Source organism: Rosa chinensis, chromosome 1 (genome assembly GCF_002994745.2).
Source record: "Rosa chinensis cultivar Old Blush chromosome 1, RchiOBHm-V2, whole genome shotgun sequence".
NCBI classification, from domain to species: domain Eukaryota; kingdom Viridiplantae; phylum Streptophyta; class Magnoliopsida; order Rosales; family Rosaceae; genus Rosa; species Rosa chinensis.
The window spans coordinates 6,532,374-6,603,259 of record NC_037088.1 but is presented as its reverse complement, the minus strand read 5'-3'; the positions used below and the strand labels follow the sequence as shown (position 1 = coordinate 6,603,259).

Here is a 70,886-nt window from a genome sequence, read left to right as displayed (position 1 = left end):
TTGGCCTTTTGTTACATTGAGCCTCTTTCTCCTCCCCCCTCCCCGCATCATGAAGATTTATATATATAAATTATGGCAAAATTGAAAGTGAATCAGTGGTGATAGATGTTCATGTCTTATATACACGGTGTTAAGTTTCATGCATTGGTTTGTACGTAAGAATTATTTGTAGTCAGGACATGTAAGGTTTTCACGATATTTATAAAACCTGATTGTTGTAATTTTGAAAGTGGATCGGTGGTGATACGTGCCCTTGCCTATTATTATACTATATATTAAAGGAGGGTGCGGGATTTACTGTTCATCATAGGCTTAGTAACAGTACCGGCTCGAGCCGAGCCGATGATTGAAATTACAATTTTGTCCTTTTTTTGGTAATTTACGGCCTTGCCATCTGCCCTAAATATAAAAATTCTTCTCCAGTTTGCGCACAATTTTTTTCTTTCCTTTTCTCTCGCTCAGTTGCTCTGCTGACTCTCCTCGCTCTGAACTGTACGGAGCTTTCAAATTTCAATTGGTTTGGGAGAAAGCTCAGAAGCTACAAGCTGCAACTTGAAGGCACCAATTAAACAACATAGTTTGCAATTCAGCGATTACATTTCAATTGATGGGAAGTTGTAAACCTAATCGAGAAGAGAAGGAAGAAGATGTATATGGGTAATTGGGTATTGTGGTTTAATTTGCAATGCTTTTTCACGTCTTCAGATATCCTAGAATGGTGCTCTAATTGATTTCCCAGGTTTCAAACTCTGTGCATGTATAAGTTTTTGTGCGGTTTTGGGTTTTTTTTTTTTTTCCTTTCTTTTTTCCAAATCTCGGTTGCTTCTAATAGCTTCTGTGCTTCGCGGTCTTGGTTATTAATGATTTTGATTTGTTCGTTTTAGGTATTTTAGTCGCCTGCTTAAAGCTTTGAAATTAGGTTCCAGAGCCTTTGGGTCCGATAGAGGAATTTGAGTTGCAATCTTCTTCAGGTTAGACCTTTTTTTATTTCCAAGAAAATAAGTTTTTTGAAATTGTTAGCTAGTTTTGAAATTGGCATTCAAAAATTTATGTTCTTAAATTGTTCTTTTGTTGCTGATATTGCTTGCTTCTATGTTTTGGGGTTTACTCTTGAGTTTGTGAAGGGTAAAGATTGATTCTTTTCTCATGTAAATTGAGGGGACTGATGGGAATTTAAAGAAATGGGGTTTATGTTGTTAGTTAAAACGGGATGTGTGTCCCGCTAAACAAAGTTTGGGTCTTTTCTCATGTAAATTGAGAGGGTTGAAGGGAATTTGAAGAGATAGAACAGGTATACGTTCTATTCTGATTTCTGAATTTGGTTTGATTTCTGTTGTGATGTTCTTTTAAATGATTATCTCTAAAAATTAACTGTTCTCATCTCATACAGTAGATGACAGAGCTTCAAACTCTTATTTGGTTGGAGGGCAATATCGACAGAAAGAGTCCTCTGAAAATTTCAACTACTCCACAAGATTATGGTATGAATCTTCTAATATTGACATTGATAATTGTGAGAGATGTGTGGGTTCCTTACTAGAGGAATGTTATGAACTTAGTGCGTTGCCATTTTTTTTCCTTTTCTACAGAAAAATCCTTAATGAACAAAATCAGAAGTACATTATCTGCATATACATGATTACTTATGTCCTATGCTAACATACAATGTTTCTTCAACTAACAGGGCACTAATTATGGTGATCATGATTTGACTGTGTGTGTAAAAACTCAAGAGGAAGTTGATGAAGACAGGATCAGTAAAATGCCAGATGATGTTCTCTGCTTTCAGGTCAAGATAGGTTGCTATTCTGTACATATACTTAAAACACCTTTGTGGAAGGAGACCTCACGTATTCCAAATGATGAAGAACCCAGTTGTGATGGCGTAAGTAGACTTGCAAACCATACATTCAGCCATATGGTGAGAAATGGATTAGAATCTAAACTCTGAAACTTATTTTTGACATACTCAGAAGGAGAGGTTTGGTTTTGAAGTTCATTGAGCTTTTTTGTTGTATAGTATTAAAAAAAAAAAAAAAAACTTTTTCCTCCGAGTTTGATGAGTTTTTTTTCTTTGCTTCTTATTACTTGCTTACTCTGCTTGGCACTAGCTGATCGTTCATGTATATGGGGCTTATTAGTTCTTAACTCAACATGTCTTATTAAGTTTTAAGGGACAATCTGTTTTCTCAAATTAGCATGACAGATTAAAAAGTAAAATCTACATCCTAAATTTGAAACTTCTGACTATCAATAGCTACATCTTCTTCCTTCAGTTGACACCTATAGTTATTTGATCTATAACTTCTTATGTCGTACTGAGATTTGGTATATCAGTGAGAGATTCTATCTTTGTGAAGGACAATGTTATTGACCTACATGTAGTTATTATTTTACAGTAATAAGCAGTTACATAAACTTTTTTTTTTTTATATAGAAATCAGTGTGTTAAATTCTTCCCTTCTGTGTTGGTATGGAGTATAAGTTTGCTCTTGCTCCTATATGTTTCTGTCTGGAGAAATGTTTTTGAATTGATTCGAGGTATAGAAATGATGGGATAACTCATGAAAGCTGTTTATGATTCCAAAGCAACTTTCAACTGTATAAAAATCTCAAGTTGTTTTAAATTTGGGAAAACTACAAACTTCCTTCTGCCATGAAATTATAGTAGAGATCGAAAGTTATTGTGAAATGGTTTTTTATTTTTTCGCTGTGTTTACTTTGCACCTGAAGGGATTCGCTGCCATTTTATATTTTGCAGGGCAAGCATTACCCCTGGAGCTGTATTGATCGTTATGGCTCGAAGATTCAAGGGCAATAGGGTTGTCTTTTTGAAGCATCATTCTTCTTGCTTGCTTTTGGTCACTGTTAAGTTATTGTTTTTCTTCACTATGTGAGAAATTCTTTTTACTTTTGGTTACCAAGTAGTGCCTTTTGATGAATGTTACATGTAGTTTGCTATGTTTGAGTGTCATTGTGGATGTATAATGTATGTAATGTTTGCAAATGTAGTATTATTGCTGACCACCCGCAGCATCGCGCGGGCTGCAATACCTAGTTAGATACTAGTGTCAAGTTTCATGCATTGTTGCCTCAGAATCTGGCTCCCCTACAGTCAGATAATGTACAGTTTTTATAAACTCTGTTTCTCCGTATACAGGACAAAGATGGATCCCTCTCACTCCCTCCCTCCCGGCATATCATGAAGATTTATATAGATTTTGGCAATTTGAATTTTGAAACTGGATCAGCAGTGATATATGTTCAGTTGTTCACGTCTTATATACAAATGTATTCAGTTGTTCATCCATTGTTTTGTAAGTGTTGGAATTTAGTTAGAATATTTCAAAATACCTGTTATATTTGAAATCTCCATTGGACCTTTAATTGCAGATGACAATAGTCATTAACTCTCTTTGATTGTAGTTGACACAGATTTCATCAGTTTCCTCATATATCATTCATTTGTTCAAAGTCTGCAATTATGGTGGTTCTTTATTTGCTTTCTTCCGTTTTGGTTTACTCATCAATGTTAAGATATATATTGCTTTTCTGTTACATAAGTTACAGAGTTTAAATGTCATTCCTATTTTGACGTTTTGATTCTTCCTAATCAATGTCATAATATTCCTTTCGGTTACATAAGTTACATAGCTTAATTGCTATTGTTAAATTGTCATCGCATTGATCATTCCTGCCATATATATAATCCCTAGCTTTCCAGATAAAAAATAAGACAACAAGAAATTCAATCTCTTTTGTTTCCTTTCTGAGCTCAAAGTATTCATGTATTTCCTTTAATTTATCTATTCCACTAAAAGAAGTTTCAAGCTATTCGATACGATCTGAGTATTATAAGTGTACACCTACAAGGATCGAGGTTGTTGTACCCTAGAGGGTAGGGCGCCACAAACCTGCTACATCGAGACATTGTCTCCAAGGGGCTAAATCTACTCTTAAGGGCAGTGTTTACACGCCTCAACCTTAAACTCTTTTAGAGTAATGTGTCTTTCGGAAGCCTATAAATCCAATAGATAAGTTCTATAATCCTTGTTATTTAATCTAGTATGACAATATTATTATTATTATTATTATTATTATTATTTATTATTAATATATGTTGTATTCGTGTGATTTTGTAGGAGAATCAAAATATGGTGACTCAAGTAGCATCCATCAACCAAATTTTCCAATAATAAGAATAAGAATTATCTGTAGTAAGGACATATATGGTTTTGATGATGTTCATAAACCTGATTCTTGTAAATTTAAAAGTGGATTGGTGGTGAAACATGTCCTTGCCTTGTATATAAATATCAAGTTTCATGCATTGTTGTGCGAGAATTTAGATCCTCTACAGTCAGAACGTGTATAGTTTTCATAAACTTTATAATCTGTGTTTCTTTGAATTTAAAATCCATCGACTATAATACATGTCCACGCCTTATATATACAAGTACCTGAGTTTCCTGCAATGTTGCGCAAAATCATCTACGGCTTCCATATATGAGTGTCTTTGTTGCAAGCAAAGTCGGTGGTACTGTTTGAGCCCAAGAGTATTTTTGGCAAGATCCCTTAGGGGATTAAGCATAGCAGGCCGATACATGCGGCCCAAAAAATAAGCCTACTTGGATTTGGGTTACAACTTCACCAATTCCAAGATCCATAAGGAAAACGAGCCCTTATCGGAATCAAGTAGTGGAGATTGAATAGGAAACTTCAATCAATAATCCTTCTATGGCAAGGAACAGTCGAAACCCTATAGTATAAGTATCAAGTTTCAAGGACAAAAAAGACACAACTCTTCAATCAATTAATCGCACAGATTATCAAAGCCTTTCAGGAGAAAACCTACCTGCAACCTAGTTGCAAACCAGTGAAGCAAGGGTAACGCCCTCGCAACCCAGTGAAGCTAAAGTCACGCTTTAGCAAACCCTGTGCTTTCTCCCAACTTCCAAGTGATTGCTCTACTTAGTCTACAACACTAAGTATCGATTCGGTGAACGCAAGAGATCACAACCAAAACCCTTATTCGTAGGGCAAAAAGTCCTTTTCCGAAAGGCATAGAAAAGAACATTGTGACGAAGTTGGTGCTCTCCTCGTCCACATCGTTTGATCAAGAGGTCAGGTCAAGGGACACCACGACGACTGCACCCCACGGTGTTGGCACGCTCGCGCACTCAAAAGAGACAGTTTGCAACCAGACTGGTTTTGGAGCCAAACATTTTGGCACGCCCAGTGGGACACTCATAGCGTTTCTTCGTGATTGCAACTATTGGGAAGTCAGGCGCAAACCCTTACCAAAAGGTTTACGTTAACTGCCCAAACCACCAGACCTCCAGTTACAGGCCGCACTCTCGTGCAGACTGTCGTGGTCTTTCTGAAGAACATGTGATTCAAAAGTTCTCACTTAACCCACAATCATCCAACATGTCAACTAAGCAGGGAACAAATCAGCCGCCCGCTACTGAGGGCGAGAGTTCGGCTACCATCTCGACGAGCAAAGTAGTCAATGCTCATGCGACTACTGTGGCCGCCGCGGCCAGCCAGATAACTAAAGCTAGCGAGTTCGAAGCCCTCGTCATCCCAGAGGATGCTAGCATTGATGTGCGACTCCGCATCCTTACGGTCAACAATGACAATTATTAGAGACAGTTAGCTGCTTCGATCGAGAGGACGGAACAACGTCTGCATGATTTTGATCAGCGAATGAAGCAGAATGCCCAAGAGGCCAAAGAGTAGGCACGACACCTTGCTGATGAGGCCAAAGTGCATGCTGATAAGATTGCTGACAACAACCTTGCACAATATCAGGAACTTCTGAATGCTGTTAACACTGTTAACACCCAAAACAAGGATACTGCGGCCGACATCGCGGCCATGCGCAAAGATGGTTCCAACCTTGCGACCCAGGTCGCCATGCAGAGAGCTGAGTTAAACCAGGCTAAAGAAGTGCTGAATAAGGCTTTAGGAGATCCTAATGCCATTCTTGGATCGCTTGGTCAACCCTCAGGCGCTGGTAAATACATACCACCTTATGCTCGCGAGAAGGCTAACAGCAACGCCCCTACACCATCTTCAACCGCTGCCGCTTCGTCAACCAAAAACAAGGATAAAGCTATAGTAATTGGAGGCAAAGAGAAGTCTACACCTTTGGCAGTGCAGAAGAGTAAGACTCTGAAAATCGGTGAGGTTACTCCTGCTGATCTTGTTATGTTTACTCAATACGACAGTGACTGGACGGAAAATGTGTACGAAGAACTCCCAGGAAATTACTACGACATTGATCAGACAGGCAATCCAATCAAGATAACAGCTCTGGTAAAGGATATCACCATGCCAGCAGTGACTCTTCCGCAACCCACTATCCCACGGACTATCCGTCTAGAGGAAAGAACGGCGACGGCTAGCCTAGCTATACCCCTGCAAACTGCTTGCCAGACTGTGATGATACCTCCTCCTCCTGGCCCAGAGTATGTTAGACGTGAAGAGGTTGAGGAGATGATTAGGTTGGCGAACCTTAGGGCCCACCTTGATGGGGTTTATGAGGGGCTTTTCCCACCGCATATAATGCTTGCGCCCTTTCCCAGAGGCTACAAAAATATCATATTTTCTACTTTTTTCAGGAGAGGATACTGAGAATGCGGCGACTGATCTGGCCGGGTTTAGGGTGCAATGCGGCCAATATCAGAATGATGACATATTTAAGTGCAGGATTTTTGGCACCTCTATTTCTGGAGCTGCTTTCAGATGGTTTTATAAACTCTAACCAAGATCAGTAGCAGATTGGCCTGCAATGGAAAAGCTCTTCCAAGAAACTTTCGGGGCTATTGAAACTGAGGTTGACTTGGCTTCTCTCACTCAGATGGCCCAACAGCCCACCGAATCTGCTGTTGCTTATCTTCAACGCTTTCAGATTCAGAAAGCCAAGCTGAGTATGGTATTACCTGAGAAAGAGCTGATCAAGTTGGCAATCAAAGGCTTGGAGCCCCTCCAACGAAAGAAGCAACATGGTAGCATGATCCAATCAATGGGAGAGCTCATGACGGAGGTGGGAAGTTTTGAGCATCTCCTCAGAGAAACCGACGCTAGAAAGAATGCATTTAAGGGTACCTACGTGCCTAGAAAACATCATACAGTGGCGACCCTGAGTTATCAGTTGGCCACATATGATCCTTATTATCAAGGTGAAGAAGTTTTCCAGGTTGAAGATGATGAAGAGGAGAATGATGTCTCCGCATTTGAGTTGACAGGAAGGAAGAACTCAGCCCTCAAGCAGTTGAAAATATCCAAGGAGCCTGTCAAGCTCAAACCTGTAGCCTTCACCAAACCTGAGTTCGCAACATACACATATGATGCCAATAAGGCACATGAGATTTTAGATGAGATGATATCCACGAAGATGGTGAAGATAGATTTTGGACCATTCCCTCGACCAGATCAGCTTAAAGGAAAAAAGTACTGCAAATTCCACAACCTATGGAATCATAACACAGCTGACTGTGTGAAGTTGAAGGATCAGATTCAGGTATGGCTCAATGATGGTAGTTTGCAGGTGGAAGCTCCAGCGACCGTAGCAGTGCTAGTAGACCAAAACCCTTTTCCTGACACCGGGGTCAAAATGGTCAATGTGAATTGGATAAAAAAGAACCAGAGGAAACCAACACTGGACTTGACTACGAAGGGTCTAGAAGAAGATAAGGATAAGGTCCCAGCAAGGAAGAAGGCCAGACCTGTCAGCGAGGCTTCGCCAGTGGTCTTATGTTCGCGATGCAAGGAGGAATGTGGCATCCAAGTCTCCCATGAAGAGGTCGAACAGACATTTCGTTTTGGATCTTTCCCGCCAATCAAGTGGGCTTCGCCATCGCGACATTATCAACCCTCTAGTCCTAGAACAAGGGACAAGACGGAGTCACCACCATCCCCAAAGGATTCCAACTTGTTCAAGAAATTGAAGGCGGCCGCAGCCAAACAGAGCCAAGAAGGAAAGGTTAGGGACAAACACAAAGACATCCTGACCAAGCCCTATGATTACACACATTTATATACGAGTAATTATATCTAAAACACTATAATTAAGCTAATCATCCAGTCAATTATTATGTAATTAATCCATTTATTGTTTAGGAAATTAGCGGAGTTGCGGAAATGAGATAAGAAAGCGCGAAATTGGCGCAAATTAGAATATTTCGACGAAAGGACCAAATAGTAGAGCATCGGTCAAGCACTAATCAGCATGGTCAAGAAATGCGGAAGTAAATTGGGGAAAAGAAATAAATTGAAGAAAATGAACCTTTATTAACCATTAGTCTTAATTAACCAATAAATTGGTTAAGGCCAATCATGTGCTGCATGCTTTGCTTAATTAAATGGGCTTAAAAATTCTTTTAGGCTTCAGTATGTGTTGCATGTGATGGCATGGTGGTTTAATTATGATGGCTTCCAGCTCCTTTCATTTCCAAATATGCATAGCAGCAACTGTGGGGGACACGTGCCCATTTCTTGGAGGAGCTCCAATCTCTTGACCTCATCCTAGCCTTTCTTTTTCTCATGAAGATATCCAGCCACCCATTCCTTGATGACATATATAAACCACTGCCACCAGTTTCACTAGAGAGGAGAGAGCTACAGCAGCCGCACAGATAGATTCCACCAGATCCATTTTTCATTTTCTCTCTTCCTTCTTCTCTACAGCCGAAACACTCCACTCCATTTCCATCTTCTCTCCCTTCCCAATTTATCATCCTCTACCATTTTTCTCAAGGAATTTTACTACCCACACAATCAATTGCTCATCAACACAAAGAGATTTTATTTTTGGTAAAGAGTAGGGGCTTAATATCAAGTTAGGTTTATGTTTACCTATAGCAAATTGTGAGCCTAGCTTGTGTTCCTCTCTCCTCTATCATTTTTATTAATTTCTTATGTATTTGATGATGTATTTGCTAATGGGTTGTGAGTAGTTTAATTTTGGGAGTTAGGGTTGTGAAGCCCTAACTCATCTTATGTAAATATTGATGCTTTAAATGGAATAAATGCAATTTCCATTGTGTATGCTTTAAATCAGAATTTATTGGTCCTTAGAAGCATGTTTCTAGGCTTTGTCATCATTTGAAATTATGTTGTGGGCAATTGTGATAAATAGATTGATAAATTGACAACTTATTAATCTTGTGGCATCTAGGATTTAAGTGTGGTAACCATTAGCTAGCTTAATTGTAGCTAAGCTTGCTTGGGTCTCTATTATCTTGCTCTATAGGCCTCTAATTTTGGATATTGCGGCCTTAACCGGCGTAATGCCCAAATTAGAGAGTTGATTGTTGCCTTAACCGGCATAGTCAAAACATCGAAAGGATAATTGGTTTAGTAGCCTTAACTGGTACTAGATACAGGACTCAACACATATAGGAAATGCATGCATTTGTGAAATTGGTATCGATATTTGCAAGATAGTTAGTGTGAATCACCCGACACTCCCATGTTCCCATTAATTTGAAATCCAAATTTAATTTCTTGCTTGATAATTAGTTGTTTGCTTTTATTTTAGTTTGCATTTAATTTAATTAATTCCCAATTTAAAACTCCCAAACAAAATTCTACCTTCCATTGTGCATAACTCATTTGGGCTACAAGTTAGTGGCTTTGATTAGGCTTAGTGTGAGCTAAGCCGAGCATTATCGAGGCTTGGTGCCTTGTGAATATTATTTTACTTTATTTTATTTTTATTTTTCATTGTATGTTTTTAAGTTACTCTACCGCCAATTACCTCGGTTAGGTCTAACGCCTAATCCCTGAGGTAAGATAATCAAGGTTCAAATACTTCCCTTACTTGACAACGATTCATACACTTGCGAGAGTTTATGATTAAATTCTGCCTTCTTCAACCTCTTCCATCAAGGAAGGCAAGTGGTACACTAGGTAGAAGGGGAAGGCAGTAGAGATCAGCCCTTCCAAAAAGAGGAAGATGCAGCGCAGGTTTGGAGAGGCCAAGTGAACACTAGAGGCTCTGGATCAGGGACTGATCAAGCCTTCGCAACTGGTCAAATCCCCAGAACGATATCAGAGGGACATGGAGGCACTAGTGGCTAAGCCTTTGGTGGCTCCCCGCAGCTTTCAGAAGCAAGTAACTTCAGAGCCAGGGGCTTCTAGGCCCAGTGTTTTCTGCAGGATCACTAAAGAAAGAATACCACCACCAGCTAGGAAGGAAAGCTCACCCACTAGGCGACCACCTATCAGGCGCAGGTTGTTTCGCAAGGAACCTGAGACCAAATCCTCAGCCTTTGAGAGACTGGGGGGGCAAAGACAAGCCTTCAGATAGCTTGCAATGGAAACCTAAGAAAGTTCAAAGCCTAGTGGTCGCGCCCTCTAAGCAGGTCCCAGAAGATAAACCAGAGTCGGACCCACCAAGACAAGGCGCTGCGATAACAAAACACGGGCAAGAATAAGAGCCGCCCCTCGTGGACGAATCGTTGGTAGCTCTAGTTGCTAGGCAGTTCAATACTGACATATCAGTCGATGAACCCAAGCTTAACCTTGAAGACGACTTGGATGACATAGGAGTGGTTGACACCTCCTGCAACATGGTTTATGTACTCCTCACGAGATATGCTTTATCAGTCGCCGCGCAAGAGTGTACAGAAACTGAGAAAGGGAATGATCACCTTTTGTAGATTACCTCAGCGGCAACAACACCTGTAGGAGAGGCCGTCGTCCTTGAAACTGAAGAGGCCAGCAGCAAAGAGTTCTTCATGAGCTTTGCAAGACCAACACCCGCTATGGTTTAGCACATGCGGCCTTTGTATATCACGGCGGAAATTGGCGGCACCAAGGTTAGCAAGATAATGGTCGATACCGGAGCTACAGTTAATGTCATTACTACAAAACCAAGAAGCTGCTTGGAATCAAGAAAGAGAAAATCCAGTCTACGTCCCTCACGCTTAAGAATTTCGCAGGGATTGTAATGAAGACATTGGGCCTACTGTTCCTACGTATTAGAGTCGGCCCTGCAGAGAGGGTTTATGCTTTCTTTGTGACGGACTGCTACGCAGCCTATAGAGCCATTCTAGGACGAGACTGGATTCACTGGAGCTATTGTGTTCCGTCTACTCTCCACCAAGAATTGATTATGTGGAACAGGGTTACTGACAAGGCTGAGGTGATCAAGGCTGATCCTCGTCCATTCCCTATTTTCGCGAATTATGTAGATGTCAGGTACTATTTGGAGTCAATCATTCCATTACAGGTCAGTGGCATTGACAATAAAGGCCGCCCAACAGGGGTGACTGCCTCGAAATTGGCACAGTGAGGGCTCACGCTCACAAAGGAGGACCTCGGAAGGCCCGGCCACGCTGTGCCCAATACCTTCAGTAATTAATGGATTACGACCTTCTAGAGGAAGGGATAAAAGCCTTACATTCTTTGTACGAAAGGTTATCCTCGTACTTAGTGGAAAAAGAGGCCTATAATTGAGTTGCGACCTTAGAGATGGTTAATGAAGAGTTCATTTACCAAGAAGAGGAAGAAGAAAAGATTCGGCTTGCTCTAGCAGCTTTAGGCGATACACCTCTAAAGGTCAGGGAACCTACTGAAAATGTCAATCTAGGAACAACTGACGAGCCTATGGAAGTGGCTATCAGCACTCACTTAGAGTCTGATGAGAAACAGAGGCTCATCGAATTATTGCTAGAATACAAGGATTGCTTCGCGGAAAGATACGAAGATATGCCAGGCTAATCACCAGACTCGGTATGCCATCAGCTGCCAACCCTCTTCGACAAGAGGCCTATGAAGCAAGAGCCGCGAAGAATAAACTCTGAGACCCAAGTTCTGGTCAAAGAGGAAGTTGAAAAAATGCACAAGTCAGGCATTATTAGGGTGGCCAAGTACAATCAGTGGCTGTCCAATATAGTGCCTGTTCGCAAAAAGAATGGCAAGATGAGGGTTTGCGTGGATTATAGAGACCTTAATATGGTTACGCCCAAAGACGTCTACCCCATGCCAGTGGCGAATATGTTGGTGGACGCAGAAGTAAGACACGAGTTGTTGTCCTTCATTGACGGAATTGCAGGGTACCACCAGATTCCGGTTGCAGAGGAGGACAGACACAAGACCGCATTCCGTTTCCCGGGATTCACGGGCATTTTTGAATATGTGGTCATGCCTTTTGGACTGAAGAACGCTGGGGCCACATATCAGAGGGCCATGAACCTGATCTTCCATGACATACTGGGGAAGATCTTAGAGGTCTACATTGATGACGTGGTCGTGAAATCTAGGAAGCGAGGGGATCATATCACAGATCTCAGAAAGGTCTTCAAGCGCATGCGGCTACACAAGCTCAAGATGAACCCCGCTAAGTGCGTCTTTGGGGTTCAGGTAGGCAATTTCCTGGGATTTATTGTCCATCAAAGTGGCATCGAGGTCCCTGAGGATAAGGCAAACACAGTTATCAACGCATCTCCCCCGCGAACTAAGAAAGATTTGCAGCGACTATTGGTTGCAGGGACAAAATGAGTTTGTGTGGGAACCTAAACATCAAGAGGCTTTCGACGCAATCAAGGCTCATCTGGCGAGCCTGCTAGTGCTCGTTCCTCCCAGAGCTGGATTTCTATTAAAGTTCTATATTTCAGCAGCTGAGGCTTCCATTGGCAGCCTACTCGCTCAAGACAATGAAGAGGGCGTAGAGCATGCCATTTTTTACCTCAGTAGGACACTCACAGATTGCAAAACAAGGTACACTCCAATGGAAAAGCTGTGTCCTACATTATACTTCTTAGCGTGCAAGTTGTGGCATTACATGTTATCCTTTACTACTTGCAGTATTGCTCAAACCGATCTAGTCAAGTATATGCTATTGCGCCCTATTCTTAGAGGTCGTATTGGCAAGTGGGTACTTGCCTTGTCAGAATTTCCACTGCAATACGTTTCCCAAAAGGTAGTAAAAGGGCAGGCCATTGCAGATTTTCTGGCACACCACCCTATGCTGGACGTCCCCCCGGTGAGAGATTTAGAGGTCGCCACTGAAACTTTAGATTGCCTAGACTTGGCGTGCTTACCGGAGTATGCCTCGCTATATCAAGCCACTGTCTCGCTACAACCCTGGGTACTATATTTCGATGGTTCGTGCACGGATACGCTAGCAGGGGCAGGGGTTGTTCTGGAAAACCCAGCTGGCGATCATTTTTCATACTCTTTCCAGTTGAAGTTCTGGTGTACTAATAACCAGGTAGAATATGAGGCCCTCATCATTGGCCTAGAAGTGTTACTGGAGCTAGGTGTCAGAGACATCCAAGTATGCGGTGACTCTTTGCTTGTAATTAATCAGTTTCATGAGAAGTTCAGGAGCGTCAGTTACTTGCTCGCCCCATATATGAAATGTGCTCTGGCGCTTTTGGTCCAATTTGATGACGTGGACTTAGAACATATTCCTCGCGAGTGCAACTTTACTGCCAATGAACTAGCTTAGCTGGCTACAGGCATTACCTTGAAATATGGGGTTCGCGAGCAAATTCTCAAGGTTGAGCGACGCACGCTGCCTTCCTGGCTTGCGCGACCTGACCCATCTGATGACGCAACGGTGGCTGTCTTAGATCCTATTGACGTGGATTGGCGTATACCTTTGATTGCTTACATCAAGCAGCCAGATCCCACTGTAGACAGGAAGATCTGTTTTCTTGCACTAAATTACTTCCTCCAAGGTGACGAACTGCGACGACGTGGTGAGGACGGTATAGACTTCCGATGTGTGTATGGCCACGAAGCAAAGCGATTAATGCGAGAGGCACATGCCGGCGTGTGTGGTGCCCATCAAGCGGGTCCAAAGATGCGTTGGCTAATCCAAAGGCATGGGTATTTTTGGCCTAGTATTTTGAAGGACTGTATCGCATTCTTGAAAGGATGCCAAAATTGCCAGGCACATGGACCAGTCCAGCACGTTCCTAATATCCCCATGCAGCGTATTATTAAACCTTGTCCTGCGCGTGGCTGGGCGTTGGACTTGATTGGAATGATTCATCCTCATTCTTCTCTCCAGCACAAGTTCATCATCGTAGCTACTGACTTCTTCACGAAGTGGGTAGAGGCTGAACCTTTGAAGAAGGCCTCCGACGCCACCATTCGCCAGTTTATCTTTCACAATATTGTTTGCAGGTTTGGCATCCCTGAGGTGTTGGTGTTCGACAGGGGGGCAACCTTCATGGGAGGTACCGTAGAGAAGCTCATCGATGAATTGGGCATCCAATTTATCCATAGCACACCATATTACTCTCAATTCAACGGTCAAACGGAGGCCAGTAACAAGATTATCATCACCTTATTGAAGAAGATGCTTGTCGCGAACCCTTGCCAGTGGCACGAAGCACTGTATGAGACACTACAGGCCTATCGCACTTCCAAGCGGAACCCTACTGCCACCATGCCCTATGCTTTAATGTTTGGTCATGACGCAGTTCTACCATTGGAGCTCAATGTTCAGTCCTTCCGCGTGTAGGATCAACATCATTTGATCGGTGAGGACTATGTCCAAGCTATGTGGCAGGAGCATGAGGATCTTAGCGATAAGCGCTTAGAGGCTTTGGATTGCTTAGTGATGGAAAAGCAACGCATTGTTCGTGCCTATGATAAGCGAACCTGAGGCCGCAGTTACAAAGAAGGTGAGTTGGTTTGGAAGAAGGTATTGCCGTTTTGTGAAAAGTTGACCGGCCGCGACAGATGGACTCCTCGCTGGGAAGGACATTTTGTGATTCACCGAATTCTCATTCGCGGAGCCTTTCACCTTAAGGACTTGGACAGCAAACTCCATCGCAACCTAATCAATGACAGGTTCTTGAAAAAATATTATCCAAGTGTCTGAGAATTTGAAGATCCCCCAGATCCACCTGTTCCTGTGACAGGGGGGCAAACATAGTCTTACTTTGTTCGCGTCCTCCCCTACACTTAGGCCTCTTCAGTGACCCCATTTTCTTGTATTCGCTTCACCTAGTAAGACTAGGGGGCAACAGTCTATGCTTTCAGGCCTTGTATTCGCGGCCTTGTTTTCTCCCTCTGATTTAATTTTTCCTTAATTTTTTCAACAATTTTGCATTTAAATTTGAGAGATTTATTTGAGAAATTTTGCAATTCTTTTGACAATAAGTGTTAAGAGTTTGAGCACGTTTAACATGGCCTATACCAGAGGCCTTACTATATTATAAAAAGTAGCGAAAGAAATAAGCTTGTGTTCATAAAGTGGCTTTGCGGCCAAAAGCAATACAAGTACATCCGCGAAGGTCACATTTGCAAGATGACAAAGCCAAAAGTGGCTGAAACATTAGACTTCAGATCTCCTAAGAGTTTCTAGAGGGGCAGCGAGATGGTCACTCTTCCTCTTGCTCTCTTCACCCTCCTCAGATCTGAGCTGCAGCTGCTATCATTTGTACTGCAAGGATAGGGAAGGAAATAATCCATCGCAACCCTTCCAGGCGGTTATCCTCTGGGATGAAGGTGGTCATCATGAGGAGAGCGCAGCCCAGTTGCCTAAACTCCCTCAGGGGAAAAGTAGAAGCCTGTTCGTTAAACCCCTGAGGTAGGGCACCGAAGAAGAGCGTTCGGCCTTGAGTGTCCTCCCACCCTTCTTCAGTTTTCTCCGCGCAAGGGAACTTAAGGAGAAGGACTCCCCAGAATGTGGTACCCCGCATACAAAATACTAGGCCTAATGCTAAGAGGCCTAAAGACCTCGGCCTGCATAAGTTAGGAGGAGGAAATGTTCATCTAAGCGAAAGCTGGCGTCAGCAGCTTCTCGTTCTGCCTGATGAACCGCTTTACGAGCTTGGGCTAAGGTTTGGGATAGCGTTTCAGAAGCGGCCAGGGGTTGCTCTAATTGGGCCGTCGCGTGGGCCAGTTTGGCCCTCAGAATTGTCAGCTGGGCTTGGAGATCCTGAATCTGGGACTGAATGTGTCTTTCCGCTATCTCTATGTCTCTCACCTGAGAGGCCAAGTCACCAAGAAATTGGCAGCGAGTTTCCAGTTGGTGGGTAAGGGCTTGATAGTCTGGACATGGCGGACCCGTGCAGACATGGTAGTTTTCTTGTTGAGTCGTCCGGGGAGTTTCTCCAACAGCTTGTCTATGTCGCAGAACTGGGCCTCAGTAATGGCGTGCTCGCGAAAGAGAACTCGAAGATATTCCAAAGCTCTCTCATGCGCGCCAGGTGTCAGTATGTCAGGACCCAGGAGGCGACGAAGACCTTCTCTAGCATCATCCACAACCCCAGGTGGAGTCACTTCAAGTACGCGGGCTAACCATTCTAATCTGGACGGTGCAGCTTATTGAGGAACAGGGGCCTCAAGAGGATCTGCGACATGGACTGCCTCCGGCTCAGGTTCCGAGTTCATCTCTTCCCCTGCTTCAAGTACTTGGGGGGCATGGGGGCCATGAGGGGCAAGTTCCTAATCAACCACATTTTCATCACCTGGCTCAGAGGGGTTCTCGACAGCTATCTCCTCAGCAGCGATGACTGCTCCCTCATTGTGAGTGACATTTTGACTCTGAAAAGAGGTGTTAGAATGTAGAGGAGGATTAAGGTGGGAAGTAGGAGGAGAAAGATCGCTATAGGGACATGTACCTCTTCCGCGGGAAGCTCGCAGCTAGTCGTTGTGGCTACTAGTTCTTGGGCAGCCTCAACAGTATCGGTAGCCGAACCAGGTGCTACTTGTTCCAAGACAGGATTTGCAACTGGCTGCTCGCAAGGTGTGTCTAGCGATGGCATTCTTTCCTCAGCCTCAGGTGAGCTATCATCTAAAATCTCCACTGGCACCAGGGCCAACTGCTGGTCACTCGCGGCATTGGCAGGAGGTGAAGAGTTAGTTGAATCAGGCGGTACTTGGGCTTGCGAAGAGGCTTCTCCTCCAGCAGCAGCAGATGATCCTTCCCCAACTTGCCTTGAGGACCTGTGATGAACCTGCAAGTGAGGAGCGTTATAATTTCAGGCATAATGGTAAAATGAAAGGTTTCGATGCTCGCTATGAGTATGTATTACCAGACGATCAGAGAGTGGTTCGTCTTCTTCCTACGGATCAGTCCGGGGGTCAACGCGACTGCGTTTTCGAGCCAAAGCAACAACAGTTTGGTAAGAGAAGGAGTCAATTTAGACTTCGAAAGAAAATGTCGAGGCATCAAGTTCTAAGAGGGGCTCCTTACCGTTTGCGGATCCTCATCATTCGAGGAATCTTCGGCTTCAGGCTTTGCAGCTATTGCTTTTTGCTTCCCGGCCTGACCGGTGGCCGGAGTGGCATCTACTGCTTGACTGCCGGAAGGTGGTATATTTATCTGCTGCAATAAAATTTGAGTTAGGGGAATACGAGAGTGAAATAGAGGAGAAAAAAGAAGAGTATTCTAAAGTAATTACCTCTTGAGTAGGTTTGCGAATCACGATTCCAGCCTGGACAGGACGTGGGGCTAGCGCGGGTAGCGAAGCGAGCTCGGATAGCGGAGATCGTGATTGTTCCTCAGGGAGGTGAGCGAGCAATTCAGTGTCAGCGTCATAGGGGTACCTCAAATCCTAAAAGATGGTCGCAAAAAGCTCGTCATCCCTTTGCCTCCAGCAATTAACAGAGACTTCTGACCACCATTGCTCATATTCCTCAGCGGTCTTATCGACGAGGTCGAGTTAATTGGCCCAATCAGGAAGGTCAACCAGCGCGAGCATGCTTTGGGCTGGCGGAGGCCCGATTGAGGGTCCAATTCTGCGCTAGGAAGTGTTGTACTTCCAAGCATCATAGAAGGGGAATGGTACTAACTGGATCAGACCAAGCTGGCGAGCGAAGTGGTTGGGGGCATAAAGCTGGTAACTGAGCTCTTCACTGGTGAGCCTGATATCTGAGCAGGATATCGCGCAGCGAAAAGCCAAGCGCACGCGATTGCTGTAGTTAGGGTCCCCGGGAAGGAACCCATGTTCAAGCAGAGGTGGAAATCTTCTGCTAAGCACCAAGTCGCAGTAGGGCATTTCGTGCAGAAGGTACAGATATGAGAAACACTCGGAATAGGTTGGGGATGTGTACCTTGCCTCGCAATTGAGCCATTGACAAAGAAGCTCATTAGCCGGTGGAAGCGGTGGGATATCGTCCAAGCGGAACTGCGGGAAATAGGTTTGAATCCAAAAATCAAGGATCCAAAAAGGGCCAAAAATGCCAGTCTCGAAAGGGTGCATAGTGGGCTGGTATAGGGTACAGTAAAGAGCGCCTAGCACTGGTTGTCCAAGCCCTACGCTGCGGCCGTTGTAAAGGGCCGTTGCCAGGGAAGTCCAAGGACCAGTAGGCTTGTTGGCGAAGGTACAGAAGATGAACTTGCAAAGCCAATACTCTAGAAAAGCAATTCCGCCAGTCGCGTTGTGTTCTTTGCGATAATGGGTCAACCACCGTGGATAGGAGTCGTTATAGGAGGCGCGGCCGGTTTGAGCCATTGTTGAAGTAAAGGTGATGGAATCAAATTGACCATGCACGTAGGGCTCGCCATCAATGGGCAATCTAGTAATAGTAAGAATATCTAGCAATGTGATACTCATTTGGCCGAAACGAAAGTTAAAGGTATTGGTGGCAGTGTTCCAGAAACAAAGAAAGGCTGCCAGTGGTGAACGATTGCCAGCGTGCGGAAGGCGAAAACATAAATCAATAGTGTGGGCAATACCTGCCACGTCCAACAAGCTCGCGATTCCACGAAAGCTTCGCGGCGCTAATAGTGGAGGGCCAGTGCCCTATTTTGGCTCTGTGTAGATGTGTGCCCCAGCTACTGAAATCTCCCGGGGTGCTTTGGAGGACCGGAATGGGTCTACGGATGGGTAGGCTGTAGAGGGCGAGAGAGTCGTCCGGAATGGAATCTCGAGGCACCGGCCCAAGTCTGGCATGGTGGTTTGGAAGTCTGAGAAGCAAAGGTCTCTGAACATTGGTGTAGATGAAACAGCGGGCACCGATGTTGGTTCCCCAAGTATGGGCGGCCTTCTCGTTGAGTTCTTCCTCCTGATCGATGATCATCTTCTTTGGGGGAGCCATTTCTGGGTTTTCTGTGGGGAAGACGGATGGAACAAGAGGGTTTCTGGGTTTAAGGGACTGAAGATTTCTTATGTGATAGGTCTGAAGTGACTGCGGGTTTAAATAAGAGATTTTGTGAGGGAAACGATGCGACGAAAAGACGTTTTACAAGCGAATGGACGCAACCTTCATTAATGGTCTCGTTTTGATCATAAGGTGTGTTGTTTAAGTCCTCTTCAATCAGTTACATGTTCGCGGGCCTGATTTCTGGGCCTGGGGGGCAATGTTTAAACCCAAGAGTATTTTTGGCAAGATCCCTTCGGGGATTAAGCATAACCGGCCGATACCTGCGGTCCAAAAAATAAGCCTACTTGGATTTGGGTTACAGCTTCACCCATTCAGAGATCCATAAGGAAAACTAGCCCATATTGGAATCAAGTAGTGGAGATTGAATAGGAAACTTCAATCAATAATCCTTCTATGGCAAGGAACAGTCGAAACCCTAGAGTATAAGTATTAGGTTTCAAGGACGAAAAAGACACAACTCTTCAATCAATTAATCGCACAGATTATTAAAGCCTCTCCGGAGCAAACCTACCTGCAACCTAGTTGCAAACAAGAGAAGCAAGGGTAACGCCCTCACAACCCAGCGAAGCTAAATTCACGCTTTAGCAAACCCTGTGCTTTCTCCCAACTTCCCAGTGATTGCTCTGCTTAGTCTACAACACTAAGTATCGATTCGGTGAACGCAAGAGATCACAACCAAAACCCTTATCCGTAAGACAAAAAGTCTTTTTCCGAAAGGCATAGAAAAGAACCTTGTGACGAGGTTGGTGCTTTCCTCGTCCACATCATTTGATCAAGAAGTCAGGTCAAGGGACACCCCGACGACTGCACCTTACGGTGCTGGCACGCTCGCGCACTCAAAAGAGATAGTTTGCAACCAGATTGGTTTTGGAGCCAAACAGGTACGTGCCCATATGTTCCTACTCGGCGCACCTTGTCCTTATGTATGTAGACAGAACTGTATATTGTTGCCAATTTGTGAATTCAATTGCAAAAGAAAACGTACGTCACTAAGAGAGGCAAAACCTCTCTCTCTCTCTCTCTCTCTCATGATGTAGGACGAGATTTTAACCAATTTCAACAAAAAATCTCGAAAAGAAAGAAGCGTCTTCACATTAAGAAGAATAATTTGAATATTGAAAATTGGTATTCAAATAGGTTTCTTAATGATGGAATTAATCATAAATTGCTATTTTGGATATATCGGGATTCTCGAGCAATATCTTGATTGGGATTTCAAGCGTAATATTCTTTTGTATCTAGGATTTTATTTTTGATTTTTATTTAATCATGTTTAATTAAGTTTCCTAGTTTTAGCCTACAATAAATTGTTCTTTATGTTTTCTAGTTGTATTAGGTTTATGCTATGTGCCCTATATAAGGCACCTCTTAGATTGTAATTTTCATTCAAGTTATCAATAAAAAACCAAATATTAGAGAAGTTTCTCTATGTTTCTTACTGCTGTGCCCGTAATTGATAGTGGATTCTAGCTCATCTCATATGGCTTTCGACGCTTGACGGAGCCTCTTACTATCGTGTTCACGCTTCCCGCATTATCTCATTACATCATGAAGATTTATGTAAACATGACAATTTTGAAAGCGGATTAGTGGTGATACATGTACAAACGTTGTATACACAAGTATCAAATAACAATGCAAAGATAGTGCAGGGATCATGCTCCTATATAGTCAAGACGTATATAGTTTTCATGAAGTTTATAAAATCTGTTTCCTATCATTTTAAAAGTCGATTGGTGGTGATACATGTCAATGCCTTTTATACACAAATATCAAGTTTCATGTATTATTATTAGAGAAAATTTCAAGAAAAGAACATGAAGTATTAGCCATTCTAACCTGTTGTGAATCAAGTTTTGTTAAAATAAAAAAAAAAAATCAAAACAGTACATCAGGTTCAAATTTCTACCAAATTTGGATACATGCCGTTATGGACTTCATTAAGTTTATGTAATTATAATATTTTTACAGTTTCCTCTCTCTCTCTCTCTCCCTCCCTCCCACAGATCCAACTCTTCCTCCATGCCGCGACCACCACATCTCCTCCACTTCCGAATCCACACCCACCAAACCAAACTGCCCTATAATTTTCGTATTCAACAAATTTAAACCCCCCCCAAAAGATGAATTAGATTTCCCTTTTTATTTTTTGGTCCCTCACTCCTTCTCCATTTATACCAATCACATCACAGCCTGTACCAATTTCCTCTTCTTCCCTTTCAAACCCTACCGAGAATTGAAGAAAATTAATTACGGGGTATAATGGCGATGAGAGGGAGCAGATCAGAGAAGGTCAAGAGGATTTTCTACCAATTTGATGTCAACCATGTCGGAGGGCTTAACATGGAGGAAATTGTCGTGCTTGTGGTGGCCATAGGCCAAGTTCAGCGACAAGCAGATCAATGCCATTTTGGTTGAGGTGTTTTTGACCTACGACGACTTCATCAAAGACGACAAGGGGCTGATGTATGAGGGGTTGTTGTGGATGTATGACGACAGAGCCGGCGACGTAGGTCTGATGGTCATCGGAGGAGACCCGAATGGCCAGTTCAATGGTCTCGATTGGGGTCGGGTTCGGGGAAGGTTAGAGAGCTAGGTGAGGGAGGATTGACACGTGTCGGGGAAGTTGGTGGCTTTACAGGCGAGTTGGATCTGAGAAACAGTGGCAGTGGTGGAATGATGGTTGTGGCGGGCGGTGGTGGAGAGGGAGAGGAAGAGAGTAAGGGTGAGGAGGGAGAGGAAGACGAGGGAGACCATGGAGATGAAAAGGAATTTTGACGTAGTCGGAAGTAACCTGGGTTTACAAGCAATAAACCCTAAAAAGATAAATCTGGAGTCCACCAGAGAATTTGAGAAAAATCTCTCATTTTATTAAATTTGATATGATAAACTGATCCTAATACAAAACATGATGGTGCTTATATAAGCATCCAAATCTAACAAGAAATCCTAAAGAATCCAAATTTAAAAGGAAACTAAAAAAACCTAAAATAAAAAGAATCCTAATTAAAAAGAATATGCAACTAGCCTAAAAATATTAAATGCCGAATCGGATAATTAAAACGATATATTTTGGCCTAAATCTGATAGGGCTCACTAAAGTGAGTCTTGAAGATCTCGTTATTCCCATTCTGGAAAGGTATCGTGCATCTCAAACGGACATTTTGGCCAAATTTTACTCCAATATGATTCACAATGGAAATGACATGATACCCAAACGGACATTCTGGCCAAATTTTACTCCAATCTGATTCACAATCCAGAATCTGACTTTTCGCACGAGAAACCCGAAAAGTCCAAAACCAAATTTTCTTGGATATTGCAGCGGCTAGTAACCTCATTATGCGTGAATTACCTATTTTCCAATCACTCTTCTTGATTTCATACCGCTTCTTTATTTTTCTAGTTTTCCTGCTAAACCAGGCCCATTCTCGTCCTACATCATTCTCCTTCACTATGAAAGAACTCGCCCTTGAGTTCCGCTTGAATAAAAAACAAGAATAGGCAGACAAGAGACCTAAAAAAAAATTAGACATTTGAATCTGTGGATTATTGGCTGGATCTTCTGCATATTCTGATGGCACAATCATGAACCCAACACCATAGATGAGTCTGTCATATGCATTTTGGCTTTCATAAGCAACCTCAGTAGATTCTTCTCGGCTCTCAATGTTGCATTCTTGAATGACATCTTGTTCTGAATGATTAATTTCAGGCTCCAAGACTTCTTCATTATTAATAACCATGTCTACATGAACAATTTCATCTTTAACCCCTTCTTGGGTATCATGGATGATTTCTTGTGGAGCTTCTTCCATTAGAAATTCTTCTATTTTTCAGATAAACTATTAATCTCAACTGGCAAAGAAAACCTTTTGGACTTTAACTTCTTCTCAAAAACCGTAGGAGGGTAATTCTTGATTGAAAAATCTCTAGGCAAAATTTTTTCACTATGAAGACCTTTCATCTTCCGCCATGTCCGAACATGCTCTTTTCCTTGCCTCTGACGAGAACTCTGTAACTGATCCCACCAATAAGCAGCATCTTTTTTCAGCTTCCGAAAAACCATCTTAGCTTGCTTGTGTTTTGGAACCTCCATGATCGCAAAGAATCTATCTACTTCAACCTGTCAATCCAGAAAATCCTCCACGTTCATGTGACCAGAAAAGTAAGGAATATCAGCCTTGGTTATGAGATCCACAGAATCATAATTAATATCACCTCCACCACCACGTGGAGCTCTATCATGTTGTGCTTCCCCACCTTTGTTACAGTTGTTGTTGTTTCTTTCTTCCAACAACCCACAAAATTCTTCCATTTGAGCGTTCACGGCAACGGTCATTTGAGCAATCATCTAAGCGATAAGGGCATCCAAATTCGCTCTTGTAACTGGGGCAGTACGTTCGTCACCCATGGATAATCGAGGTAAATAAGAGAGACTGGAAAGACCTTCTTTGATACCACCTGACGTAGTTGGAAGTAACCTGAGTTTACAAGCAATAAACCCTAAAAAGATAAATCTGGAGTCCACCAGAGAATTTGAGAAAAATCTCTTATTTTATTAAATTTGATATGTTAAACTGATCCTAGTACAAAACATGATGGTGCTTATATAGGCATCCAAATCTAACAAGAAATCCTAAAGAATCCAAATTTAAAACGAAACTAAAAAAAAACCTAAAATAAAAAGAATTCTAATTAAAAAGAATATAAAACTAGCCTAAAAATATTAAATGCCGAATCGGATAATTAAAATGATATATTTTGGCCTAAATCTGATAGGGCTCACTAAAGTGAGTCTTGAAGATCTCGTCGTTCCAATTCCTGGAAGGTATCATGCGTTGCAAACGGACATTCTGGCCAAATTTTACTCCAATCTGATTTACAATCCCGAACTTGACTTTTCGCACGAGAAACCCAAAAAGTCCAAAACCAAATTTTCTTAGATATTGCAACGGCTAGTAACCTCATTATGCGTGACTTACCTATTTTCCAATCACTCTTCTTGATTTCACGCTGCTTCTTTATTTTTCTAGTTTTCCGGCTAAATCAGGCTCATTCTCGTCCTACATCAAATTTGGAGGGTTTGGAAAGGGAGGAACATGGTTTGGAGCATGTAACGGCATTCGCCAAAATTAGGTTGAGATTTGAAATTCATGTACCGTTTTGATTTTAACAAAACTTGATTCATGAAATGTTAGGATGACCGATACTTCATGCACTGTTCTTAAAATTTTTCCTTATTATTATTATGTAAGCATTGAGCTCTGATCCTAGTAATTTTGAAAATCGATTGGTGGTGGTGATACATGTCCATACCTTACGTATATAAGTAGCAACTTCATGCACTGTCGCGCAAAATCATCTACAGCTTCCATTCCATGTATAAGTGTCTTTGTTGCAAGCAAAGGCGGTGGTTGATGTCCATATGTGCCTACTCGGTGGTACATGTCCATATGTACAACTACACTATATATTGTTGCCAAATTATGAATGCAATTGCACAACAAGAACGTACGTCATTCAGGGACAAAACGTAGCAAGGAAATAAAGAACTAGATCGATCGAGTAAAGTGTTCTCAAACAGTCAAACTTGATCCCAGTAATATGAATTTTTCGTTTCTCTGTCATTCTAGGGCCTAGGCCCACATAGAGAAAGATCAAAACTCCAAAGGAAATCATCTAGGCCCATGGCATAGTTCAAATGGTTTATGTTTACACCGCAACGATCTGACTGTGATGCCGACGCTGGTGGCGCGACCAGAACACTACTACGCCGTGCATTGGCTAAATTGGATGGCTTTATGCCGTTACTAAGTTGCTTCCATTATCTATTAGGACTAGCCAGTTTGTGCAATTTATGTACATTGCTTCATCAAGTAGCTGTTATGTAGTAGGATAAAACAAAGTGTCATCAAATTTATTTTCCGGTGACGACATAAGGGGAAAGATAATATCATTGTCTTATAAATTCACGTGAATAATATCGTTCCACTGTGTCACCACATGTCCATAACTGTAAAGTAAGTAAAGTACTCTTACCAATTGATGCATATATATATATATATATATATATATATATGCTATTATTTTGAGACATCTTCTTCATACTTATTATAATATGATATTTAAACATCATGTCTTATGCAATATCATTAAAAGACTTGAGGACAATAAAAGGAAGAATTTTGTAATTTCATTTCAGTTCTGTTTGTTCTTGCCACATTAACTGAAGCAACATCTAGATTAGTCTGTAGACTCTACAGCTCTGTTATCCTTTTAAAAAAATCAGCCTAGGAGGAGTTTCAAAATTCAGCCACTCCATTCATTTTTTTATTTTTTGTCATTCCCTTCAATCAATGTCATGAGGGACATTCTAAAATTGCCTATGTACTCTCTCTTTAATGCTTGGTTATATTTCTAGCTATGTTTTTCAGGGTGCTTGAGTGGCAGCTTTGCCTAAACTTTCAACATGACCGGAGTACCTTTAGGATGTGCAGAAACAAATGGATACGATTTCCGTCGTCAGAAATTCTATAGTACATACTTGTTTCATACACACATTTATAGATGTGACAAACGAATGTAGATTCGATTCAAGAGTTCACTTAAAACATACAGCAACAGTGGGGCAAGAGGTTCCTTAAATGCAAACAGTCCTAAATGTTGACAGGAAAAATAAAACCAGCATCTCATCTAATTATCAAACTTCAATGAAAATAGGTGACAGACCAATGTTTGTTCTCACTTTCCCTCAGCTAAGTCCCAATATAATGAAACAGGGGTCCACGATGCAATGAACATGGAAGTGGATCCATAGAACCATCTATAATTCTGAGATTGTTAAACTTTCATATCCAAAGTTCAGGTTTATCTTCCAGTAGCATGGGGAAATTAAAAATACTTGCTTAACAGGGATTCCATGAGATGGTAGTTCTTTATAAAGGCAAATATGTACAAATAACACCAACTGTATGGGATATGTAATTCAAATCAATTTCATACTTGCAGTGCCCGTTATAAAGGTTTTCCCTACTATTTTTTATCACTGTTGACACCATTGATTGGCCAAGCTAAAACAATGACATGAGTGCAAGAAAAAAATTCTGACATGTTTGCCAACACAAGGCCTTACAGTCCTACATTTCAAAGATGGAAAACAGGATAAGTCCTTATGACACGGTATTGAGGATGCCCTCTCCATGGCTCTTTTGCTTCAGCAAGTTCTAGTCAAATGAAGTTCTACTATCAAGAGGACATTGCAGTCTTGGGAAGTAGGAAGGCCTAACCAAGACCTCAAGGGTTCGGACCACTAATAGTTAACAACCTCAAACACATGATCTCCAATGAGAAGTGTTCTCTTCATACGGTTGATACATACTTGGCAATGCAAATCAAATAAATTTCACATTTGCACTGCTTCTAAAGGATTCAAATTTCCCCTGTTATTAAAGTATCACCGGTCCTTCAGAGTAATTTAGATGTCACTCTGAGTCTAGACAGACCAAGTCACAAAGTCACTTTGTGTGTGTGTGTGTGGGTGCGCGCGCAGAAATCAATCAATGAACATAAATAAGAAGACATCAAGCTTCATCAGACATACATTTTGCATCATTACATCACTTTCTGGAAAATTAGATGCAGCCCTAACTATCAACAGAGCAATAATCTGTTCTTTTCTGTGTGTGTGTGTGTGTGTGTGTGCGTGCCCGCATAAATCAATCAATGAACATAAATAAGAAGACATCAAGCTTCATCAGACATACATTTTGCATCATTACATCACTTTGTGGAAAATTAGATGCAGCCCTAACTATCTACAGAGCAATAATCTGTTCTTTTCTGCAGCAACTATCAATCAACTAATTCCAAATCACTCATTCATTTGCGACACTCCATGAATTGAAGAATTTTTAAAAAGAATCCTTTGTTTGACACTGTATCATTTCAGCAAATTATTATCTAACATCAAAGGTGATCATAATATGATCTCATGTCATATGTGATTTGTGCTCTTAAAGTTATTGACTAAAAGGAGATTTTACTATCTGACTCTGGTGCCATATAACGAAAAGGAGTTCTCTTGCCAAATGAAAATCATAAAAACAAAACTATACAAGAATTTACAAGGAAACTAAGAAACTCTTATATGCATGCTAGAGTCACTCAAGTTATTGAAAGATGCCAAAATTACAAACAGAAATAAGTTAGGATGCATCACAGTTGTAATCACACCTTTTAAACACCGTACAAAAAATAACCCCCCTCTGCTACAATCTATGTAGACTAAAAGCTAGTATAAAAATATGTACTGGTGTATACAAGAAACTTACAATAATTGTCACAGTAAGCTACTTATCTTGGGTTGTTGATGATGCCAAGGTTTCTGCTATGTGCGGATTTTCTACTTCAGCACTTGCCATCCCATTTGGATTTTCTCGGCAATCAATTACCGGGGGCTGACAATTTCCTCCAAATGACACCATTGTTTCCCCATTCGCATCAGTTCTGGCCTGCAACGATAATCCAACACCAGGTGGACAGTGGCATGGTAAATCAGTTTGACAACGAAGGCCAGTTTCCCCAACAGTAGATTGCAGTTCACAATCTCCTTCCTTGAAAACAGCACCAGTTTTATAACTCTGTTTTTGGAATGGAAAAGCACCCAACTCACTATCAACTTTTCCTCTAAAGTCCAGCAAAAGGTTTCTAAGCCTTAAAAACTCTGCTTCAAGACTTGCCTTCCCCTGTAGTTTCCTAACAAGTTGCTGGTTCAACACTTGCAATTTCTTGACTTCCTGTTCTAAATAAGCTGTGTGTGCCTTCTTTTTTTCTCTGTACTTCCTAACTGCTTCTCTATTTCCTGAAGGTCTCCTTCTTCTTGGTTTCAATACTGAATGCTCTTTACTCTTAGCACCATCATTTTCCTCCGACGGAAGAACTTGGGTGTGTGTGTGATAGCAAGTGTGTGTATGTGCAGCATCAGGGCCAGGTTGGTTGCATGTGTGAGTGTGAAGGCATGTCCGAAATGTATCTACAGAAGTTGAAGTTTGGAAATTACCAAAGGAATTGGGTTTTGGAAATACATCATGGTCTAAAGTCTCCAACTCACCATCATCCATATTTTCTTTCTTTATATGAAACAAGAACTATTAGGAGCCAAGCACCACAAGAAACAGCTCATCTGCAATACCCAATTCTCAATTATTGGCCATCACGCTCTAGCACTACAATAAAGCTATAAAATTTATGCAAATGATAACAACTTCATGAATCAAACAGGTCTTGCTCGAAATTATGAATGCTTCACCAAAGTTAAATACAGTTCATGAATTATCCATAAGCAGAAATAACCCTTAGCTCACCTCAGAAGCTAGAGGACAAAAACAATGATGAAGACAAGACTATGGTATTGATCCTTCAACTAGTGGAAACAGAACCCAAGATTCAAGTGCGTCAATATGAGAGAATAGAACATAAAAAGCAGAGTGTTGTGCAGAATCTAAAAAAGAAAGCAAGAAAATGGAACAGATCAGATTATGTTGTAGAAAATTGTGGATATTCTTTGCAGAAGAAAATGGAACAGATCAGATTATGTTGTAGAAATTGTGGATATTCTTTGCAGTTACACGACTTGTTTTGCTAAGATACACAGAATGAGGGAGATCATTGTCTGCCACCTTCAAGCCAAATGGAGCAATGTCAACCATATTAACGTCTAGTATTTTATTCCTTTCAGATAATGTAGACTTGGCATCTTGTGTGTGTTTGTATTTTGTTTTATTTTATTTTTTCTAGTGGAGTAGGTAATACTAGAAATCCTAATTTTAACAAAGTGGAAATTTGACCTATTTTTTGGTTCTACAAATTTCCTTCAGTAATCGTCAAGGAGTATGGTCCAGAGTCCAGACACGTCTTTGATGTGAAAAAACTGAAAATAAAGACAACTAATTCAAGATGTGCAGTCACAAAAAAGAATGTAAACTTCTTCCCTAGACAGACATAACTTTTCATACCAAATGTAGAAGGAAGTTTGTGATCATGTACTATCTGCGCTGCACTATTCCACAGCTACAATCAGAGTACAGGTAATCAGACATATATCAGCGATCTCAGTTTTTCATACTTATCTTTGCTAAAAAATTGGCCCCCAAAATGTATGTCCAATATCATACTCGAGCTATCAAAAAAACAAAAAAAAAAACTTGAGCAATCATTTCTGGCTCAACAAAAAATATACTTCACAATCAATCATAAAATTCAACATGAATCAACAGCTGTGTTTGAGTCTCCATGAGAAAGCAGAAGTTTGATTTCAAAAGTAGACGGCTTGCAAAGGAAATTCAGCATGCTAGGAAGCAGCACTTGAATTCCAAATTCTGAGATTTGAATAGGTGCATCCCCTGCAATGAGTTGAGGGTATTGATCAATGCTTGCTACTGGAAGCAGAGTCTTCATGAGATTGCAATGTCCGACAACGTTGCCATATGTTTGGTAGAGTAGGAATTTAGGAGTGTTCGATAGTGATAAACAGTGAATGGACTAGGTGCTGTAACAAATATAAACCTGTAGATACTTTACACTCCAGCTATAGATTCTGGTACAGAACGGGATCTAGCAAGTACTTCTGGATTGATCATGAAAGATGTAGTAACTGCATAGAAAGGTAAAGGTTCTATGGTTAGGGACAAAAGATGTACAAATGATGCTTTAAAATGAATCCTATTTTGTTAAAAGAATGAGAAAGCTAACCTAACACAACTTCTCTGTTTCTAATGATCTTCATGCCATTAGCGTGAACTCACGAAGGGGATGTTTTTGATCTTGGACCAATCTTCTCCTTTGTCCTTTTCACATCGAGGTTCTAGAAGCAAACAATTCCGAATTGTCAAGGTAGAAATTGTCGCTGGTAGCCCCGTCTCTGGCAAAGATTGGAGCTTATCACACTCCCTGATACTCAGGTTTTCAAGTGAGGTGAGATTCTCAAGCACCTCCGATATGGATTCAAGATCTGGGAATCTTTGAATGCTTAAAGAGGTTAAAGTGTGAGGAAGAGGATAATCTTTTGAAAAGGACTTCAGGCCAGGAAATCCACCAATGGTGAAAACATCTAGAGAGGGTAGTTTGTGAAGTCTCCACTGATGAATGGGATTAAGCTTTTCACAATCAGTAACTGTAAGTAGTCTTAAGCTGCTGGGCAGACCCTGCTTTGGCAAGGACAGGAGACTAGGACAGCCAGAAATCTCCAAGTTCTGAAGACATTTGAGTTTATGAAAGAATTTAGGTAGAGACTTGAGATTCTTACATTCGGAAATTGTGACAAACTTTATGTTGGGTGGCAATCCACCCTCTGGAAAGTCCTGAAGAAGGGGGCAGCTCTTTACTTCCAAGGTCTCAAGATTCGTGAGGTTGAGAAGGCTCAATGGCAATGTCTGGAAATTAGAGCAATCACTAATCTCAAGACGCTCAAGGCTTGTTGGTAACTCACCATTTGGAAAGGACATGAGAGAGGAACAGTTGTCTATCTCCAAGTACTTTAGAGTCATATTGTCTTTGTGCATCAAACCCTCAGGCAGTGATCCCAGAATTTTGCAATAGTAAAATTTCATATGTGTTAGAGTTGATGGCAAGTTTCCTTCTTCAAGAACTGACACAAGAGAAGGACATTTATGAACTTCTAAATACTCGAGAAAATTGTTATTGCAGAGAAGCTCCTGAGGAAGGGTCTTCAGAGCACCACATTCGCGGATTACAAGACGCTTCAGTTTGTCAGGCAACCCCACATCTGGAAATGCTTCAATCTTTGAACACCATTCAATCTGCAGCTCTGCAAGACACTCAAGGTTGTGAAGTTTACCAGGCAGCTTCATCAGGCTAGGACAATGTTTCAAATCCAAATATTTAAGTACAGGTGGGAGCTCATCAGGCAAAGCAACAAACTTAGGACAATGGGATATTGTCAAGCGTTGAAGGGATACAAGGTGTGCTAGTCCAACTCGGTCATCTGCCAAATATTCAAGGTCAGGAAAGCTTGTAAGACTCAATTTTTCAAGTTTTGCAGACTGTTGGATAAAGCCTTCAGGTAGATGCTTCACATCTGGAATATCAGTTAGGTGCAAAGAGGTCAGCGAGCTAAATTCCATCTTGGATCCAAGTAATTCAGCATTTGAATCGATCAGGTACAATGTACTAAGTTCCACCATCCTCGGAAGTGCAGCCAATTTTTTACAACCCTCTATGTCAAGCATTTTCAACAAAGGGAGGGAAAAAGGAAGGTTTTCAAGCTCACTGCAACCAACAAGAACAAGCAGTTGCAGGCTAGGGAATTCTACAGGTTCCAAATTCAGGCTAGGGAATTCTACAGGTTCCAAATTCCCAAGTGCAGGATTCTGTGAGAAGGTAGTTATTGCTCCGCAGTTCTTGATGAGCAGCTTTTCTAGAGAAGCAAATCCACGTGTAAACTTTGTTAACTTGGGACATCTAAATATGGAAAGCTCCCGAAGGCTGGGAAATCCTTTAAGCCTTTCATCTTCTGAAGATGACCATTTCTCCCATTCTTTCATGTCCTCAAATTTCAAAGTCTCTAAAGAGGGGAAAAAAATTGTGGAACCATCATCATCCCCAAAAAAATCCATTCCTACACGCTGTATTCCATGCATTGCTTCAATTATGAGATCTTTAAGAGAAGGTAGCTGGCCAAGGGGTGGTAAAGATGTGCATTTTATGCAACCATAGAGATGCAAGTACGCCATGTTAGTGAACAAAGGATTCCCCATCCAATATGGAAATTCTGTACCTCCATAATACTTAATGGTGAGTTTCTTCAGGTTTTCATGAGGCTGCAGTGCATCAAGTACCTCCGTCTCGATCTCTTCATTTCGCGAACCATCAGTACTGCTGCTCCATTCCAAAACTAAATCATCAAGGTGCTTCTTAACCTCTAATCTGGCCTCAATTGCATCCCTAACACTGCTGACATCATGCAAACACAAAATAGAAACTGAGCCTCGAAGATGTGACAAGTCCTTCAATTCTGCAATCCCTTTTCCCATGGCTTTCCCCACAATAAAATCTGACAGTATTTGAAGGTTAACCAATCTTCCCATTCCCAAAGGCATGCTTTTCAGCCTAGTTCCCTGAATATTGAGATGCCGTAAATTCCTTAGGTTTCCTATGTCTGCAGGCAGCATGGTAAGCGATCGACATCTGAATAAAATTAATGTCTGCAGATTGTATAGACTGCTTGTTGGCTCAGGTAGCTCTTCTATTTGACAATAAGAAAGATTGAGGTATCGCAGATGCTTCAAGTTGCCAATTGAATCTGGCAACTTTTCTATGAGATAACCACTAAAGGATAGCACCCGCAGGAGTCTTAATTTTGGCATCATATCACAAGGAACCTTGTCAGATAAGCCACTCACATTGAATCCTTGCAACGGGTCTAGTGGTAGAAAGGTTCGTAAACAATCCACCTCACTGAATGCCTCAAATTTTTGAAATACATCTTTAGATCCACGGGTATATGACAAGTGCCGAGCCTTTGTAGACTTTTTATGGTTCTCTGAATTTTCCTCCAACCTAACAAATGTTTTGCCAGAAACAGATTGTGCAAGATCATGTATGAGGTCATGCATTACCAGTCGTGACTTGTCACTGGTGTGTTGGAAGAAGGACCTTGATAAAAAATCTGAAACATATCTTCCAGCTACATCTTCGATCCGTTGATTTCCTTCTGGCTCTGGCACAAAACCCTCTGCCATCCATAACAAGATTAACATCTCTCTCTCATATTCATAGTCCTTAGGAAACATCGAGCAATAAGCAAAGCAGCGCTTCAAATGCCCAGGGAGGTGATGGTAGCTTAATCTTAGAGCTGGAAGAATAGTGCTGTCTGCCAGTTTCCAAAGTTTGCTATTCAAGATATCATTCCAGTAATTCTCATCTAGTTCCGGTTCAGCACGCAGGAGACCTCCTAGTGCCTTTGCAGCTAAAGGCAACCCTTTACACTTATCTGCTATTTTCTTGCCAATCACTTTCAACTTTGGATAGGCATCTAAATTCCTGTTCTGAAACACAATTTGTTCGAATAATAACCAACAATCACTGTCCGAAAGCCCCTCCAAACAGTAAGTAGGAACAGTCCCCATAAGTGATGCAACTGTTTTGTTTCGTGTCGTGATTATGATTTTACTCCCTGGTGCACCAACTGTGAAGGGGACTCTTAACTTATCCCAGCTTTCATACTTGTCGTTCCAGACATCATCCAGAACAAAAAGAAATTTCTTGTTCTTCAACCGTATTTTCAGCTGTTCTTGAAGTAACTCCAAATTGTTTGTGCTACAACTTGATTTTGTGGCGGAATCAACTAGTGTTTTTGTTATCCTTTGCACATCAAATACATCAGAGACACAAGCCCAGGCTCTCAAATTAAAATAGCTACTCACTTTGGCATCATTATACACAAGCTGAGCAAGAGTAGTCTTCCCAATGCCTCCCATGCCTACAATTGGAATTATAGAAACCTCACGATCATTTTTACCCGATTTCAGCAAAGCAATTATCTCCTTCTTATCAGATTCTCTACCATAAACATGAGATTTATCACCCAACATTGGAGTCGTGGGCAATCCGTCAAAACCTGATTCTATACCGCCAGAATCTTCTCTCAAACGAAGAACATCTTTCTGCTTTGCAATCTCTTCCAATACATCTATAATCTTTATCATTTTCGACTCTACACGTTCCCTAAAGGGATTAAGAGTATTAGCAATGTCTTTCATCTTAAAGTCTATCCCTTCTTTGATCTTAGAATTCCATACCTCATGTTTGCTGTTTTGTGATTCGAGAGCATCATTGGCGATGCCACCCAATATGTCCTCGGCATCATAAGCTGCAACTCTGACGTCCTCGAGCCAAGCTTTGACATTTGAGTCCCGGACTTGCTTCTCCTCAGCATGATTGAGAACCGCATGAATGACAAGCAGGTTTCTCTTGAGCTTTTCTCGCAGGGAATCATCGATTTTCCACTTGAGGAAGAAATCTATGACATCTTGAGTGGCCAACTTGTTAAGGAGGATGCTTACAGAAGCAGATTCAAGTGCTCGACGAAAAGGCATAGCTGAAGACTTGGTTTCTGATTCTCAGGAAATGAGGAGAAAGAAAAGGATCGGATAATATGTCAAAGACAGAAATGGAGAAAGCAACTAGGCAAATGTTTTAACTTTCAAAAGCTACCCTGTTGTCAAGTGGTTCTCATGTATTAACTAAACTTGTGATTAAATATGTATCGTCGACCAGGTCTAACGACTTTGATTCAATATATTAGTGCTAAATGTGGGTTGAAAACAATTGATGACCCCATCCATTACTGAGGACAAAAGCAAGCTATTAAAATTAACTCAAGCTTAGCTCACCAGAGTTACCAGGTCTTTAAGTTGCAAGTCAAGTCTTTTCTGGGTAAATGTGTCAGCTTTGATCCTAAAATTAATCCAGTAAATGAAAAATAAGAGAAGTAAATGCTTGTCTTCAGCTGGGTTGCAGAGTCCATGTTCTAAATATTACTGTACATATATAATGCTGAACCAACAAAGATTAGAAAACTCAGCCTACTAATGCTGAACAAAGAAAACTCTTTTGCAGACGCTAACATGGAATGAAAGGTTGCTACTTTTGAGAAACCATTGAAAGCCACAAAAAAAAAAAAAAAAAAAAACAAATGCAAGCGGAACCCATAAAGGCATAACTGAAGACTTGGTTTCTGATTCTGAGGAAATAAGGAGAAAGAGAGAAGATGATCAGATAATATGCTAGAGACAGAAATGGAGAAAGCAACTAGGCAAATGTTTCAACTTTCAAAAGCTACCATGTTTGTCAAGTGGTTCTTATGTATTAACTCAACTTGTGATAAAATATGTATCGTCGACCAGGTCTAACAACTTTGATTCAATATATTAGTGCTAAATGTGGGTTGAAAACAATTGATGACCCCATCCATTACTAAGGACAAAAGCAAGCTATTAAAATTAACTCAAGCTTAGCTCACCAGAGTTACCAGGTCTTTAAGTTGCAAGTCAAGTATTTTCTGAGTAAATGTGTCAACTTTCATCCTAAAATTAATCCAATAATTAACAAATAAGACAAGTAAATGTTTGTCTTCAGGTGGGTTTCAATGAATAAATGATTGGATGTACCTACCTCAAACAAGTTCTCCAATGGCAGTAGTAGTTGCAGAGTCCATGTTCTAAATATCACTGTGACAAAAGATTAGAAAACTCAACCTACTAATGCTGAACAAAGAAAATTCATTTGCAAACACAAACATGAAATGAAAGGTTGCTACTTTTGAGAAACCATTGAAAGCCAAAAACACATGCAAGCGGAACCCATAAACCACTTAACTTTTTGGAGAAGATTCACGGCGGCGTTTCGTCGGTTCCTTCGGGTGGCCGGCGGCTTTTTTGGCGTCCCCACATCTCTTCGTAGCATACACAAACTGACAAACTGGAGATCAACCTTGGGCCTCCTCTTTTTATTTTCTGTAGTGAACACTTTTGGGCCTATCTTTCTTTCCTTTCCTGCACCTTGGGCCTTCTTTTAAAGACACAAGTGCGATCCACTCCAATTTACCACAATTTATTTGTTAAATGATACCTTTTTTTTTTATCCAATTGTTAATTGTTAATTATATTGTAGTTGTTAATGTACCCCCTGCAAATTTGAAACCTTTCACTAAATCCGATCATACAATCATACCTACTCAATAAATTTTCTGCTTAGTGGTGATTAATTATTATTTCATTTAAATTACAAGGTGAATAATGATAAGGTACTTAATTTTTTTTTTTTCTCATTTTTTCCATGGTTGGATTCAGATTCAAACATAATTGAGCACATAAAAAATTCATTCAGCGGGTGAATATGATTGTTTATCTGTAATGCATTCGGTTTTGTCCTTCATACAGGACTAGAACATTGCCCTGCTCCTAAATAGCACATAACAATGGGACTGAGGAAAGTTACATAGAACATTGCTTCCTTTTATCTAATGTAATGAACTTGTGAGACAGAGATAAGAACCCTTTTTTTTTTTTTTAATTAAGTACAGATATAAGAACATTGCTCTGGAGATCCTTGGTGAATTTTTATCGTGAATGCTCTTTTGAAGAAAAGAAAGAAACTAGGCACAAGGTCAAACATGGAGTGTTGAGTTGCAAGTTGCAACTCATCTTATGAGCAAGAGCCCTTGGTTTAACAAATTAATCCTCTGAATTTCAAACTCTGGCGCCCCTGGCTGCAGGGTGGATGAATGTCAATTTCTTTTACTTGATATGTCAACGTCTCTGTTTCGAAAAGAAGTTCAATGGAGGGGTGGTTTAGGTGAACAAGGTCCCTTAGTCACCGCATGAACATGAGGGCATCTGCTACCTAAACAATAAGCGTTCAAAGTGGGGGCAAATCAGCTTAATTCACTTCAAAATTGGCAACCATAACAGTAGATCTGATTTTTGTGTTGACCTCAAATGGATCTGAAAATAGAAGACAAATTCTAATGTTAGCTATAACAAATAGCTAGAAAAAACCTAGAACAAAAAAGCAAGAGATATGAACTAGAGGCTGAGATACCTGCAAAGTTTTATCGAGGTCAATGCATCATGAGTACATCCAGCAGCATTGCAGATATTAGATTACTGCACAAGAAATCACAAGAAACCTGCATATATTGTGATGTAAAGAAATCATGAAACAAAGACCAATGAACTTCACATAGAAACAGGGGATAGACGAAAAATGAATTACTTCAAACTAGATAAAAATACCTGAAACTTACAGGCAGATTGAGGTTTACACTGCCAACAAAGTTGAGACGCCACCAATATATGAAATCCTGTCACAAAAAAAATAAAATAAAATAAGTGTAAGCAATTATACCTATAATGTGGTTGAAAACTGATCCATCTAGCAGTTAAGCCTCTTGAATACTCTCTAGAATTCGGAAAATAACCAGGTATCTGGAAGGGTAAAAGAGCAAAAAAATATGTAAACCAAAGTCATGAGACCATTTAAACTGCAAACAGCTTCAGAAAATGACACAAATTATAACTTTGTTCACGATGCCATCTTGCATTTCTTTCCCAGATTTGACACGTGTCTGAAGCAGTGGCGGATCCAGGAAGTGAGGTTGGGGTGGGCTAATTTAGCACTTGCTCAGAAGAAATTTTTTTTGATCGATGAAGAATGTTGAAATTAGATTTTAAAAGAAATTTTTATTAATATATAATGTTATAACTAAAAAAAGAAGGAAGAAGAAAATGAGGAAAGAGCAAAAAGAAAAAAAAAAAAATTACAGGCAATGCAAGATTAGATTTGCCTTTAAGGGGGAGAAATATTACAGATATACTTAAAGAAATGTTGTAAATAAAGAGGAAAAAAAAAAAAAAAAGAGAAGTTAATGGGGAAAGAGAGGCAAGATTTGCAACCAAGGATATTATGCCTGGAGATAAAGCCAAAACAAGTACAAACTACAAAGGCAAGATTTGCATCTAGTGAGATTCGAACCAAGGACAAAGGCAAAACAACACTATACTTTGCCAATTGAACCAAACCTACATTTCTGGAGAATCATACATGTAGTAGCTAAAATATTTAAAGGATTTTGGGTTGGGCTATCTCAAGTGGATCCGCCCCTGGTCTGAAGAGAAAAAAGAGTATTCTGCTTGTCATGTCAAAATCATTGAGAAAATGCCACAAATTTTAACTTTTGGGGGATGATTTTCATGTATAGTTAGCCAATACAATTAGCAGGAACCCAAAATGCTAAGGATCAGCAACGTGATAGTTTACTAATGGTAGTAACAAGCAAGAAAGAATAAGAAACATACTAAAGAAATAAGAGTAAGAAGGGGCATAGAAAGGGGATCGGAGATGAAGCAAACTGTTATCATGTAAAGCTTGACATAATAATAAAAGGGGCATAGAAAATCATGAAATTTGATGGAACAATAGATTTCAAACCTAGTCAGTATACCTGGATGGCTTGCTGAGCAAATCCATCAGCAACTACAATTTCTCAGTTACGTCTGTGTAGGAAAACAAAAGAGAAAGCTGTAACATGTTGAATTGAACAAACAAAATCTTGTCACATATTTTAAACATAACCAAGTGAGTAAATTTATGACAAGGAAAAAATGAAATACTGGAAAGCTGAAAACACATACCTCAAGAGCATCGCTGGTTAATAAAATCAACAGAGTTTCATCAACTCGCCATTTGGTCAAAAATCACAAGTGAACTAGAGGAGCCTGTAAAAACAGAAACGGAAAGAGCAAGAGGTCACAACTCAAGATTTAAGGACAAGTAACTTACCAATGTCAAACTACTCTACTTCAAATAATGCAGCTGATAGAAAACAGTGCACAAAACTTTTCTACATGTATTATTTTGGGAGTAAACTATAATCTTAGTTTCTTAGCAAGTCTAATATTAAATGTCAATTAAGCAAGATTTTATAGGTATAGACATCGTTTCCCAAAAAAAAAAATAGGGGGGAGGAGGTATTGTGGGGAAGATATTTTTCTTGGGAAAAAGGATAGACATGTAACACTGATGTGCCAAAGCAAGTAGGGAAGCATGCTGCGGCAATTACATCATGGATCAGAGGACAAAGCAAGTAGGCCCTTTATCAAATTTACGACAGTATGGAAACGGATACAAGCAGACTGCATAATATTATTAGCAGGTACCTCCAAGACAATTTGATGATTCCGGATGAAAAAAAAAAAGGGAGCCATCAACATCTTTCATTGGAGCTCTCTTCCATCAAATGTTACAAGAGGAATATGAGCAATCTTGGGGAAATCATTCCGCGTCATCAACTTGTCTCCTACAGTTAGCGATTCACAATCCTCGATTCCCAGATGAGAAAGAGAAGCGGGTAGCCCATCTTCAGGTAAGTGCGTCAAATTGGGGCATTTCCCAATGAACAGCTTTTCAAGAGAGTAGAGGTTTTGAAACTCCTTGCTTTTGATCGTCGTGACATTCGGAAGATTGAAGAAAGAGAGAGAAGTGAGATAGGTTGGCAACACTCCCAGCTCCAGTGGAAATGAAGACCGTTGGTCACATCCGATGAAGTTGAGTTTTAAGCTTCTGAGGAAGTTGAGTCTTGGTAGACCCCATTGCTTCTGGTTTGCCAAGAGCTTTCTGGTACAGTCAAACTCAAGTGTTTTTAACTTTGGTGGCAAACCCCCGATAGGAAATGATTCTAGCTCTGGACAATCTTCTAGAATCATATTCTGAAGAGAAGGAAGAGAGGTGTGCATTTCTTTTGGCAATGACTTTAGTTTCTTACATGTACGGATATACATCTCTGTTAATCTAGGTGCATCCATCCCTTCATTCGGAAAGCACTGAAAATTTGGGCATTCAAGTATCTTCAAGGTACAGAGGGACAGCAATTTTAGGTATTCAGATTTTTGTGATAATGAACCAGTAACGAGTTCCAGATCTTGCAGTTCGAGGCTTTCAAGGTTTGGTATGCTATCTAGCGGTAACATCCCAGTCAGCTTCGGACAGCTATTCAGATGAAGCTTACGAAGATCAGGAAAGGTTCCACTTTCTTCGTTACCTCCAGTATAAGACCACTCTCTCCACCCCATCATATTTATGAAACTCAGAACTTTCAAGGATATAAATGGCTTAGGTACAGAACCAAAAAACTCAGCACCAATCAACTCCACTGCATCTAACCCCGTAAGGCAGAGCTGTATGAGGGAGTGAAGCTGCCCAAATGGTGGCAAGTGGAGACAAGATTTGCAGTCTGCTAGTGTAATAGAAGTTAGATTACAGAAAGAAACACTTCCTAACCAATCTGGAAAACTTGTATGCCCATAAGAGTCAATCGTGAGCTCCTTCAGATTTGAATGAGGTTTGAGCTTCCTGAGCACTTCTTCATCTTTCCCTGAATCACCAGTATTACCTTCCCATGTCAAAGCTAGCTGAGTAAGAAACTCCTTGTCACTGATCATATTGTCCTCCAAAGCATTCCCATCAAGGACAGCTTGAGTGAGTTTCGAGATACAAAGTGATTTTCCCAAATGAGGCTCCTTTAAGTTTTCAATGTTTTTTCCAGAATTGTCTACCACCAGGACAAAGTCACTTTGTAGTTGGAGATCTTTCAATTTACCCATACCAGTGGGCATCTTCTTTATGTTTGAACCTCTGATATCAAGACGACGTAAGTTGATTAGACTTCCCAGATTTGGTGGTAACTGAGTGAGATCTTTGCAATCCAACAACAACAATGTCTGCAAATTATAAAGCTTGCACACTGTGTCAGGTAGCTCTTTGATTGGAGTGCGAGACAAGTCCAAGTACCTTAGATGTTTCAGTAAGTTGATTGAAAGAAGAAACTGCCCAACATCACAATTCGATAAGATGAGCACTCTCAAGTATTTTAGCCTTTTTAATGCAAAATGATGCAACTTGCTCGTCATATAAGGCTTTCCATGAGACGGAAGCTGTAGTGGTAATGCCAGTAAGGTATGCAGGTTCTTAGTACCAAGTAAACACCCAAGATATTCAAATTCATGAACACCAGTTTTCAGATATGACAAATGACGAATTTTGTTTGGAAACTCGAGGGAGTCATAATCTTCCAACCTAACACAAAATTCTCCCAAAACAAATTTGGCTAAATCATTGATGAGGTCATGCATGGTGAAAATTGATTGATTATGAGCACTTGAAAGTTGAAAAAATGACCTGGATATCAAAGTGTCAAAGTAACCTTCTCCAACTTGTTCCATTGTTTTCCTCCTTACAGGTTGTAAGAGATCTTCAGCCATCCACAACGATACTAATTCCGATTTAGTAAATTCATAACCTTTGGGGAATATTGAACAATAGGCAAAACACCGCTTGAGATCTGAAGATAGATATTGATAGCTCAACCATAGAGCAGGCAGAATGTTGCTCTCCTTTGCTGATAACTCCCATATGTCACTGTTCAATATCATCTCCCATTGTTTTGGATTCAGTTCAGAGCGCAAAAGACCTCCAAGTGATTTTGCAGCCAAGGGAAGACCTTTACACTTCCTCACAATCTCTCTTCCGATTACTTCAAGATGTGGATGTTCACCAACGTTTGCATTTTCAAAGGCATGTCTAGCAAACAAGTCCCAACAATCTCCCTCAGATAATTGCTTTAAATGGTGAGTTGGAAGAGTACCCATCACAGATGCAACACCTTGATTGCGTGTTGTGATAATGATCTTACTTCCTTGTGCTCCAGACTGGAACGGGCCCTTCAAGACATCCCACAGAGCATAATTCTCGTTCCAAACATCATCAAGAACAATGAGAAACTTCTTCCCCGCCAAAGCATCCTTCACTTGAACTTGAAGTAGATTCAAATCTGTAACACCACAAGTCTGACCAGTGATGACTGCTCCATGAATTGTTTGGGTTATTTTAACCACGTCAAATTCTTCTGAAACAGAAATCCATGCTTGGATGTCAAAGTTGGAAGCCGGGGCAGTCTTCCCGATCATCTTTACTCTATCATCATTGTAGACAAGCTGAGCAAGGGTGGTCTTCCCGATCCCACCCATGCCCACAATAGGAATCACACCCACCTTATTGCCACTCGCATCCTGTGATAGCAGAAGTTGTATAATTTCCTCTTTGTCATCATCCCTACCGTACACCCGGTGCTCTTCTACCAGAGATGTAGCAGGTAATCTTACTTGTGGTCTTACTACAACACCTTCTTTCAAATCAAGTACTTGTTTCTTGCATGCAAGAAGTTCTAACCTATGGAGAATGTCTTTTATCTTGGGTTCAAGATTTTTGTCAAATTCATCGACTGAATTGGAATTGAGATAGTCCCCCCAGATGTTGTCCTTCTTTTCCGCTTTACCTTCTACTTTGAGCCGCAGAGCTTCGGTGTTGACTTCATCCAGCACATTCCCCGTAGCATAGATAGCATCTTTAAGCTCGTCAAGCCACTTCTTCACTGCAGGGTTTCTGATTTGCTTCTCCTCAGCATCATCGAGCACTGAATTGACCGACTGCAATTTTGAAGTCAACTCCTCCAACAGTTCAGTACTATTAGTGAGCCTTTTCCGGCGGAAGAAATCGACGAACTGACGGGAAGCCATCCGATCGAACAAAACATTGAGAAACGAAGAGAGAAAAGCTCCACCTACTACTGCCAGAGCCATGATCAATTCTTTGGTAAACAAGACACAGTTTTTTCTTTTTAATGGTTGAAAAAGAAACAAGAACGCACTAGAAAAGAGTTAAACTCATGAGAATAAACTTCATGAGATCTCAAACTTCATATGCTACCTTTTCAGAAACTCCTCTTTTTTTTTTGGACAATTCTTCGTTTTTATTTTTTAGATTATAATTTTTCCATTTTCTTTTCGGTTTTGTCGTGTTATCTTCACTCTGAAACTGCCCATGTGAAATTTTTTCGCAGTACGAAAAAGTTGTCTGCCATTTATTTTTTTTATGACAGTTGTCTGCCATTTTGTCGTTCAGTCTTTCCTTATTGATTAGTTGGGGCAGCTGTACAGATAAGCTGCCCTTCGGTCTTTCTTTATTGACTGGTTGGGGCAGCTGTACAGATAAGCTGTCCTTCAGTCTTTCTTTATTGATTGGTTGGTGCAGCTGTACAGATAAGCTGTCCTTCTCTACCAAGTATCTTGAGTCAGACCAAAGAAAAATGCATCTTTGCTCGCTGATATGACATACACCCGACACCATGCGCGTGGTAATGGGTAATTAGGCTTTAGCTACCTTTCTCGTTAGAGCAAATTCCCCGTAGTCAAGAAATATTAAGGTCGAAAAGTCAACAATTCGACCAGTCAAGTTACTGTTTACTGTCACTGTACATGGTTTCCACGCGTTTTTTTCTTGACCTGTCATGACTGTTCATCCATACTGTTCACCAATTTCACTGTTTATTGAGTTTTTAGTCTGAATTCTGCACTGTTCATTTTTTAATGTTCATTGTTCCTTTTTTTGGGTTTTTTTTAAATAAAATATATTTGATGTTACTAACAGAGATTTATGGATAATTAATGTCATAATTATGCAATTTTATTTTTTCAAAAATATTTTCGGTGGACAAGTTATGTTTGTGTGCTTTGAATTTGGCTTGTATTATGTTTTGGGAAGTTTGTGTGCTTTTAATTTGGCTAATGTCTATGTTTTTTTATGTCAGTGTGATTTTAATTTGGTTTGTATTATGTTTATTAGGTGCTATGATTTTGATAAGAGGAATGTGCTTTAATAAGAGGAATTTTAAAATACAACTTTTATTTCATTAAATAGTAGCTTACATAAATGAAAAACTATGAATAATTACAATACAATTAACAACATGCATAATCAACTAATTATTCAAATCATAATCATAATCCTCATCTCCTCTAGGAATCCAATTTGCGTTTGAAGGGTCATCATTAGGGTTAGGGTTGGTGGAATCATCCGTAGAGAAAGGTGAAAATTGTGGTTGTGTAGGATATCCCCCGGAGTAAGGTGGTTGAGGATAGTATCCACCCATAGAAGCAGAGGGTTGTGAGAATCCACCGGTGAAGGGAGGTGGTGGGAATCCACCGGTTAAGGGAGGTTGTGGGAATCCATCGGGGCAAGGTGGTTGTGGGTATGCATCGGGGTAAGGTGGTTGTGGGTATGCACCGGGGTAAGGAGGTTGTGGGTATGCACCACCAAAATTTGGTTGTGGGAATGCACCACCAAAATTTAGTTGCGGATAGTATCCACCCATAGAAGGTGGCGGCTGCTCATCAAAATCTTCTTTCTCCTCTATCTTCTTTTGTTTTCTTGACCAATAACGCTTTTTATTTGGCGTCATTTTACTTGTATCAATCTCCATAATACGCTCTTCCCTCTCTTTATTTCGCTCTTCCCTCTCTTTAATTCGATCTTGCCTTTCTTGAAATAGGAGTTGCTCTTTTCGCATTTCAATTTGTAAGAGGATGCATGCTCTTTTCTCTTCCTCTTGGAGACTTCGAGCAAATTCGTCATCGAGTTTTTTCTTGCCCGCGGTTGCCTCTATTTGGTTGTTCGCTATACTCTCGAGAGTGCTTGACAAAGGACTTTGATCTTTCGCTGCCTTCTTTCCTTTCCGTATTGCTTCTTTGGCAGTCTTCCTTCCTTGAGGCCTCACATTGGGATTTGCAGTTTCACCTGCAATTACCTCATCTACATCCATGTCCAAGTTGATGGGAGAATTTCCAGGAATTGGTTGTGTAGGCGTATGTTGATTTCCTTCATTTGATGTTCCTCCAGATGTATGACTAGGAATGTCTTTAAATTGTGCAAAGCCCTCCACAACAGCGTAACTAGCAAAACTTTGAAAATTGTGTTTTTTTGCCTTCCCATTTTTTCTCTTCATCCCGGCATGCCACAATTTATGTGCTTCATCTCGCTACGAAATAAATAAATAAAACAATAAAAAAAAAGGTGGTGGAAAATTACAATTACTACAAATATAAACCCTATTATGAATGGTCATCTATTATAAAAGTCATAATTGTAATAAAGACATATTTTAATTATAACGAAAAACAATTACTACAATTAAAACGATATTATAATTACTACATTATTTATCAAGACATATTTTACTATAATGTATCAATAAGATTTATCAACAAATATAAAGGTCATAATTTTAATGAAGACATATTTTAATTATAAAGAAAAACAATTACTACAATTAAAACGATATTATAATTACTACATTATTTATCAAGACATATTTTACTATAATGTATCAATAAGATTTATCAACAAATATAAAGGTCATAATTTTAATAAAAAAGTATCTATCCCGTTTTACAATAAAAATCAATTAGTACAAATATAAACATCGTTGTAATTACATCATTATTTATCAACTAATTATTTTAATTGTAACGAAAACAATTACTACAATTAAAACGATATTATAATTACTACATTATTTATCATGTAATATTTTAATTTAATGTATCAACAAATTAAATGATTTATCAAAAAATACATACCTCATCAACCGTATTCGAACCTTCAAAAATTTTCACCTTCCTTGCAAAGAGGAAGCTGATCGGCTCTGGGGCCAATTTGCGACAAAGTGTCGCCTCACACGCATCCATAAGTCGTTTTTTTTTTCTGATTTGTGCCCATAGCCGGATCTTGCCCAACAATTTTCCAAGGCTTGCACAATTGAACATCTTCCTCATCCTTCCATCTTCTTTTGTCTTGGATATTATCATCTTCAGTTTGATCTCCCTCTTGTCCGACCATTGGACCTGTGTTTCCCCTTTCTTCAGCCATATTGGATATAAATAAATTTGGAAGATGAGAGTTATATGAAGAGGAGGAAGCACAAAATTGGGTTACTATGAAAGATAAATTGTTTGGTGTGAGTTGTAAAATAAATGGTAGGTATTTATAGAGAAATGTTTAGAATTTTTTTAAATTTTTTTAGTTACCGTTTATTAACGTTACAAACATATATATACATGTTAATTGTAAGCCGTAGGATTGCCCATTTAATTGAAATGAAGGGCTGAGATTTCATGACCGTTGGGATCAGAATTCAAAGCATATATATACATGTTAATTGTAAGCCGTAGGATTGCCCATTTAATTGAAATGAAGGGCTGAGATTTCATGACCGTTGGGATCATAATTCAAAGCCCTCCAACGGGTCTCTTCCACATGCTCTTTATTTCGGCCCAACGCATGTCGCTACGTGACAAGTGCGTTGCTTCAGTGGTTCACGAGTTGCGGCGCCACGCGTCAAGCAGCTGTCCCTCAGTTCCCAAGTTGGCGCGTCTCCTTCTCCCCAGTTTTACTGATGTCGCCCACGTTCCCTTACTGGGCCGAGTTAGCCTGTTTGTTGCCTGGGTCATGAAAATAGTCATGGGTATGACTATTTTCTTGGCTGTAGTCAAGAAAGGGTGAGTTTTGCCCCGTCAAGGCACCACCGGTGGAAGATAGATTTTGCTACACAAGGTCACCACATCAGCTTTTTCTTGACTATGACCAGTCAAGAGCAAACCAGTGCACTTGCTCTTAAAGTGACCTATAAAATGTCTGTTAGATTTGAAGTGTATACGATCAATATGTATCATATATTTCTGTAACTTAGGATTATCAATATGTATTGGATAATATGTGTTGAATTAGTATGTATCATAGGATTGGAATTTTCATCTTAAATTTGAGTTTTCATCTCAAATTTGTGATCAATATGTATTTGAGGCCTTCATGGTCACATGACCATCTTTTCTAATCTCGTGGTGAACTGGAGATGGTGCAGTTCCTTATTAGAAGTATGCAAGATATAGATAGCCTGAATTGTGTTATACTCGGTATTCCTGCTTCATTGTTGTCACTCTGATGATCATCTCGTCCTAAAGATCTTTTTGTTATTCTAGACGTAAGCTTCGGCGCCATAACTGATTACAAATAATATCAATTAACAAAAACCTTTAATCAGTTTGCCTTATGATCTGTAAATTAACTCAGAGTACGCCACTCGTACAAATTGCATTCTAAATGCCAGTTACACTAATGGCATCACCACAACACATGTGGGCAAAGGCCACACGTATTGCCACATAATAAAAAATTTGTGGATATAGACCTCATACCCACCTTTATATTCAATGTTGGTGTCTATATCCTCAACCTACAAACACAAAATATGGGTGCCTAATTATTTAATAATTTTTTTTTTATTTAAACCAATTATTTAATATTTTTTTTGGTTTTCTTTTCTGTACGTCCTAATCTTATAGATTTTATCTTTCTTTTTTCTCTTCGATCACGTCACGAACAGGGATGACCACCCATACTTTTTTCTCTCAGACTCTTATCTCTTTCTCTTCTTCTGGAAAAATAAACCATCTCTCCCTCTCTCTCTCTCTCTCTCTCTCTCTCTCTCGTCTTACTGTTTCTATTTCCATCGACCTTCCTCCGATTCTTCAATCACAAATTCCCTTATAAACCCAAAAAGCTCTCCCCAGATCTTCACAAAAATACTTGATACAATTTCAGATCCCGATCCACCGACAATGTCAACCACCGTCCCACCCGTCCTCCCGATCTCCACCACCTCTGTCGCCGCCGCCGGATCCATTGAGTCCCAGGCCTCCCAACCTCGGATCACCACCCTGGCCTTCCGCGCCTTCATCAACCACATCACCGACACCGTCCGCAACGGCCTCTCCCAGCGCCGCCCCTGGGCCGAGCTTGCATTCCGCTCCGCCTTCGCCAAGCCCGTGTCCTTCTCCGACACCACCCTCCGCGTCCGTAAGAACTACTCCTACTTCCTCGTCAACTACCTCGCCATCGTCGCCCTCATCGTCGTCGTCTCCCTCTTCACCCACCCCTTCTCCCTCGACCTCCTCGCCGCCTGGCTCTTCCTCTACCTCTTCCGCCCCTCCGATTAGCCCCTCGTTATCTTCGGCCGGACTTTCTCCGACACCCAAACCCTAATGGGCCTCGTCGGCCTCAGCGTCTTCGTCGTCTTCCTCACCTCCGTCGGGGTGTGTTAGTATGTATAACCTACCCTCGATTTTTGAATTAGGGGTTGTGATTTCTTATGCGATTATGGTTTTTCTTTGCAGCAAGGGATTGAAGAGATTTCATACTGTGTTTGTAGAGAGTGAGGTTGCGAATCACCTCGGATGAAAGAAGCCATCGACCATCAAAACTAGTTCCTCGTGCTTCAACCCGAGACCATGGAGAAGCTCCAGCGACAACACAATCAGGTACCATTTTAGTGTTTGTTATTTTATTTTCTTTGATGGCTCTATTCGATATATATGCGGGAGAAAAATTGGATGATTTTTGTTGTCTATGGTTTTCTGGTTATGGCTTATTGATTGAATTTTGTATGGGTCTATGCCTATCATCTCTAATCCAAGATCCCTAATTTCAGCACTGAGTAGGAGGCTGAAACCATGGCAGTGATTGAACCTAAGAAGATCATCATTGAGATCCTGGTATCGGTGAGTTCTGTTCCTTGTTTGTTTCTTCAACACTAACACGGATTGCCTCTGTTTTCATATTTCGGCCAAGTCAATTGCAGAGTGAAGCTGCTTTATTTGCTTCCCCATGTACTCACCAACTTGATTTCAGCAATCGATCCCCAGAAAGTTGAAATAAAATGAATAATATCAAGAATCTGATCAATTTCAATTTCGGAACTGCAAAGAAGCAATAGGACTAGATACTGGACCGTGAATAGAAGCAATTGTTGACCGGAAAAAAAAAAAAGCAATTGAAACTCTGATTCCTACCCTTTGGTCCCACCATGTCAGAATTGCAAAGAAGCCACGCTCAACAAAAACTGAGACAATTAAGGGGAAAGCAACCCCTCCACAGGGCACTGACCCAAAAAAAAAGTGGCTGCAGCGTGCCAATTACCTATTGACATGCACATGTGTGTCCTTTGGCCCAAATATGTCACGAATGTGTATGTGGCCATTGCCAATAATTGTAGTAGTGCATGTTTACTTACTTGGAATGGAAAATAATCATAAATAGGAGACAAATGGAATGAGAGAAGAAATGAATCGATATTGATTCCGGAGGAATGATTCCTAAACTCATCTCCTCCCTTCATAATCGAATTCCTGAGTATTCAGGAATCGATTCCTTATAAGGAGGTGAGACCTACATCTATTCTGATTCCTTCATGTGTTAGTAAACACATGAATTCTTTTACCCGGAATCATTCCGATTCCTTTATGTATTAGTAAATGCAAGAATGTTTTTACACCGTAATCATTCCATTTCCTTCCAAGTAAGTAGACGTGCCCTAAAATCAAACGGGAACAGCAACGAAACAAATGTAGTATAATAGAAGTGTAATTAGTCACAAACAACCACTACAATTCAATTGGATTCTCTCGTTTTCTTATACAGTTTGAAGTTCCGGAAATCTCAACCAGTGAAACAATATCATGATGAATTTCTAACTATATACCTGGATGCAAAGAAACTAAAGAATCTAATAGCAAACTGTTCCTTAAATCTGCAAAAGATAAAAACAATTATTTGATTTCTAGGCACAATATTTATCAATGAATAATCAACTAACCCAAATAACTGAGAAAAGACCAATACATACCTGAATAACAATAAAAGATTGAGACAGGGACAAACAACAAACTAAGGAACAGCAGCAGAAGAAGAACCATAACAATTTTTTGCATCAAATCTGAAACTCTAAACACAAAATTTATTAACAAACTATCCTTTGTTAATGTCCAAGAAGAAGCGCTCGTTTAACAACAATAAAAGAAAATTTGATAAAAATATGGTGTTAGCACCAAGCCTCTGTTCAAAGGGATTGTTTGGCTCCAAAACCAGTTGGCTTGCAAACTGTCTCTTTTGAGCGAGTGATTGCGCAGACGTGCTAGCACCGCGGGGTGCAGTCGTTGGGGTAGTTCCTTGACCTGACTTCTTCTTCAAGCGTTGTGGATGAGGAGAGCACCAACCTCTTCACAGGGTTCTTCTCTTGCCTTTCGGGAAAGGACTTTTGCCTTTCGGGAAAGGACTTTTTCCTTACGGGTAAGGACTTTGGGTGTGATCTCTTCGGTCACCAAAATCGATACTCAACGTTGTAGGTTGAGCAGAGCAATCACTGGGAAGTTCTGAGAAAGCACTGGGTTTGCTAAAGCGTATCTTTAGCTTCGCTGGGTTTCTAGGGTGTTACCCTTGCTTCGCTGGGTGTATCGGTGGCAGTAGTACTGGCAGTCGGCTCACGAGGAGACTAGGGCTGGAAGCACGGTCGCCGAGTTTCAACTAGGTTGAAGGTTTGCTCTGGGGAGGCTTTGTAATCGCTGAGATTAGTTGATTCGAGAGAAGGTCCTTGATTTCTCCGCTTAACCCTGTATTTATACCCTAGGGTTTCGACTGCTCCTTGCCTTAGAAGGATTCTTAATTGAAGTTTCCTATTCAATCTCTACTACTCAATTTCAAGAAGGTTTCGTTTCCTTATGAGTCACGGAATGGGCGAAGCTACAACCCAGACCTGAGTAGTTTTATTTTTGGGCAGCAGGTATCGGCCCACTGGCTTAAACCCACCAAAGGATCTTGCCAAAAATACTTTTGGGCTCAAACAGGGATATCATGCAAAACACAGTTTATAATTAACAACATGTTTGCTTTGATATCCGTTCAAAGGAATATCAAGTAATCTAAGAATCAAATAAAAAAACATAAACAGATGAAAAGCAAACAATGAGATTAAGAGCACAGATAACATTGGAACAAACTGAGACATTCCAATTTGATACTCTAAACAATTTAATAGATGCAGGTAATCACACAACCAAAAAGCTGAAAATACAAACAATATCCAAAAGTACTTATTCAAGAAATTTTTCTCAGTTGTCAATCCACTGAATACAGGATTCATACAGCAAACAATATACTTAGATCAGAAAAAGCACAAAGTCATTAGAGTCACACCTGTAAAATCGAAGAGAAAACTGATTTGCTTTCTTCTCTTTTCGATTTCAATACCTCAGCTTTTACAGGGACTGCAAATCATCAAAAGCACAATGTTAAAAACCTTATTAAAAACAGATGAAGCATTTCCATGATGCTACACAGATCGCCGTAAGCTGTGCACATCTGATATAAGACATTATTAACATCCAACAAATTATGCCTAAAATTTTAAAATCAAATCAATTCTCAAATGTCTAATATATATATATATTTTTTTGAATAAGTAGCTGGTGCGGCTGCCCTGAAGCCTTCATTAATGAAACTGTCGAATACAAGGGGGGGACATTTAGCCTAAACCCCTGATTATAATAAGCATTAACAAATTATTTGTTTTTTCTTTACATTAAGAAATCTTAAACAGTAACGAAGCTGAAGGTACGCGCCTGAGAGAAAGAAGAGAGTTTTCCTCCCTGTCCTGCGGCGAGCCTTTTTGCCGTCGTCGGACGGCCATTGTTGATCCCTTGTGGGTCTGGTGTGACGCGGTGGTTGTCTGTGATGCACAGAAGGAGGATATCGCGGTGGTGGGCAGGTTTTGGTTCGTCCCTCACTGGATAGATCGGAAGATTGGGTTGCGGGTTTGGAGGCGGCCAGGCAGTGACGCGAAACTGGCGGCGCGGCTGGGGTCTGATCCCACTGCGTTGATCTGGTTTGGGTCTTAGGGATCCGATCTGGTTTGGGTTCTCTCCATGGTGCTTCTTCTTCAATGGGACACGATCTGGGATGCCACATCTCTATTGTGTGATGGAGAAGGCAAATCGATGTCGGCGGCGGTCAGACGAAGGTGGTGGAGCAGCGTGTTGGAGGATCCGCCGGTAGTGGGATCGGGCCAGGCTTGCCTGGAGGCTGGTGTATCTCCTGCTTTCTGGATTAGGCCTTGGGTTTGGACCCTTCTTTGGGCCCTAAGTCTGGGCTGATTTTTTAATTGCTTGTTTTAATTTTATTTATTTTAGTTGGTTATTATTGTCACGCCTTAGGCGTATAATAAGTCCCTACATCTACCTTGTAGGACTAGTCGGGCTATGTGCCTGTGTGTGCACTCAAAGTGCCTTGTCTGCTCTAGGTAGGCTGCGAGTTCATTGGTTCGTCAAATGGTCGCTACCGCCTAGTGGCAGGGTGAAACTAAGTGTCGTCGGATTTATCTTCCGGCGGCAACATAGTAGGAAAGTTGTGCCTATGGTAATTATGCTACGTTGTAATCGGGTTACATATCGAGTTATCTTTCTGTTATGTCACCACTTTTTCAAAGCAAATAGAGTCTCCAGTAGAGCGCTCTTTGCTAGTTGGTGCATAGTTGAATACAGTCATTTGGTAGAGACTCGTGATAGTATCTCAAATGTCTAATATTTAAAATCAAATCGATTCTCAAATGTATATTCACTATTAATTACTTAGATGACAGCTAGATGAGGGCTCATTTTTCATTTGGTTAACAATGATCTCCTTGAATAAAAGCACAAATAATTCTCAATCTTTATAAACACCTTAAAAGAAAAAAAAAACACCTTAAAAGAAAAACCAACTTTAAAATCATAAACTCACAAATCAGGCAAATTTAACACATATATCAATAATATTAACCAATCCAATAAGAAATGAGCCACTATCTGATGAAAATCTTCCAACCGGTAAACTTGAAAAACGTAGTTTGAAACAATTCCAATCAACCATCAACAACAAACAAAACGCAAAAACCCATATAAATTCAACTAATTTCAAAGGTTTCATAGATGATTGTTTATTTTTCATTTGGTTAACACAGATCTACAATCCCCCTAAAACGCAAAAAACCCATATAAACGCAAAAACCAAACCACACAAACCTGCAATCCTCACCCTCGCCAAACCCACGGAAGCTACAAATTGTCAAATTCGATATTATCAAAACAAAACCAAATACCCTTCTCTCGCTGATCAAACACGACAATCCATTTTTTTTTTCCTTTTTTTTTTTTTTAAGTCTGAATCACAACCCTTCTGTGGCGTAAAAACACACATCTACAATGGCAAGCCGTAAATCAGCAAAAACAAAGGGCAAAACCGTATTTATACTCCGTTATGAACAGTGCTAGGGCCTTTAGATATATGTATAATAATAATAATGTATAATCTTGATATATCAAGAACAAAAAACCAGAAACCAACGACGTTCCTCGTTGTTACCATTATCTTTGCGTTTCCTGCCTAGTCAAGAAGCCATGGACGTTGAATTACCAGGTGGTTCTCTTCTATCCTCTTTTCTCTCTCGGTTGGTTGATGGAATTGCTTTTGTTGAGTTGGTTGACTTTATTCGGAGGCAGAAAAATACAACTGGACTGCTCAAAAAGTTGAAGATAAGGTTGCTTGCAGTCAATGGAGTGGTCGATGATGCTGAGGAGAGGCAGATCAGAAGCCCAGCTGTGAGGGAGTGGCTTGACGAGCTTACAGACACTCTCTGTCATGCTGAGGACCTGCTCGATGAGATCCAGACAGAGGATCTGCGACGCAAGCTGGAAGGTGGTCTATCTGGAGAGAGCAGCACAACTACTTTCTTCAAGAGCTCTTCCTTAGTTCTTAGCGAGTTTGAAAGAACTACGGATTTAAAGCTTGTGGAGATTGTTTATAGATTAGATCTTATTGTGGACCAAATGGCGGCGCTTGCTTTGAAAATCCGTGGCGTTAAAGATAGACCACGAGCAAGACTATCCACAGTTCCTCGGGTAGAAGAAGAGTCTGACATCTATGGAAGGGATGAGGACAAGGAGACCATCATTAGCTTGTTGCTGTCAGGGGATGAAACGTATGGTAGGATCGGTGTCATTCCTATTGTGGGCATGGGTGGGATCGGTAAAACAACCCTTGTTAAACATGTGTTCAACGATGCCAGAGTGAAGGAAGAGTTTGATCTCCAAGGCTGGGTTTATGTTTCGTATGATTTTGATATTGTTAGAATAACAGAGTCGATCGGTGACTGTCAGTCGATTCGTTCTCGAACTTTTTTTTCCAGAGATCCAGAACATCTATTGAAAAATGCTTTGGCTGGAAAGAAATTTCTCATTGTTCTTGATGATGTTTGGAGTACGAACTATGCTAGTTGGGATTTCTTGAGGGGGCAGTTCCAATCTGGAGCACGAGGAAGTAAGATCATTGTCACAACACGGGATCTTAGTGTTGCATCTATGATGAGTTCTCTTCCAGCTCACCTTCTAAGCCAATTATCTGAGCACGATTGCTGGGAACTGTTTGCTAAACATGCCTTTGAAAATGCAAATGGTGGTGAACATCCACGTCTTGAAGTAATCGGAAGAGAGATTGCGAGGAAGTGTCAAGGTCTTCCCTTGGCTGCAAAATCACTTGGAGGTCTTTTACGCTCTGAACTGGATCTGAAACAATGGGAGATGATATTGAACAGTGACATATGGAACCCGCCAGGTGACTGGATCGGTCTGCCAGCTCTTTGGTTGAGCTATTGTTATCTGCCTTCACATCTCAAGCGCTGCTTAGCCTATTGTTCCATATTTCCCAGAGGTTACCAGTTTACAAAATCAGAATTGGTATCGTTATGGATGGCTGAAGATCTCTTACCACCTAGTAAGAGAAAGACGATGGAACAAGTTGGAGATGACTACTTCCACATTCTAATCTCGAGGTCATTTTTTCAACATTCAGGTGCTTATACTCAATCAGTGTTCACCGTGCATGATCTCATTAGTGATTTGGCAAAGTTTATATCAGGAGAGTTTTGTGTTAGTCTTGATGGGGGTGATGTCTCACTCACCATGGTGAGGAAGACTCGTCATTTTTCCTATATGAAAAGTCATGTTACAGTAGAGAAACTTGAGGGTTTACATAATGCCAGATATTTGCGCACCTTCCTATCAATCCCACCCCCACAGAATTCCGGTACCTCAGACTTTCGCATGTCCAATAAGGTACTAGGTAATCTATCGAGAACATTACAATGCTTGAGAGTACTCGATTTATCAGGATATGATATCATAGCGTTGCCTGATGCAGTAAGCAGCTTGAAACATCTGAGACAGCTAGTGTTGTCTGGCAGTTCAATTCAGAAGTTGCCCAACTCAATTTGTACTTTATATAATTTACAAACATTATCGTTGAGTGATTGTACAGAACTTGTTGAGTTACCAACTAATTTGGGGAGCCTGATCAACTTGCGCCATCTTGATATCAAAGGGACAAGGTTAGAGAAGATGCCCCCGTCTATGGGTAAGCTGAAAAATCTGCAATTATTAACTGATTTTGTTTTGGACAAACACAGTGGGGATAGCATTGCAGAGTTAAGTGAGCTTCAGCATCTGCACGGAAGCCTTTTGATCTCAGGACTTGATCACAATGTAGATGATGTGGCTGCTTTGAAGGCCAATTTGAGAGGCAAGGAATATCTCAATGAACTACGTTTACTATGGAAAAAATATGAACCAAGGGGACATGTTACTAAGGACTCCCAAAAAGATAGAGAAGTTCTTGGCCAGCTTCAACCTCATGCTAACCTAAGAGAACTTGTGATTAAATCTTTTGGAGGTAGCAGCTTTCCAGATTGGTTAGGAGATCCTTATCTCTCTAAACTATCTTCTATTGAACTTGAAGATTGTAAGCATTGTTCTTTCTTGCCCCCTCTGGGGAAGCTACCCTCCCTCGCAAAGCTTTCTATTAAGGGGTTTAATGAACTGCTTTCGATTGGCTTCGAGTTGTGTGGCCCATTTAGATCTCTCAAAGAATTGAGTTTCATCGGCATGTTGAAATGGCAGGAGTGGTCTTATGTTGACGGTTGTCATGAAGAAGGTGGAGTCTTTCCTAATCTTTGTAAGCTGACTCTGGGCGACTGTCCATATCTAACTAACATATTACCATTAGACAGCTTCCCAAAGCTTGAAGATGTGAGATTGTTTGGTCTGCGGTCCTTTGCTGGCTCACTTTCACAAGAATCTCAATGCCCTACATTCCTGTCCCTGCGTAGACTGAGTATAGATAAATGCCCTAAACTTGTATGTCTATCAGATGGCGGGATGGATGCGCCCAATTTGAAGGAGATGCGTATCCTTTGGTGTGGGGAATTTCGATCATTGCCTAAACAAATGCACACCCTTCTCCCTTCTCTTGAGCATCTGCAAATAGAAGGCTGTCTAGATTCATTTCCAGAAGAGGGATTGCCGCCAGCATTAAAATCCCTTGAATTTCATTGTAACAATGGCCTCTTTAAAAACCACCAGCATTGGGGTCTACAAAGAGTCAGCTCTCTTAGAGATCTAAGAATCTGGTTTTGGGGTGGTGAAGAAGTTTGTTCATTTCCAGAGAGACTGCTTCCTACCTCTCTCACTTCTCTCTCCATCTCCAACCTTCCAAATGTTACGACCTTGGAGAAGTTGAGTTGCGTCAACTCTCTTCAGTCGTTATACATTAGTTGTATGCCCAAGCTTCGGAGCTTGCCAGAAGAGATGCTAGCTTCTTCTCTTTCTCAGTTGGTGATCACGAACTGTCCTTTGCTCCAAGAACGAGTCCAGAAGGAGAGAGGGGAAGCTTGGTCCAAGATTGCTGACATCCCTTGCATAGAGATCGATGGAGAGGAGATATGATATGCTATATATGATGATGAGTCCCCAGTTCTCTCTGAGGTAATTTCTAATTCATTGTGTCAACTCCCTGCTTTATAAAGCAATGTCTATCTTTTAATTACCCAATTTCTTTTCAACTTGCTTTCAGAATATACCTTTGATTTAATCGCTGTTTCCTATTTGATATAACTTTAGCTGTGACCTTCATCCCTGTGCTATGCTTTAGGAATGTCTTAAATTCATTGAAACTTTTGAGATACGCTGATACACCTAAAAGCTTATATTTCTTATAACTTTGACAGGCTAACTATTACAATTTGCCCCCCTATTGTGTCAATGCAAATAGTAACTGCTGTTTACAGGTTCAACCCTCTCTTTAACCTTTTGACTTTAGGTATCTTTGAGGTAGTATGGAAAAAGAGATCAAGTATATAGATTTTCTTTTGTTATGCAAGACAAAAGGAGTATAAATTTGTCTTGGCAGCCAAAGTTCATGATTCTTTCCTTTTAGTGTCTGTTACCTTGAAATAAATGAAACATAGCTATGTCTATTCTACGCCTCATTCTTGTTTTACTTGGGAGGTTTGGCATAGCACATATGATACCGTATTGGCAAAATTGGACTTCGTTATTTCATATCCCATTTTGTCTGATTGATTAAATGGCTTACATTTATCTGCTATGTGTCAGGATGCACTTAGGTACATGATATCTTGTTAGTTGTTTTATTGGATTTTTCCCAGTTTTCATTGCCCCAAGTCAATTATCCCTTATATATTGACATTTTGTTTCTTCAAATGCAATTTCAACAGGCTCAGCTTCTCGACTTTCTACAAGCTTCTGATGTGTACTTCATGGTTCTTGACCGAGTTATAACTTCATCTGAAAGGAGTAGACATTGTAGTTGCTGCTAATTCAACCGTGTTGGCACTATCAACCTCTACATGCCCTTCAGGTATAGTATTTGTTTGCAGCATTTCATTTCGTCTATTTCCCTTGTTTTAGTTCACTAGTGTTAATTCCGCTGGTTAATATTACTATTATTATTATTTTTTTTTATTATTATTTTATCAATAATAGGACTTCATGGAAAACTGCATGTGAAAACTAAGGATTTTGCATCATTACATCACTTTGTGGAAAATTCGATGCTGCCCTAATTATCTATAGAGCAATAATCAGTTCTTTTTTGCAGCAACTATCAATCAACTAATTCCAAATCACTCATTCATTTGCGACACTCCATGAATTGAAGAATTTAACAAAGAATCCTTAGTTTGAGACTGTATCATCTCAGCAAATGATTATCTGACATCAAAGTTGATCATTTTATGATCTCATGTCATATCTGATTTGTGGTCTTAAAGTTATTGACTAAAAGGAGATTTCATTATCTGACTCAAGTGCCATATAACGAAAAGGAGTTCTCTTCCCTTATGTAAATCTTAAAATAATAATAATAAAAAAAAACTATACAAGTATTCACAAGGAATCAAAGAGAAAACTCTTATATATATATATATATATATATGCATGATTGAGTGACTCAAGTTATTGTGAGATGCCAAAATTACAAACAGAAATAGGTTAGGATGCATCACACTTGTAATCACACCTTTTAAACACCGTACAAAAATACCTCTGCTACAATCTATGTAGCTAAAAGCTAGTATAAAAATATGTACTGGTGTATACAAGAAACTTGCAATGCATGGTATAATTGCCACAGTAAGCAAGGTTCTTGGGTTGCTGATGATACTAAGGTTGCTTCTATGTGCAGATTTTGTACTTCAGCACTTGCCATCCATTTGGATTTTCTCGGCAATCAATTACCGGGGCGTGACAATTTCCTCCAAATGACCATTGTTTTTCCATTGTTTGTTCGTATGTATTAATTCAACTTGTGGTTAAATATGTATCGTCCACCAGGTCTAACAACTTTGATTCAATATATTAGTGCTAAATGTGGGTTGATGACAATTGATGACCCCATCCTAATGAGGACAAAAGCAAGCTATTGTAACCCTCAAAATTAACTCAAGCTTGGCTCACCAGAGTTACCAGGTCTTTTAAGTTGCAAGCCAAAAAAAAGGAAGGAAGAAGTCTGTGTAGGCTGTATGGATCCTTTGTATATGATATATGAAATAAGTTCAGTTTAAATTATTATTACCATTAGAGATTAATGGGTTGAGGACAAACAAATTGATTTGGATATACTGTCAATTTTCATCCTAAGATTATCCAAATAATTGAAAAATAAGACAAGTAAATGCTTGTCTTCAGCTGGGTATTCATTGATTGGATGTGCCTACCTCAAACAAGTCCTCCAATGGCAGTGGTAGTTGCAGAGTCCATGTCATGTTCTAAACATCACTGTGTTCAACCTGGTCCATATACAATGCTAAACCAACAAAGATTAGAAAACTCAACCTACTAACACTGAACAGAGAAAACTCATTTGCAAACACTAACATGAAATGAAAGGTTGCTACTTTTGAGAAACCATTGCACGCCGAAGAAACACATCCAAGCGAAACCCATAAACCACCTAACTTTTTGGAGAAGATTCACGGCGGCGTTTCGGCTGTTCCTTTGGGTGGCCGGCAGCATTTTTGGCGTCCCACATCTCCGTGTAGCATACACAAACTGGAGATCAACCTTGGGCCTCCTCTTTTTGTTTTCTGTAGTGAGCACTTTTGGGCCAATCTTTCTTTCCTTTCCTGCACCTTGGGCCTTCCTTTCAAAATCCACTCCAATTTCTCACAATGTACTTGGCAATTGTGGGTGAGGCTCTACATTCAAAATGAAGATCTTCGGAGTTCGGACTACTCATCTAATCGTAAATATAAAAATCATCATGAAATTCTCATTTGAAAGTCCTCGTTTGTTAATACTGTACCTAAATCCGATTGTATATGCAGTAACGGTTTATTACACCCTGCAATCGGCAAAATATAGGACTGGAACATTGCTCTGCTCCTAAAATTGTCTGCTCTCCATTATAAATAGCACATAACAAAGGACCAAAGAAAATTACACAGAACATTGCTTCCCTTTATCTAATATAATGAACCTGTGAGACAGATATAAGAAAATTGCTGTGCTCCTTTTATGTAATGTATCAAATAAGGAGATCCTTGATGAATTCATATTGTGAATACTTTGGAAGAAAAAAAAGAAACTAAACAAGTACAAGGTCAAATATGGAGCGTTGCAGCTCATCTTATGAGCAAGAGCCCTCGGTTAAAGTTGATTAACAAATTAATCCTCTGAAGTTCAAACTGGCGCCATGGCTGCCGGTTGGATGAATGTCGATTTCTTTTAGCTGATGAATGTCAACATCTTTGTTTTGAAAAGAAGATCAACGGAAGGGGGGTTTAGGTGAACAAGATCCTTTAGTCATCGCATGAACATGAGGATATCTGCTACCTGAACAATAAGCATTCACAGTGGGCACAAAGCAGGTTATTTCACTTCAATTGGCAACCATAACAGTAGGTCTGATTTGTGTTGACCTCAGTTGGATATGAAAATAGAAGACAAATTCAAATGTTAGCTATAACAAATAGCTAGCAGAAAACCAGGAAAAAAGAGAGCAAGAGATATGAACTATAGAGGCTGAGATATTGTATTGTATTTAAGACATTTACGTAATCATTAATTATCAATGTATTCTTATAACGTCGCCGATCAGTAATTTTTATTTTTAAATGAATGAGTGGTGTGTGGGAGAGTCTCCCACCCCTAACTCTCTAAGATTGATTTATAGGCTATGTTTCTATAGAAAATTACTCATAAGTGTCACTTTGAAACTTTAATTAGCTATAAGGCCACATAATATTTTTTTTGTCTTCATAAGGCCACTTACATTCTCCAATTTCTCCGTCCTTGACGATTTTACCCTTTTACCTAAAAAAAAAACTACTTGATATGAGATTAATCATTTTCTCTCTCTTCACTCACTCTCTCTCTCTCTCTCTCTGCAACTCTCCCGGGAAGCCCTCTCTCTTCCTTATTGTCCTCCGAGAACCACTCGTCGCTTTTGTTTCTCTGGCTTTCGGCACCGGTGGCCAAGATGACTACGGCCTTCATCAAAGCAGAATCAACGACCTTCATCAAATCAGGGTCCAATCAATCTAAGCGATGCAAAACCTCGAAACGGCGCTGCTATGCCTAAAGAGGACGATGACAACGAAGAAGCTTCGATCGGAGCTACCTCACTGAAGGCGAACTCAGATCTCTTTGATTTTCTCTGGTTTCTCTGTGAACTCGACCTTGTGCGAGTTAATTAGAGTTTCAGTTGGATCGGAGAGTGAGATGAGGTCGAGTTTGAAGAAGAGAAGCTGTCGAATCCCTGAAGTAGTTCGTCGTAGGCCGCGACATCTCTAATATCTCGAGTGGAGCCGACCTCAGGTAGTGACTCGCCGCATTAGGTCAATGACTACCACGGCGGTGACGGGAATATGGCAGATATTGCAGGTAGGTATTGAGATTCACTGTTTCTTTCGTTCGATTTGCTTGTGAGGCGTTTTGGACTCAGGGATGGATACTTTCAATTTTAATTTGCTTTAATCTTGTTTATTGTAGTGCGTTGCCATCTTATTTGTAGTATTGTGTGCTATTTTGTTGTTTTGTGCTTGGAAGCTTATGATGTGAATGGCCTTATTTGAATAATTGTTGAACTGGTTGTATTTTTCTTCAATTCGTTTTAAGATTCAATTCTCTTTTTTGGTTTTTGACCAATTCTAAGAATTCTGTCTAGTCAAATTCATGATATTATAGGTTTTATCTGTAACTTGCTTCAATAGAAGCTAGGTCGGCCACTAAGAACTTAGAATCCTGAATACAACTTAAATTGGATTTTTGTAGCTAGCCTTTACTTGTGTAACACTCTCATCTGTGGGTCGATTTCCATGTTATCGAATTGATAAATTTTTTTATCTTCCTTTCATGTGTTTTAAGATTCCCGTATCATGAATACAAGTTACAATTAAGATTTCTGTGGCTTTTGCTTGTGGATCACGCTCCTGGTGCGGGTGTGGTAAAATGCTAAGTTTATTCTGACTTTGTATTTTGTTTTTTCCAGTATTTATGGACAGTGTGCCATTATCATGTTGGATCTGACTGCTCATCTGACATACAAGAATGTTCCGACATGGCATCGTTACCTATGCAGGTTTTACTTGGTGACGGTGGCAGGGGCGGCATTGTATGGGTTTATGTTGCCGTTGGTGGAGTTGATGCAAGTATGCTTTAGTTTTGATGAGTTTTTCTTTGTCAAATTCCATACTATGGCTACAATAGTATATTTTTAAGTTGATGTCAGTAACTTTTCTGTTTTTATTTTGATTGATTTCAAGTCAGTAGCTCTCTATAACTGTAACTGTTATAGTGGTTTTTCAACACAATGATAATAGCAATCTATCCATATGTTAGTAGCTTTTCAATTTAATGTCAGTAGTTGTTTTGTTTTCATTTTTATTGATTTCAAGTCATTAGCTCTCTATAATTGTTATAGTGGTTTTTTTAACACAGTGGCAGTAGCTTTCAGTGATAGTAGCTGTCAGTATCTATGTTAGTATCTTTTCAATCTGATGTCTGTAACTTTTTTATTTTTATTTTGATTGATTTCAAGTGGTATTTTGTTAATAGCTTATCAAATTTATAAAAGCATGATTCTGAATGAAATTTAATTTTCTTTTTGTTATGATTTCGTATCTCTAGCATTTCTTGTTTAGGATTTTTGCTACACTATCAACATGGATAATCAATGTGCAATCAGTATGTATGTCAGTAGCTTTTTATTATTGGTTTAGTAACTTTGTACATGTGTCATAGTAGCTTTATGTGTCTATGTCAGTAGGTTTTTAGATTGCTTGTTTTTAGTCTACATTTCAAATACTAATATTTTGTTGTATCTTCTTGCAGAATTCTTTCCCTTTGCATTTGCAGTAGTAGATTCCAAAAATCATGTGAATTTGAGTACTGAAGCCTCCATTGACCAAGAGATTATCCGGCCAACCAAGAAATGTTGAAATGAAGTCTGATGCTGAAGGTGGCAAAATAATGTCTATGGTTAGCGTAGTGTGGTAGAGCTTGACAGCAGTTTTATACAACTATTGTAATAGATTTTCACAACTATGGTAGTGGTTTTTTACAACTATGGTAGTAGCTTTTTACATAGTTATATCATTGTTGAACCCTGCATACTTTTTGTAGCATTGAATATGTTTTTATTTCTCAATTGCAGTAGCTTTTTTATTTTGGTTGTATCCTTTATATTTCCGTAACTTTGTTAATCTTTGAGAATAGCTTTTTTCAGTCTCCCAGAGTAGCTTTCGTTTTGCTTAGTTATTGCTTTTGACGTTGTTAAGAGTAACTTTTGATGATGGTGAGAGTAGTTTTTATTACTGGTGAGAGTAGCTTTTTGGTGTTGGTGACAGTTGCTGACATGACCCGACCCAAGTTCACCCTGAAACCCAGATACGAGCCTGTCGGGCCTACTTCAGGTGAAATCTTACTGAAAAATTAGCAAAACCTCCCCTAAAATAGGCTACCCAAAATTTCACAAAACCTGGACATGATTAATAATAAGCTCCTACTCACATGCACAATCCAATATTTACATTCCTTGTGTATAGGTTACATTCAGGAAGTACGAATTCCAAATTAACTTCAATACGATAACAGATTTTTAAACATTAACATTCCCCAAGTTCAAAAAGGTTATCAGAGCAGTTCTACATAACTAAGCCGATATCATACAAGGTAGGTTAAGTATTAGCCTACAGTCAAAAACGGAAGCGCTGATTCCTATGCCTCAAGTCCTGGACGCGATCTCGGCAAATATGAAATTTGGGCATTTGAAAAACAAAGGGCCCAGGGGAAAACATTTAAAATCCGTTAAGAGTAGACAAAACTGAAATAAGTTATGAAACGATTAATTGAATGCTTCCCCATTTCTCTTGTTAACAAAACCAACATGCAGCGAGATTCCACAATATTTCCAACTCAATCCTTTTCAAGAAAACTCATTTGATAATTAGGAATGACTGCTTCCTAATCATCTCATGCCATCTGGGAGGGACTGCCACCCAGATGACGCATCGGAATGGACTGCCAACCGGAATAGGAGGCGGTGGGTAGAAGGGACTGCCAACTAGCCACAGGTAGTTAGAAGGGACTGCCAACTAACTACCTCATGTCATCTGGAATGGACTGCCAACCAGGTGAGGCATCAGAAGGGACTGCCAACCAGGATGTAGTCTGGAAGGGACTGCCAACCAAACTATTACCTAGAAGGGACTGCCAACTAGGTAATATACGCATGCGCTGGAAATAGCCTCCTAGCCAATTCATTTCTTCACATTCATTTCTTTCCATGAACCATATTTACTCAAATAGTATTCCATTTAAAAACTTAATACCATGCTGCATGCGTTATTTAAATAAAAATAAAAGTCCACTCACAGGTGAGTCTCGCAGCTAAACCTGCTGTCTGCCCGTATCCTCCTCACTCGAGGGCTCAGTATGTCCTGTAGTAATTGACAGGATATAGTTAACCTCAATAAGGAAATAATTTAATAAACAAAGCTTAATCCTTTGGAAAATAATACTCATTACACATAATTCTTCTAACGACCAAATTCTCCAATTTCAGAATTTTCTTTATGATTTCCACGTCCTCAAAGAAAGGTTAACCTTCACAAGGATCGATCCGATAACTAGTCAAATAAATTCCAATTCCTTAACCAATTTAATTTCAACTTCTTAACTAAAACTAACCAACAAATTATAAAATAATTCTCTTTCCAAAATCTCCAAATTCCCTCTTAATTTTTCCTTTTCAAAACACAATCTCCTTTCTAATTCCCAACAAAATGATTTAACAATAGCCTTTTACCAAGATATTACACCCAAACATTATAAACCATAATAATCAAACAACCATAATCAACATCAAATTCAAAAAAAAATCTCAATACCCAACCATCTCAAGTTTAACACAAAACTCAAAGATTAAATCCAATTCCAATCAACCTATTTATTCCAAAATATTCTTGACAACACACCCAACCATCTCTATACCTGCAACAGCAACCAAAATCAAACAGAAATGGCCGGAAAAAATCCACAACAACCAAGAACTCGACAGTTACTGTTCACACTCCCAAACACCTTCAAATCTTCCTCCACCGATCAAAACAAGCTGCAACAAGGTTAAGAACACGTTCAGCACCTCACCAACAACCAACAACCCTCAAAGAATCCGGCCGAAAACCGCCGGAAATCGGAGATCAAGGTAGAACCCGATTTCCCTATTTCTGGAAATTTCCTCTTCAAATCTCAAAAACCAAATCTACCCAAGGTGAAAAACTTACATGACTAGGTAGAGAAGGAGGAGATGATCACGCCATGCCAAGCGGTTAGTCCTGGGGTGGCCGGACGGCTACAAAATCGCCGGAAGAAGTTCAGCGGCGAAAAGGGACGAAGGGGGGAGGGTAGCTTGGGTTTGTCCCGTTTCTTCTCTTTTTAATCTGTTGACTTCTCTCTCTCTTCCCAAAAGGGAAACCCCCTTTTAAAAAAAAATTCTTCCAGAAATAGAAATTTCTATTTTGGTCAAAACTTTTCCGTAGAAACTCCGATTTAAACCAACTACATATCCACGAACTTGATTTTCCATAAACTACGACATTCTCAAATAAATTCCTTAACTCAACGGACAAAGAAAAGTCAACTCCTCAGTCAATAACGGTAAAAAAATGTAACTAATAAAGATTTTGAGGTACGGGGCATTACAGTAGCGTTTGGTGTTGGTGACAGTAGCTTTTGTTGGTAGAGATGGTAGTTTTTGGTTTCGTAGAGTGTAGCTTTTGTTAGTTACAGTATTTTGTTGCTGGTAATACTAGCTTTTATGACCTCGCCGGAAATCTTACCAACGCAGCTTTTGTTTGTGACAATAGCTTTTGTTGCTGGTGACAGTAGCTTTTATGACCTCGTTGGAAATCTCACCGGCGTAGCTTTTGTTGCTGGTGATAATAGCTTTTGTGACCTCACCGGAAATCTCACTAGCGTAGCTTTTGTTGTTAGTGACAGTAGCTTTATTGCTAGTGATCACTACTACAAAAAGGTCATCAGACGACCGTGAATTTCTGTTGTCTGATGACCAAGCTCACTGTGGTTTAAGTGAGTGTTGTGTGATTGAAAAATCAGACAACGGTGATTTCACCGTTGTGTGATAATAGTTTGCTCAACAGAATTTCTATTTCCGTTGTGTGAATTCTGCGCAGGCATGTGCTTGGCAGGGCATGCGTGGGGATGCCTCGGCACATTCAGACAACAGAAGAAGAAATTTGCCGTTGTCTGAGATTCATAACACACAACAAGTATAACTTATTCTTTGTTGTCTGAGATTCATAACACACAACAGATATAACTCATTCTTTGTTGTCTGATGTAAGTAACACACAAATGAAGTGAATGATCTCTCTTGTCTGTTGATCACTCAGACAACAGAAATGATTTTATTTCTGTTGTGTGTTATGAATCTCACACAACAGAATTTTATTTTCTTTTGTTGTTGGTTGTTAGTTCACACAACAACTCTATTTGGTTAGCTGTGGTGTGAATATTGTAATCAAATTGGGTAACAAACTAGTGACTGTTGTAGGAGAAGCCTCAATTTGAACTCTTTTACAGTCATACAACACATTGTTTTGTATTGTGTTGTATGATTGAATATTGGATAGTAATTACCACAAAATCAATACTCTAATCCATATCATTCCATTACCATTTTTCAAACATCCATACATTCAAGCCTAGATAATGTTCTAAACACCAAATCATTCCTAGCTACATACACTTGAATCAAAAGCTGATATAAAATCATTCCTATATATCATTCCAACTGCTGTTCCACTGTCAACTACTTTGCCAACTGATCTGCAACTGCTTTGATGAGCTCCTCAATATCATCATCTTCATTTTTAGCATCATTTTCTACTCTAAGATGCCAAAATAACATGGAATAAGCCATTTTGATACATCAAACAAACTTCAATTGTAAGAAAGTACAAGAGTTGTTTTATGAAGTACAAGAAAGTACAAGAGTTGTTAAAATGTAAAAGTCAATTTCAATGATGAAATCCTGCAACAAGGGATTTGAAATAAGTGACTACTGAGAAACACTCACTCCAGCATAGGCAAATATTTTAGACATGGTTGGTTGATATCAAACATTGGAAAGCACTTACTACTTCTGGATAGAGGGCTGCAAAGTCAATTGCTACAGCAGCGTTGGTCCAACCAATATCATTAGCTTTTTAATGTAGGACTTCCAAAGCTGTCGTGAACATATCATTATTTAAGTCCTATTGATCATAGCAACCTACCCAAAGTTGTCTTCACTAAAATGAATACGATACCAACGACAGGAGGTATTCAAGTAAAGCAAAATTGTACCTGAAAACCAGGGTATGAGTCCCTTTCAGAAGTTAAAATATATACATAGTCCTGAGTTTCTTTCAACCTGTGAAGACAAATCCTCTAGGGTTATTGTATACTTGCAGTTATTAGTACTACTTAATGATAACATCATATGCCACCAAACTCTAGCATCTTTAATCAACTCACATTCTGAACATCAAGTTATCTAATGATTGCTATGGTGACAAATTAAACTCTATGCAACTGAAATTCTGAAAGGGACTCATACCCTTATCTCTCTTTTAAAGCTATTTAAGATGTCTTAAATTATACCAATAACAGCCACCAAGTGCTCTGATCTCAAAGCTACCATCCTAATGGTGATTCCAGCCAAGTATTCAACTTTTGTTGGTACATGAACTGCTTTTGCTCCTCCTGCGTATGAGAAGAATATAAAATTAACAGGAACCAAGTTCCAAGCTACCATTCAATGGCTAATAAACTACTATTGAGAAAGAAGTGTTTAAATAGAATATAGAGTTGAAAACTTAGAAACAACACAAAGCAGCATTCTTACTCTTTCCAAGGCCAAGTTGCCCATATGAGTTAATCCCCCACATGTATAACTCCGTTGGTAAAACTTCTGAACATCTGGAAAACACACACAAAAGAAAACAAACCACTGAGTGCTCTGATCCCAAAGCTACCAACTATTTGATACATAAAAGATAATAATCCAAGAAATGCATACAAATGATTAGCTACGGTAATCCATCAAAGCAACTGATATAGAAAAAAGTGCTCTATTAGAATTTCATCTTGACTAACTCTGCATGAGCTCCCTTTCTTTCTATTAAAAGTGTGAACACAAACTATACACTAGATAAGTAACAAAGACATTATCCAAAAGAAAAAGATAGGTAACAAATAGAAAACAGAGAATAATACCTTTGATCAGTACCCAAATTCACATATTTTTTAGTGAGAAGCTGGACTTCCATCCAACAAAGTGTTTTCCAACTTCAAGTCTCGGTGACATACTTGCTTCATCAAGGTTTGTAATGTCAAAGTTTGAGCATCTTCAGACCTGAAGCTTTAACAACCTGCTCATTGAGTAGAGAAAAACTAAATAAAAAAAAACTTTTTTTTCCAAGACAAGTTCCTATGCCTAAGAAAAATAAAGAACAAAAATTATCTTCTTTTGTTCATCACTAGTTCACTACAATCATTGATGGAAAGCTGAGAACAAGAAGGGCTAATACACGACCTACTACTAATGGTTTTTTTTATTTTTTTGCCAAGAAGAAACAAAAAACTATGAAGGTAGGGAGATTTCATAGAACATGTCCACACAATAAGCATTATCCATTTCATTCTGGTTTGCAATTTTTTATCCCAACATTCTTTCCTTGCAATTCAAAAAGAGATGCATATATGATTAATAAATTAGTACTTTTACCCAATCAGCTGAAACCTTACATTGAATAGGTGGGTGTTATGACAACCGAGACTTTTTCAATGAAAAATAAATAGCTTCCGCAAGAACCACCCAGTATGCCATTGTATTAGTATAGAGAAGAGGACTTGATTATAGAGAAGAGGACTTGATTCAAGGTATCGGATGAGGGGAGGACACCATATGTATCCATGAGCCCAAACCAAGTTGCCTTTCACCTCCATATCCCCATCCCCACACCTATCCCATATGAACTTTAGGAAATCAGAATACATCATATGTCAAGCTTTACATAATAGAGCTTCAAGCATCTAACTTAATACCATTCCAGATGGAGTTCGTACTTCACTGATCCTAATACAAACACTCTTGGAATTCAAAATTTCAGATAAACCAAATTCAAACCTGCATAAACCAAATACAAACACTCTTCTCAGTAATGAATCTCTACAAATAAACTTAAAATTCAATTTCACCAATCAATCCTCAAATGAACTAACAGTAAAAACAAACAACAATTCCTCCATAGTTGCAAAAGTAACTTATTCAAAATTACTGCAATTGAACTAGCAGATAACAAATGCTTACCTAAGTGCCCCACTAGCCTTTCAAGCAAGAGCAGGAATCAATGGCGCCATCCCTGTAGAACAACAAGGCCCTAAGGCAGTCGATCTCGCGCTCTTTATAGATGTAAATATTGAGGTCAAAGACAGACGCATTGAGGGGGGCCAGAGTCTGCAAGTAACAAGAAACAAGAGCAGCTGTATTGAAGTAGGTTTCACCATTTGTTCCCACAAATATGAGAATGCACATCTGCAAGTTGTAATCGAAAAAAATTAAACCAAGCAAGATGACAATATGTGTGAGTAAATGATTTTTCATATCTTTTAAAAGAACACACGGGCACCACTTTGCATTGCCTCTTATCGTTTTGTTTACTGTGAACTACTGTTTGTAATATTCATGATTAGCACTTTCTATTGAATGTTCTCATGGATAAGGTTGACTGATGCAGAGGATCTTTAAAAAGAAATCTACAGAGAACTATTGAGCTCCATTTGAAATAACCAATTATCTTCTAGCATAGAATTAGCACATTTTGTTATTAAAACATCAGTGCCACAAGCAATTCTATACCTTCGCAAATTGAAAGTTAGAGAAATCAAACAAAGGAAAGAAGAATTAATCAAGTAGAATACATAATCAAGAATCCAAATTTCATTTCAAATGTGCTTGGATCTTATGCAAAGTAGAAGAGAATTGCAGAAATGCTGACAGCTGGACCCTGCTTTCTAAACCAAATCAACAAATTCTCTCCAGGATCCAAACACACCCTTGAAAAGATCTACATATTCGATTCTGCAAGTTCAATGTTTTGCATGTGAACACTTAAAAAGTAGCAAATGTCAAAGTTCAAGGCAAAAGCTTCTTCCTTTATCCTAAACCCAAAATAGCATATTGACTTCCTCACAAACTAATCAAACAAAAAGGCTTGATCCTCAAGTATGAAACTACTCAACTTTCCAAGAAACAAGATCAAATCCTCAAATACTAAAAGAAAGAACAATTACTTAAAGAAAAGAAGTAAAGTCAGAGACTTTAGAATACTCACAGCCCAGAGAGGCAAAGGAGGATCTCTACCAGTGACAATAAGCCAAACCCAGCCATAGCCTACAAAATTCTTCAAAGCGCCAACAAGTCGAGACAAAGCCTGTATTTGGAGCGGTAATTGGGGGTGTAGAACAAACCCTAAATCTCAAGTCGAGACAAAGCCCCAATCACAGAGATGCATAACAAAGCCCCAATCTAAGTAGATGCAGAACCCTAAATCTAATCACAATTACTCGCAATGACAAACTCATAACCCATTTCAATTTATGTAAACAGACCTTTTATCAGGGGGAGAGAGAGAGGATGGTGAGAGGATGTTGAGGAAGGTGACAGCGAGAGAGAAGAAGGTGAAGGTGAGGAAGCGGAGAAGAACATTCTCGTGAAATTCGAATCTCCGGAGCTAGGTTAACGTCCATGCAACTCGTTCCAAGCTTCGGCGAGTGCTTGAACGGCTGAACAGAGAAGCTAGACCTAGAATCGGAGAAACTGAAGAGTCTTCTGCATCTCTTCAATTGCAGAAGAGATTTGGATTTGGAGGTGAGGAGGAGAGAGAGATAGAGGAGAGAGAAAGTGGATCTAGGGTACTCTATCTCCTCCATTGCTGAAGAGAGGATTTTGATTTTAGGGGATGAAGAATAGACGCAAGGAGATCGAGAGACTGAGAGAGAGGGGTTTCGTGGGGGGGGTGGAGAGACGGGGGTTTCACGACTGTGAGAGCTCGAGAGAATTTGTTTCATTTTTCTTTCGACACGATGTGGCTTAGGTTGGGTGGGAGGCACAATTAAACTTCCAACCAATTCTAAAGTTGCTCACACAACAGAAACCTAGCAAACTGTTGTAAGAGTGCACTATATAAAATCAAAATGTCAAAACATGGAGGGAAATCTGCCGCATACAGCAATTTGGCTCAAAATGTTGCCGCCTATATGTTCCCACTTTCACACAACAGAAAAGTATAACTTCTGTTGTCTAGTTTCTACAGCTTGCACTAGGTTTACCTTGTGGAAAACATTCAATCAAGCTTCCTCAAAATTTGGCATCCAGTTTTCAATCACACAATGGAAATATAAAGCACCGTTGTATCAAGTAGCACAAATTTCAGATTTCAAGAGGCAACCAAGGCTCCAAAGTGGAGGGAAATCTGCCGCTAATTTTTTTAAGACTCAGACGACAGACATTACTTAATTCCATTGTGCAATATAGTTATGATAAAA

General features: G+C 39.9%; 5 protein-coding genes, 1 long non-coding RNA gene and 1 pseudogene across 19 annotated transcripts; 4 read left to right on the top strand and 3 right to left on the bottom strand.

The window, feature by feature from the left end:
* Positions 1-428: 428 nt before the first annotated feature.
* LOC112181648 lies at positions 429-3,371 on the top strand. Of its 7 annotated transcripts, none has more exons than XR_005805009.1 (4): positions 429-739; positions 885-1,481; positions 1,685-1,885; positions 2,762-3,371. It is a non-coding gene; the product is annotated as an uncharacterized LOC112181648 (long non-coding RNA). The 7 variants fall into 7 exon arrangements; XR_005805007.1 differs by having other exon boundaries at positions 429-971; positions 1,125-1,481; XR_005805010.1 differs by having other exon boundaries at positions 431-971; positions 1,391-1,481.
* Positions 3,372-11,934: 8,563 nt separating this feature from the next.
* On the top strand, positions 11,935-14,488 carry LOC112199236. The gene is made up of 5 exons (XM_024340283.1): positions 11,935-12,068; positions 12,276-12,375; positions 12,503-12,684; positions 12,820-13,298; positions 13,476-14,488. Exons 1-5 carry the CDS (start codon positions 11,935-11,937, stop codon positions 14,486-14,488), a joined length of 1,908 nt encoding a protein of 635 aa, XP_024196051.1.
* An 11,516-nt stretch (positions 14,489-26,004) lies between these two features.
* On the bottom strand, positions 26,005-28,796 carry LOC112182373 (basic leucine zipper 19). Of its 2 annotated transcripts, XM_024320860.2 has the most exons (3): positions 28,452-28,796; positions 28,199-28,270; positions 26,005-28,120 (listed from the first exon to the last, which is right to left on the bottom strand). In XM_024320860.2, the coding sequence occupies exons 2-3, from the start codon at positions 28,206-28,208 to the stop codon at positions 27,438-27,440; spliced, it is 693 nt and encodes a 230-aa protein (XP_024176628.1). In that variant the 5' UTR covers positions 28,209-28,270; positions 28,452-28,796; the 3' UTR covers positions 26,005-27,437. The 2 variants fall into 2 exon arrangements, with proteins under 2 accessions (XP_024176628.1, XP_024176626.1); XM_024320858.2 differs by having other exon boundaries at positions 26,005-28,270; positions 28,452-28,794.
* Positions 28,797-29,060: 264 nt separating this feature from the next.
* LOC112180892 (putative disease resistance RPP13-like protein 1) lies at positions 29,061-34,447 on the bottom strand. Of its 2 annotated transcripts, XM_024319480.2 has the most exons (3): positions 33,906-34,048; positions 29,839-33,831; positions 29,062-29,740 (listed from the first exon to the last, which is right to left on the bottom strand). In XM_024319480.2, exons 1-2 carry the CDS (start codon positions 34,040-34,042, stop codon positions 29,877-29,879), a joined length of 4,092 nt encoding a protein of 1,363 aa, XP_024175248.1. In that variant the 5' UTR covers positions 34,043-34,048; the 3' UTR covers positions 29,062-29,740; positions 29,839-29,876. The 2 variants fall into 2 exon arrangements, with proteins under 2 accessions (XP_024175241.1, XP_024175248.1); XM_024319473.2 differs by having other exon boundaries at positions 29,061-29,740; positions 29,839-34,447.
* A 1,679-nt stretch (positions 34,448-36,126) lies between these two features.
* On the bottom strand, positions 36,127-42,479 carry LOC112188221 (putative disease resistance protein At3g14460). 5 transcript variants are annotated; one of them, XM_024327306.2, is made up of 6 exons: positions 38,826-42,479; positions 38,301-38,384; positions 38,111-38,187; positions 36,903-36,970; positions 36,709-36,796; positions 36,127-36,611 (listed from the first exon to the last, which is right to left on the bottom strand). In XM_024327306.2, the coding sequence occupies exon 1, from the start codon at positions 42,300-42,302 to the stop codon at positions 38,883-38,885; it is 3,420 nt and encodes a 1,139-aa protein (XP_024183074.1). In that variant the 5' UTR covers positions 42,303-42,479; the 3' UTR covers positions 36,127-36,611; positions 36,709-36,796; positions 36,903-36,970; positions 38,111-38,187; positions 38,301-38,384; positions 38,826-38,882. The 5 variants fall into 5 exon arrangements, with proteins under 5 accessions (XP_024183074.1, XP_024183084.1, XP_024183077.1 ...); XM_024327316.2 differs by having other exon boundaries at positions 36,914-36,970; XM_024327309.2 differs by having other exon boundaries at positions 38,111-38,162.
* A 4,582-nt stretch (positions 42,480-47,061) lies between these two features.
* LOC112199228 lies at positions 47,062-49,886 on the top strand (annotated as a pseudogene).
* A 2,843-nt stretch (positions 49,887-52,729) lies between these two features.
* Positions 52,730-58,340, top strand: LOC112181690 (putative disease resistance RPP13-like protein 1). 2 transcript variants are annotated; one of them, XM_024320081.2, is made up of 4 exons: positions 52,730-56,237; positions 56,480-56,539; positions 56,990-57,132; positions 57,958-58,340. In XM_024320081.2, exon 1 carries the CDS (start codon positions 52,821-52,823, stop codon positions 56,196-56,198), a length of 3,378 nt encoding a protein of 1,125 aa, XP_024175849.1. In that variant the 5' UTR covers positions 52,730-52,820; the 3' UTR covers positions 56,199-56,237; positions 56,480-56,539; positions 56,990-57,132; positions 57,958-58,340. The 2 variants fall into 2 exon arrangements, with proteins under 2 accessions (XP_024175849.1, XP_024175848.1); XM_024320080.2 differs by lacking the exon at positions 56,480-56,539.
* Positions 58,341-70,886: the final 12,546 nt, after the last annotated feature.

Excerpts from the sequence above, each read along its gene's own strand:
- LOC112199236 (XM_024340283.1), top strand. The coding sequence starts at position 11,935 with ATGAGGGTTTGCGTGGATTATAGAGACCTTAATATGGTTACGCCCAAA. Across the intron at positions 12,069-12,275 it reads TTCATTGACGGAATTGCAGG|GAAGCGAGGGGATCATATCA; the intron begins GTACCACCAGAT and ends CGTGAAATCTAG. Across the intron at positions 13,299-13,475 it reads CAGAGACATCCAAGTATGCG|GCATTACCTTGAAATATGGG; the intron begins GTGACTCTTTGC and ends AGCTGGCTACAG.
- LOC112182373 (XM_024320858.2), bottom strand. The coding sequence starts at position 28,208 with ATGGATGATGGTGAGTTGGAGACTTTAGACCATGATGTATTTCCAAAA.
- LOC112180892 (XM_024319473.2), bottom strand. The coding sequence starts at position 34,202 with ATGCCTTTTCGTCGAGCACTTGAATCTGCTTCTGTAAGCATCCTCCTT.
- LOC112188221 (XM_024327306.2), bottom strand. The coding sequence starts at position 42,302 with ATGGCTCTGGCAGTAGTAGGTGGAGCTTTTCTCTCTTCGTTTCTCAAT.
- LOC112181690 (XM_024320080.2), top strand. The coding sequence starts at position 52,821 with ATGGACGTTGAATTACCAGGTGGTTCTCTTCTATCCTCTTTTCTCTCT.